We start from the raw sequence: 72,089 nt of genomic DNA, 5'->3' as shown, positions 1-72,089 counted from the left end.
GAAGATGAAGTTCCAGCAATAACATATGAACAAAAGATTGGTACTGAAGACCTGAAGTGCTTGCCTTTTTTTTTTTTCCCCATTGACCAGATAATGCAGATAGTTCTATTTATCTATGAAGCATGGTTTTTTTGTTTTTTTGTTTTTTGTTGTTTTTTTTTTTTAATCTAAAGATGTCTCTTTTTGGTAATGACAAATGTGTTTTTTAAAAAAGCCTGGTTTTTCTCCACACACCTTTAAAAGTTTTAAATTTTATCATATCTGGTCAAGTTGAGATTTTTAAGAACCTGATTTTAAATTCATAATAAAAGTTTACAATTTGATTTTTTTTTTTCAAAAAAGTCAACAAATGACAATCACCTATTAATAAAGGTCTTAAATAATAGTAGAAAAGACTGGGGACTGGGGCACCTGGGTGGCTCAGTCTGTTAAGCATCTGCCTTTGGCTCAGTTCATGATGTCAGGGTCCTGGGATAGAATCCCACATCGGGCTCTCTGCTCAGAGGGGAGTCTGCTTCTCCCTCTTCCTCTTCCTGCTGCTACCCTTGCTTATACTCTCTCTGTGTCAAATAAGGGAATAAAATTCACTTTAGAAAAAAAAAAGACTGGGGATAAAGAGAAATAATGTATACATATTGAAAACATTTTTTCTTTCTTTCTTTCTTTCTTTCTTTCTTTCTTTCTTTCTTTCTTTCTTTCTTTCTTTCTTTCTTTCCTTCCTTCCTTCCTTCCTTCCTTCCTTCCTTTCCTTGCTTGCTTGCTTGAAAACATCACCTGTATTTACTCGTTAATCTTTTGGTGCAAAGCCAAAGCCTTAGAGCATGGACGGTAAATTGGAGTTCTGTTACTTGTGTGACTTAATCACAGCTATTATGTAAGTTCTGTCATTTTAATTGGATTTTTAAAGTGGAGAGTTCAGAGACATTTTTGAAAGTGATCTGAGTATAGAATGTGTCTAGGTTTTTACAATTAGTATTTGATCTCCTTATAATTTACATTTGTGTCCCCACCCCTAATTTGGCCAGAGTGTTTAGAGAGTCACACTGAGGCTTTATAAACTCATTGAGTTTTAATTAAGTATAAACTTTTTACATATTTTTAATATGCAGTATTTAATATACTACAGCAGGTTCAGTATCTGGTACTACAGATGTATGCATGTCTGGGAACAAATATGACTGACCATCGATAAGCATGCAGTTCAGTTTGTGGGACTAGAAGGATAGGAGCATGCAGTGCGAGCAACCCATCAGTGGTTAGTGTTCAGAATGCTGTGGATATGTCAGCATGTTTTATAGAGGAATAGAAATTGTCTGTTAATCTAGAGAGTTAAGAGAGCTCTTACTGCATTACTGTGTTTCTGTTAATGTCAGCTTTTATTTTCAACACATTTTTTTTGCTTTGTTTTATCCTTTATTTGATGCATAAAAGTTGATGACAGTTACAGCCTTTGAGCTTTGCTATTTGATACATAAAAGTAACATTCTTTGTTCCTTTGAAGCTTTCACCTCAAATTTGAATTTGTCTCTTACTGTTACTGTAACCTTTATTTAATGCTTCTTATCTCTTTGTTTTCTGTTAGAGCTAGAGTTTCTTTGATATTTTTCCCTTTTGTAATTTGGAAGGCCTCCAAATTGCTAGAGATCAATTTGAAGAATTTAAAAAATTTTCTGGATTCTGTATTACTCAAAATATAGCTTCAGTAACTGTCAACTTTCCTCATTTAGATGAAGTGTTGGCAAACTTCCAATTTTTTTCACTCTCCTAACTTATATTTTGTAATATATTTTCCATAATCATTCTTCACATTTATATACATATGCACACATACGTGTATATGCACACTTAAACATGTACACACTCAAACATAATGCTCACTAACAAATTCCTCTTTTATTGGCTACTAATTTGGATTAATTTACTTGTGTATTCAAATAGCTTCCTCTCCTTGCAGTGGCATTTAAACAATACTTTTCACACCATGTTTTTATCCGAAAAATTTTCTTATATTGCTTATTTTCCAGAATGGCAGTTTATTAGACTGTAGATTTGACGAATCAGAATTTTCCTGTTAGTATTAACAAATATTAGTAGACATTAAATAGCATTTAATGTAATCAAGGAGAAAAGAAAAAAAAACTGTGATCAAATTGCTTTTCTTTGTAGGTGAATCTTCCCCCTACCCCCCACCCCAAACACTGGAGGCTTTTTTAAATTTGCACTCAACAGTGACTACTTTCATTAGGTGTGGAGTGAATACTTTCTAGCTGTAGATTTGATCATAGTGAATACTTTCTAGCTGTAGATTTGATCATAAATATGTTCTTTTAGTACATTTGTGGTTATTCCATCCCATCTGCTCTGTTTTCTCCTGCAGGAAATCTTATCCCCAAGTGTTGGATTTCTGCTCTGTGTTCTTAATGTCTCTCATTTTTTCCTTAGACTATATTCTGGGTGATTGTTAAAGCCTCTCATCCAAAGCAGTGATTGGACATTTAATATTATTTGATTCTACTTTGCCCTTCCATAGCTTTTAAGCGTATATATCTTCTAGTACCTTTTAAAACTCTTCGGAAATTAAAAAAAAATTTAGTGTGACTCACATTATCATCTTCATCTTGATGTAAGAAATTTGCTTATCATTCATAGTCTGTTTTATTTAATTTTTTTGAGAGGGCAAAGCACTTTTTTAAGTTTTCTTTTGTAGGCTGCTTGGGTGGCTCAGTCGTTTAAGCATCTGCCTTCAACTGCGGTCATGATTCCAGGGTCCTGGGATCCAGCCCCATATGGGGTTCCTTACTCAGTGGGGAGCCTGCTTCTCCTTCTGCCTGCCACTCTTCCAGCTTGTGCTCATTCACATTCTCTCTCTCTCTGACAAATACATAAAATCTTAAAGTTTTTTTTTTGCTATTTTAATACAACTTCAAAAGCATACTTTTGCATCTGTACTTGCATGTTACAGTTTCATTTTTATGTGGCAGATCTTTTTCATGAGTTTTTATAGGACTGAGTGCATTGGGGCAACTCTAAGTAGTTTTGCCATTTGTTCCAAAATAGTAGAGGTGGATTCTCCTTGGTTCTCTTTGTCTACCAAGCTGTCGTAATTATGCCCTTCAGAATTTAACTGAGATGCTGGATTTCATAAGTAAATATTATGAGTTAAGTCATTAATTAGCCTGAGAAAGTATGGGCGTGTTCACCTTTGTGGTGATTTTATTTCTGTAAAGTTTATTCTTAGTACCCGTTAAAACTATGAAACTAAGGGCCCATTTTTTCTATTTAGTTTTCTTTTCAGCCTACCTTGAGATCTAGAAAGTTTGACTGTATATAATCCTTTTAGTTTTCAGCTTGCTCAGTTGAGGGAATGCTGTATCCCTCATTCCGCTGGGGATTTGACTGAAAGTCCTCATTGTAAATCCTCCTTCACAGCCTTAGAGTGGGGGTAGGAAAGAAACAGTGGAGCATTTCTCATCTTTCCTATGGCAGCACAATTTCTTGTTTTACTTCAGGCAGCATTACTCTGATTTCTTGTTGAAGGGAACTGTGTTGCCGCCCATATTGTCTTTTATTCAACCTGTATTAGAACTTTCAGGCATTCCTGTGTTTGGTACCATCCCTTGTTTTCAGTGTTCTAGAATCTCTTTGGTTATCACAGTTGGTTTCAGGCATGGAGTACTGGAATATACCCATTGATTCTGAGTGTTTTATCATCCAGAGAATACACTCAATATGACTGTGGGTGCTTTTCTCTGTAGATCATTTTATCCAGCTCTTCCTCCTTCACCCATTTCATGAAGTAATTTGTCTAAATGTTCTTTTTTCTCTTTAAAACTAAACTTCCCCAGATCTTTTCTAGTCTTGTAGAGAGTCACCCAAGCAGCTGATGACTTTCTTTTTATTACTATTTTTTTAAAAAAAGATTTTATGTATTTATTTGAGAGAGAGACTGAGAAGAGTGAGCCCAAGCGAGGAAAGGAACAGAGGGTGAGGGGGAGTAGGCTCCCCACTGAGCAGGGAGTCCAATGCTGGTCTCAGTCCCAGGACCCTGGGATCATGACCTGAGTTGAAAGCAGATGCTTAACCGACTGAGCCACCCAGGCACCCCAAGCTGATGACTTTCTATCTTTGTTTACTTTTGAACATATCATGACTTCCAATCCGTTGAATTACTACTCTTAAGGGAAATTAAGTCCTATAACTAAAGCATAAAACATAGTGCTTGCCATGTGGGACTTAATAGATGTGAATTCCAGTCCCTTTGCCCTACCAGGTGCTTTGTCTAGTTCCTCTTCTATTCTCTACATCCTGAAAATAATTGCTGAATAATTCTCTTTAAAAGATAGCTCTCTTGGTACTTGAATCTCATACTGGTTACAAAACCACTAACAAACTCTGTAGTCAGCAATTGTTTTATGTTTCATAAGCATTTGCTTGGGTTCTTTGTACATTCCTAGATGATATATATATATAGCTAGACCAGTTGCAAGAACAGAATAGATAATCAGGAATAGAATTCCCTAATAAATTGGGAATATTCTTTTTTTTCCTTTTTCTTTTTTTATTCTTTATCATTACTTTACTTTTGGATTCCTTACACTCATTGGCACTAGCTTTTCTTCCACTTTTCCTCAAGTCTCAGTGGGGGTTGAGTTGTAAGCAATATTGAAACTGTTATTTATTTATTTATTTATTTATTTATTTGTGGAAAGAAAATTGCATGGAAAATACTTGCTTGACATTTTTTGGTTTCAGTGGAGGGTTTTGTTTTTGTTTAAATCTGAATAAAATATTTTTTGCCATTTTTGAGTTACATAGAAGGGAAAATGCATTTATTTTTTCTTTAAAAGGTGTACTAAGTCTTCTAAAAATTCTGTATTTATGCTGAAGGCAATTCTATATTTCAAATTTGTTTCAGGAAAGAATCTAGAGCTAAAGCAAAATGATGCATTATCTTATAAATCATTAAGTAATAATGTCTGTGTTACTAAATACATCTTAGTTTAACGTAACCTCAGTGCCTTAGTTAATGTTGAAAGTGTTGAAAGAACTCTTAGGTTCAAATTAGATTAGAACAAATTACATAATGAGTCAGAAAAGAGATCTTGTTTTTCTGGTGAAAACTGTATGTACACCAAAATGTTCTTCCTTCCAAGGTCTTCCTCTCAAAAGTTTTCAGTGTAGAAGATTATCTTTTTAATGATTTCTTTGCAACCTAAGCTTAACTACTCTTATTGCAATTCAAACTTTTTCCTTCCTCATTATATTTCTGTGGTATTGGAAGTCTTATTTGACTCAAGTAGATGCTGTCTTCCCAATAAATGGGTTCATTTAAAGGAACCTGAGAAGAATACTTCACATAATGCCTTTCTGTAAGACTTTCCTTCTTTTATACTGGTTACAATTGGATATTTTATTTGTTCCTGTACTCCCTCCCTTTTATTTTAAAGTCTTGTTTCTTATGTAGCTAATAGATAGATAAGCATATCTAAGGGAAAAGTTCAAGTTAAAGAATAACTTTTGTTAGGGATATGGACTTTGCAAAATCATTACTGGAAATTGATCATAACATTCATTTTTTTTGAAGTATGCCTTTAGGTTTTTGTTTTTTGTTGCTTTTTTTTTTGTGTGTGTGTATGTGTGTTTTGTTGCCTTCCCCCCCCCCCCCCGCCCCCGAAAAGCATCTGTGTGGACATGCTGGTAAAATTCTACACACTAATCTTCTGTCCCTGCATTATGAAGCATTTTAGAAAAGTATAAGGAAAAGATAAGATCAAAAAATTTAAAATCAAAATCACTTCAGTGTTTTTTAATAAGTATTGCTGTTTCTGATTCTGGAAACTCTAGAGGCTAGATAGTGAACTAACAGGGTCTGGTGATGGCAGTCAGAAGCAAATCTAAATTTCTGTTCGTTGTATTTAATCATAGAAAATATTAAAACATGTCTATGGGTTTTGTGTAAAATACATTTGACAATATTGAAATATGTTCAGAAAATTTATAGTTATCATAGGATACAAAGGAATATATATTTTAAATAATAGAGTAATTTAAAGTAGTTTGTATGGTTGGTAATTTGCTGAAATCTTTCTAATGAAAGAAACCTTCACTCCTATATCCTGCATGAATTCTTCCTGCCTAGCATCCTTTCTCATTCTTGTGGTAAGATAATCTCTTTCCTTGGGAGACATTCCGTATAATTCAGGTGAAGGTCACTGACACAAGCCCCAAGTTGCCAACCAGAGCATGGTATTCTGCCCTCCTTACCAGCTACCGTGTTCATTCAGAGATGGACACATGGCCCAAGCAGAGAAGTCTCCTTAGAACATTTTTTTGAATTTTGGAAGAAGAGGGACACTCCTTGCGTCAGATTTTGGGTATAAAAAAACCTTTTTTAAAATTTTTTAAGTTAGCTCTATCCCCAGCACGGAGCTCGAACAGACAACCCTGAGATCAAGAATCTCATGTTCAATTGACTGAGCCAGCCAGGCACCCCTTAAAAAAAAAAAAAGAAAAGAAAAAGTTTTCATTATGGAATTTTTAGAGCCATCTTTGCTACCCATTGAATGAGGAAAGTAAAGTTGTTGTTCTAGGGGTATTGTTTGAAACCTGGATCAAATCCATCCAATAATCCATGGACTTCTTGTTCCATATACTGGTAAATCTCTTGCTTCTTCTTAAAGTTGTTGCTGTGTTCTGCTTGAATTAGTGAAAATTTGTTTTTTTCACTTGCATTAATAAGGTTGTGAATAGTGCAAAAAATGATCAGTACAGCATTGCAGTTAAGGATTCAGACTGAAACAGCTGGCCTTGGTCTGAATTCTAGCTCTGCACTTGGAGCTGTGTGATCTTGGCCAAATGACTTAACCTCTCTTCCTCTGTTTTCTCGCGTGTAACAGATCACTGTAGTATTCACCTCAGAGGGTTGATTGAGTTATTAATAAAGTGCCTATAAGAACTGTGCATAGTATATACTATACAATGTTAAATGGGAATAACGACTGAATAGAAAGTAGATTTTTTCATATTATGGAGGAAGAGTTGATGTTAAATTATCGTTGATTTTATGATTCATTTAAAAAGTACAGAGAATATGCCCAGAATGCTGCATTTTTTTCCTTTTGGTAGCCAAATTACTCTTCATCATGACAAAGTTTAGGTTCAGCACAATCTTTGATTTTCTGATTCACCAAGTATTCTAATTTAGAAATAACATTCCAGGGGCGCCTGGGTGGCTCAGTGGGTTAAAGCCTCTGCCTTCGGCTCAGGTCATGATCCCAGGGTCCGGAGATTGAGCCCTCTGCTCTGCTCAGCAGGGAGCCTGCTTTCTCCTCTCTTTCTCTCTGCCTGCCTCTCTGCCTCCTTGTGATCTCTGTCTGTCAAATAAATAAATAAAATCTTTAAAAAAAAAAATAACATTCCACGTTACTTTAGTGGACTATTTGGGTGTAAGACTTTGGGTACCAGCTAATATGGGTACTGTTAATTCTCATCAATGGTGGATCTTTTTCAGTCTTCAGAATTATAGCAAATTTCTTACAAATTTAAAATATGGTGTAGATAAGCTTAAAAATTAAATGTCTGGCCCTTGACACATGCCATACACTTACTACAAACAGGCACTACCTCTTTCATTAGTCCATCGTTGTCTATTTTATCCCCTCTGCCACAAAGAATTCTCTAAAGCATTTTATTTTTATTTTTCATTATTTTTTCAAAGATTCTATTTATTTATTTGACAGAGATCACAAGGAGGCAGAGAGGCAGGCAGAGAGAGGAGGGGAAGCAGGCTCCCTGCTGAGCGAAGAGTCCATGCGATCCCGGAGCCCTGGTATCATGACCTTAGCTGAAGGCAGAGGCATTAACCCACTGAGCCACCCAGGCGCCCCTCTCTAAAGCATTTTAAAGAGAAGTATATAGTGACAAGGACTCGAAATGGTAAAATGCCCCTTTTTCAGTGTTTAGTGTACTTTGTGGAGTTACAGCCATAAATTCATAATCTTTTACATAGCCTTTGACTTTATAACATTCATAATAATAAGAAAAATGTATTTTTAAATATGTATTTTTCAGAATTGAGAACTCAGTTTTTTAGCCTGCTGTTTTTCATCAAGGCTCCTGTTGAAGTAGCTGAAATCTAGTTAGTAAAACTTGTGAAATCACACCCCAACATTTAAAAAAAATGAATCATTTTATGTCCACAGGTAGAAGCAGTGTAGCTTTGGAGATATTAATCATTTGCATTTCATGTCATGAATAATACATTTATGTTCTTTGCTGGACTTAAGCTGATAATATACATATGTAGCATGTTTACCCTTGGCAAGCATATTGTAGCTCTTATGATGTATTATGTATATACAGGCAGTTCTGTTTATTAGAGCCAATGTGCAAATCTTGCAGCAGTGAAGTGAGAAAGTTGTAGTCACATTCAAAGATATTGGGGGCCTCACTAAAAGACAAGCCTGGTCCTGGTCCTCACATTTGCTGGGTTGGAGGTACAACTATAAATAGTGATTAATATGCCATATGCATAAGATTTTAAAGGTATAAATCAAACTAACAAAATTAAAATATGTGCTATCCTCTTACCTTGATGAAGGCCTATTCATAATGGATTGCAGGATCAGTTAGAATTTGAAACCTTTGAATAACCGGAGCTTCCCAGAAGGAGCCAGGCATGTGGCCTGTGGTGGCTTACTCAGCCCACCAAGCTCTGTCCCACATCACAGCCACCTGGTGCCTTATGTACACATGTGTGCATCCGCTAGTGACACCCAGGCAAGCTTCATCTATAGCTGCCTCAATGAACAAAAGTCTTTTTTGGCCACTTTTCAGCTTTGCAGTGGTGGTTTAGCTCACCCTTTGGAAGATGTAGCTAGTAAGAGACTTTTATGTAAGCCTCACGAAGGCTATTGAGGTAGCTGATTTCAGGGCCCCAAGTTCCTAGAGCCTTGGTCTTCTGGGCCCTCATCTGTGTAGAGTAACATACCTGCAGGAGGGTGCGAGTAGACTGCTCATACCCTGGCTTGGGACAGGAGGCTTCTTGTCTAGGTGGTACTCCTGAGAGTCCAACCCAGAAAGTTAGTCTTCCTTTACTTCACTTGATGACTGCGTTGTTTTGAGAGTCGAATTTCTGCTGTTTCTGTGATCCAAAGAGAAAGAAGAAGCTCTGTTTATTTACATGCAGGTATTTTATTTATTTATTTTTTTTAAAGATTTTTAAATTTATTTATTTGACAGAGAAATCACAAGCAGGCAGAGAGGCAGGCAGAGAGAGAGGAGGAAGCAGGCTCCCTGCTGAGCAGAAAGCCCGATGCGGGGCCTGAACCCAGGACCTGGGATCATGACCTGAGCCGAAGGCAGCGGCTTAACCCACTGAGCCACCCAGGCGCCCCTACATGCAGGTATTTTAAAAATAAGGGTGGATTACCCAAGAAATTATCAGTGAGGTTAATATATATTACAAATCCTGGCACTTAAAGAAACTTCTAGCATGACAATAAATATACTTCTGTGATTTTGTACAATGTAGGTTTTACTTAAAACTTGAAATAGCAAAATCCAGCAATTTCCTCTTATCTGTAAGTCATCTGACATTTGTAGAAACCAGAAGAATAAGTAACCAGAAGAATCCTATGACTGTACTTTAAATTAGATTTGTGACTCATTTGTCTTCATACCTAAATACACTAAAGTAACTAAAAATGATTTTTCAACTGCCAGTAATTCTGAAATAGAAATAATAGTCCTTGTGGAATTACAGTGTAGGAAGAAGCCACATCATTTTTTTTCCCCTCTCTGCTTTGCTGGAATATACTATCACTGCTGTTATCTAATTAGTCTGAGGGAATATTTACCCAGATCAACTGTAGATTATTATATTCCACATCAAACTGAAAGTTTTATTACAAGTATGCAGTCAAGGATTTAGTTTTCCTTCACTCCTCATGCTTTATCAAACCAGATTTAATACATTCATCTGAAAGACTATCCCTTGTCAAATAACAAGTTGGTTTATGCTTTACAAATGACAAAGACAAAATCAACTTTCTGTCAGGTCAGCCAAAAGCTGCTGTGCTAAGTAAGAAGGCAGAGCAGGTTCCTTAACTAAAAGCAGGTTGTAGTTCCATCTTCACTCATTACGTACTTACTTACATACATACATACATACATACATACGTGTATGATGCAAAACTTGAGATACAAAGGCATAGGACCCTTTGTATAAATTATTTCAGATGAGGTATTATCATTTCTCCTGTTTGGTTTGGCCGTACACTTGTGCTTACTGACTGCTCGCTCTGCCCGTGGCATGCCAAAATCTGTTGCCAAAAGTGCACTGTTTGTTGCTGCTGTCTTGCTTTTAAAGAGCCACTAAGGGACATGTGCACCCCAATGTTTATAGCAGCAATGCCCACAAGAGCCAAAATATGCAAAGAGCTCAGATATTCGTCTACAAATGAATGCATCAAGATATGTGGTGTATATATGTATACACACACGCACACAGGAATATTCCTTAGCCATCAAAAGAATGAAATATGGCCATTAGCTACAATCTGGATGGAACTAGAGGGTATTATGCTAAGCAGATAAGTCAGAGAAAGCTAAATACTATGTGATTTCACTCATGTGGAATTTAATAAATAAAACATGAATATAGGGGAAGGGAAGGAAAAATAAGATAAAAATTAAGAGGGAGGCAAATCATAAGAGATACTAAACTCTAGAAAACAAAACAGGGTTGCTGGAGGGGAAGGGAGTAGGGAGGTGTGGTATCTAGGTGTTGAGCATTAAGGAGGGAAGTTGGTGTAATGAGCGCTGGGTATTATATGCAACTGATGAATCACTAAGTTCTACCTCTGAAACTAATAAAAACAAAGATATATATGATTTGCAAAAAAAATAAAAGCCACTAACATAATTTGTGGAGGTATCACAGAGATCATGTTAGGACAGGAACTTGGTTCGCATAGTCCTGGTCTCCTCTCTCTGATTAGAGGATCTAATGAGGGGAATATCTTACGAACAATATATAACACTCAGTGCCTCAGTCCACACATGTGCTGCAAGAGAAACTTTGACTTGGGAGGAAAATTCCTCCCTTGAAGAGTAAACTCATCTGTCATTAACTTCATTGACAGTGCAGTGACATTTATATGCACACATTTCCATCATTGAAAATAAAATAAATTACATGATGTAACTTCAATTACTTTATCAAACACATTTTCAGGATTTCATGACATTTAAATAATTACACATGGGCAATAGTAAGGAACATGTGTCTGAAATGAGATTCAGTCCTAAGGGAGTAGCACAATGTTTTCTCTGAAGAGTTCTTGTACTGAGAATGAAGATAAGTGTTCAGTCTTTTTGAATCTTAAGTGCCATTACATTTCAGAAATAGGCCAAAAATCATGGATTACAGTTTTTTTGCATAGGGCCTAACCATAATTTGAGTATTAGCAGATCAAGTGACGAGTTCTCTGATTGCAAACTCTTACGTTTCTTTTCCCGTTTAAAAAATTCAAGAAATAACTGGAAATTCTCCATCAGATTTTTGATCTATGAGGCCAGATTTGGTTTAATTTTCTGGGCAATAAAGGTGGTGGGATAAGAGTCCCAGAGTCAGCCATCAGGAGTTTGGGGTCTTCTTCTTTTTTTTTTTTTTTTTTTTTAAAGATTTTATTTATTTATTTGACAGAGATCACAAGCAGGCAGAGAGGCAGGCACAGAGGGAGAGGAGGAAGCAGGCTCCCCGTGGAACAGAGAGCCCGACACGAGGCTCGATCACAAGATCCCGGGACCATGACCTGAGCTGAAGGCGGAGGCTTTAACCCACTGAGCCACCCAGGTGCCCCAGTTTGGGGTCTTCTTAAACTCCTTTCCTTCTATCATACCCAAATTGAAATGGATACAGGAGATGTTTTGAAGTGGATGAAGTCAGAGCAGCTGTTTGGAAGGGTATGGTCATAGTGGTGATGTGAGGTTGTAAGTTGCTTCTGACCTTTTGAGCATTACTAGAAAGATTATATATTATTTCTCCCAACTCCGGGAGCTGAAAATCAAGCCCCGCCCCAAGCCACAATCTCCTGTGCCCATCTGAAAGCCCACTTGTTCCACTACTTATACTCTTTTCCATTAATGACTGTTTCCTTAGAATGTTGTAATGATGTTCTACAGAGAGGTAGTGTTTAACTAAATACCCAGTTAGAGTAAGTAATGGTGAGGAAAGGGGGTTTGTAAAGACAACATGAGAAGACCTGGGTAACCATTCATGAAAAGTTGGACCTTGCAAGGGCTCTGGATTCAAGACAGGTCAGAGTCCAAACTCCTTCATTCACTAGTTTTTATGTCAATTAAGAAAGTCCCTTTGTTTGAACCTTAGTTCCCTTCAAAGTAGAACGAGACTAATGGCATCTATCATAATGTTTGGGAAGTTTGAAAATAACATATACAAAACTACTGTTTTTTCATATAAGTATTTAATAAGTTGGGTCCTCAGATAAAAAAAAATGCAGGTAAGTTACAACTCAGAAAAGAGGTGAGCGTTTACAATGAAAAACCCAGATAGCTATTAAATTTGGGAAGTCAGGGTATACATAGGAGTGTTAAGATTTGGGAGAGGTATTGTGAGGAAGGTAGGTAAGGATGTAATCCATATTCCTTGTTTTCAAATCCTAGTGCTACCATTTAACAGCTGTATTTTTTTGGACAAATGATTTATACACTTTAGATTTCAGTTTACTCATCTGTAAAATGGGAATAATGATAATTCTATGTGCCTGATTGGGTTGTTCTAGGGATTGAATGAGTTCAGTTGATACTTGTAAATCTTAAGTCCTAGCACATAGCAAACATGGAATAAACATTTGTTTTCATTACGGTTGCTTGGACTCTTGGGCACTATTTGATATCTTTTTGTTGTTTCAGAGAGAGTGAAAGGGAAGATTGGTGATACTTTTTTTTAATAGTTGTAAGACCATTGATTTTTATTTTGGATATAAAACAGCACAGGAGACCATCAGTCTTAAATTTGCAATTAAATCAGAAAAACTATAAAAATCATAGTTGATCATAAAGCCAAGCTTATAAAGAAATCGAAACAAACCAAACGTCAGAGTGCTAGAAGATCTTTATTGGATAGAAAACACTTAGCACTGCTTTTATTACTGAAGAAATGCTTACCACAGATAAGAGGGAAAAACCACCTGAACTGCCAACACATGTGTAATAGCTGTGTCTGAGCTCTTGTAATAGATTAGAACTCCAAGGGACCCCAGCCATAGAGCAAGTCTCCACTCACCACCAGTTGGAACATTAAAAAATCAGATAAGAAAACATAAATCTAATGAAAGATGCCGAAGAAAACTATAAAATATTACTGAGAGAAATTAAATAGGACCTAAAACATGGATCTAGCAGGTTTCTTGTTTAAAAAATGAGATGTTGAAATGTCTATACTTCCTAAATTGATATATACATTCGATGTAATCTTTATCAAAATGTCAAAGGCTGTTGTGAAGAAGTAGACAAGATGGTTCTAGGTTATATATAGAAATGCAAAGAAAATAGAATAGCTAAAACTGTTGAAAAGGAGCAAAGTTGGGGGACTCGAATGAGCTGGTTTCAGAATTTACTATAAATGTACAGCAATCACGGCAAGGTGCTATTGGCCTAAGCAGAGACAAATAGAATAATGAAATAAAGTCTAGAAGCAGAACCATACATATTTGGTTAACTGATTTTTAACAAAGAGTGCCAAAGCTATTCTTTGGGGAAAGACCTTTCCACAAATGTTGCTGGAACAAGTAGGTATCTGTATGGAAGAAAGTACATTTGACTCTGATCTCATGCCGTAAACAAAAAGTAACTCCAGATGGATCATAGATACAAATGTAAAACCAGACTCCAAGTTCTACAAGAAAACAGAAAAAGATTGTCATTTCCTCGGGTTAGGCAGGATGTCCTGTACAGGACAGAAAAACACAAACTGAGCACTTTTAATGTGTACTTTTTTTTTTTTTTTTTTTTTTTTTTTTTTTGGTGAAGTGTCTGCTCTACGGCACATCATAAGGAGTTACTTGTGTTGATTGATAGGAATTCTTTATATAGTTCTAAATATCTTCTGTCAAATACTCTGTAAATTTTATTTTACAGTTTGTGGTTTATTTATTCATTTTTAATGAATTCTTTTAATGAGCAGAATTATAAAGAACACAAAATATTTTTGTAGAGAACATAAATACTCATTTGTTCTCTTTGTTTGTTGGCAGAATAGAATCCTCCCTCAGTGCCAAATCCTTTTGTCCTGAAACATGTCACAGTGCCTAAGTGCAGCCATTCTGAACCGTGTCTCTAATCCCTGGTGTATTCTAATCTCTAGTGCACCTGATTTCCTATATCTATATTGACCAACATTCCTGTTCTCTTTGTGGTAAATAAAACAACAATGCAACTTTGTTGTGCTGCAACAAAGCAAGATTTTATGCGTTTTAGATTTTCACCAGAAAGCAATTCCTTGCAGTGCAACCCATCATGTTTTCATTATTTGGCACTCTATTTTGCCAAATATGTGATAGGAGGATCTATGTGGAGGTGTTCGGGGGTAGAAATTTAGGGTATACTGAGCTTCCTGCAATGGGTTTGGGTGAAGGATATTTTAGTCTGCGAATAAGGAAAAGCTCAATAGAATTAAATTCTTTATCTAGTGGAACGTGATAAATTCTGAGTCTGTAAATGTCCTATCGTGGGTTGACAAATTTATGTACGCCTCTAACTTAGAAACACAGTTACCGGCTGTATTTTAAAGAGCTGTAAGTCCTACTTGCAGAATATGTGCATCCTTAGTAGTCAGCTTGTTTTAAGAGCATGTAATTGCTCAAATGCTTTGGAAACATTGTATTACCATCCTTTTTTTTTTTTTTAAAGATTTTATTTATTTATTTGAGAGAGAGAGTATGAGAAGGGGGAGGGTCAGAGGGAGAAGCAGACTCCCTGCCAAGCAGGGAGCCCGATGCGGGACTCGATCCCAGGACTCCAGGATCATGACCTGAGCTGAAGGCAGTTGCTTAACCAACTGAGCCACCCAGGCGCCCTGTATTACCATCTTGTTATAATTACGCCAGAGCTGATGAGGAGTGACCACTTTTGAGGTGCCTCAATGAATTTATTATTCCACTGTCAATCCAGTTGAACTTTGAGCCCGATGGAAAGATAAGCTCCCTCTCTTGGCAGAGCTGAAAAGTGTCTAAATACATAATTTGTGGTGGTGGCTCATTTTAATCAGATCACCGTGGAATTCAGGTTACATGTAACTCTTAGCAAGTTTTTCCTTGCTACAACTTTTGAGGAAAAAAAGCATAATGAGGTCTGAAGCTGTGGTTGAGCTCCTACATTGACTTAGGATGCATCCAGTAGATATTAGTCGCTACAACTGTTCTGAGGGAGAATTCTTGATCTGGGAGAGTATTCTGTCTTGGAATGATCATAGAATTGGGTCAGAAGGCATGAGAGATACCACCTTTTTTTTTTTTTTTTTTTTTTTTTTTAAACTTTTTTCTTCACTACACCCCCGAAGGGGATCTCTTTTCCCTTCTTGAGAGCCCAATGATCCTAACCCTGGGTGGGTTAAGACAAGGGCATCAGTGGCATTTTTCCTAATTCGTATAACTGATTTTGAGTGGCCTTCCATACACCAGGAATAATATAAAAAGTGTGTGCTGTATGTTTCTTATGCATTTTAAAATGTGTATATACACATGCACATTTAATGTGCATGCATACACACACACATACACACATAGCTGTTTGATCAGGTAAAAATTATTCTGCAGCATTAATTGGCCAGTTCATAAAGCACTTTTTGGAGAACAAATTAGCAGGCTCAGTTGACCAAATTGTAAACGTGTAAAACCTTCGACCAAATTCACTTCTAAAAATCTAACCTACAGAAATCTTTGCCCATTCTTAAAGGCATGTATCCATTGCAACCTTTTTATAGTACTAAAAATTTGAACACAACCTACATGTTCATCAGTTCATGTGTGTACAAAGTACTCCAAAAGGAATTTTAAACTGCTAGTTGAGAAGAAAGGAACTATGCAAACAGTACTGAAGAGGGATTTTTCTCTGTACTTGTGAATTTTAAGATGGAATACAGGTATTACTTGTTAAGCTAAATAGTAAGAAAAAGGTCATATGTAAGTTTTTTTCAATAGTGATCTATTAATGAAATAGTACATGCTCACATTAGAATACCATTAACAGTAGTGTGAAAATTGCATGATATAGAACATATTGGTTGAAAATATTGCTATTTAAATTGGTAGCTTCACAAGATATATTGAAACATGAACGAAAGTGCTACCTTTTGTCAGTAGTTGAAAAATTTGTTGTTTGACTCTTTCCTTTTCAGTGTGTGAGATGTCTGGCCTGCATGCATTCTATAAGGAAGTGATTGTTTATGTAGCTGTCTATAGTGTGTTCAAGAGTGTCTTTCCGAAAGATAGATCTAAGTCCTCATCCCTGGAACCTGTGAAAGTGATCTTATTTGGAAATCGTCTTTGCAGATGTAACTTAGTTAAGGATCTTGAGATGAGATCATTGTGGATTATCTAATGTGGTGACAAGTATCGTAAACAGATACGGTGACAAGTATCCTAAACAGAGTTGGACAGAGGCAGATTTTAGACAAAAGAAGAAAAGACAGAGGCAGAGATTGCCATGATGTGGCCACAAGTCAAGTTAGACCTGAAGCCACCAGACCTGGCAAAGGCAAGGAATGCTTCTGCCCTGGAGCCTTCAGAGGGAATAGAATCCCACAGATGACTTGATTTTAGACTTTTGGAGTCCAGAGATGTGAAAGAATACATTTGTTGTTTGAGCTACCAGGTTTGTGGTATTTTGTTATAGAAGCACAGGAAACTAATATACCATACATCTAAGTAAAAAAATATGATAGGTTTAATATGCAGAAGAGATCGGAGATTTTAAAGCTTAGATTATTTCATATTTTCTTAGTGTGTTGTTTTTTCTTTTGTTCCAAAATTTAAGTCCTTAGAATATTGACTATTGGAAGAATGAACGTTATCCCATGTGTTACCCCAGAACCACTGAATGTAGGGCTCAGTCAAGGTAGGGATCATCTGGTCCAGTGGACAGACGCAGAAGAGCCCATAGATGTCAGGAATGAGTCATAGATGTTGGAGTTGGGCTAGGTTAAGACAGAAGTGCATGGTGAAGGTAGAAAAGTAAAATGTCTAATCTACCCAAAGGAACTGCAAATCAAATGGTTAAAAGCCCTGTGAAGGCATAAGACCTATAGCTCTCTCTGGCTTCCTATGTGCCCAGGGGGATCCACTACCAAAATGGAGAGGTAAATGGAATCGGGAAGATGTTGTCTTTCCTGCCACAATATCTAACTGGCTACAGAGCTAGGATCATAATCCCTGTTTCCTCCCTCCTAATCGAGTGTTGTTTTGTCTCTGATTTGCTCTTCATTGCTGCTAAACAGAATGGAAAGAAACTAAAATGTCTTGACCAGCATGTGTTTGCACCATGCCAGGTTTTTTCAGATATGTACTCTCATTTAATTTGCACAACACCCTGGTGAGATTGGTAGGTTTCCTTAATGATTGGTAGATTTCCTTGCGGTTGGGTAAGTTGCCTAAGGTCACTCAACCAGTAATGCAGGTTTCTCTGACTGTGAAAACCCATGCTGTTTCCAAGATATAATACTGCTTCCAAAGAGGGTGCTCAACAAGCCATGAGACTTGGGGGAAATACAAATATGTTCTCCTTCCAAAGACAGGTTATGGGTATTTTTAATAGTCCTAGTAATTTTTAATATGCTTGAATTGGAAAAAAATAGTGTTTCTGCAGTGATGCAATCACTTTCACTATTTTTTTTTTCTGTTACATATCCTGTAGTTTTCCCATTATCTTTTTGGTTTTATAAGAATTTTTTTCCCCTTAATAAATCCAAGGCAACAGCCTTACTGCCTTTTTTCCCCCTAACTATTCTATAACTGCCAAAATTATCAAATTACTTTTGAAATGTGATCTGATTTCCTCTGTACTTGGTAAGTGAGGCAATAATTCTATATATCTGGCTTTATTTAAATAGTTGTACCTTTAACAATTCTGTCTTTTGGATTTTACTCATGCTTTAAGAACTAAGTTGGGCTATGCTAGAAGACAGTCATTTTTTTCATTGACACATGGGGAAAATGCATTTTTAGAAAATAAATTTTGGGAAGGAGTCTTTGCCTGTAGTCATTCTACCAAATGATATGGGAGTTTTCTAGTTATTTTCCTTATTTAGTTAACCAATATTTATTCATGGCCTATTATGTGCTAAGCATGTTGCATGTTAACTTATGGACTATGTTAGGTTTTTTAAAGGAAATAAGAAATGTAAGATATGACTCCAATCTTCAGAAGCTTGCAACTTAGCTGTAGAACACAAGGAAAAAAGGTGTGGATGCCTACTCAAGCATTGGGAACTCAAAAATCAAATAGCGCTGTATGAACCAAAGTAGTTAGAAAAGAAGCTTGCAACTTAGCTCTAGAACAAATGAGGAAAAAAAGGTATGGATGCCTAATCAAGCAATAGGAGCTCAAAAATCAAATAGCCCAGTATGAACTAAAGTAGTTAGAAAATATTTCATTGAGACTGTAGAATATGAGGTAGACCTACAAAAATTAGGAGGATGGAAGCAATGAATAAGAACATTGTGTGTGTGTTTTGGGGGGAGAATAGAATTAAAAAGGCAGATATGGAATTTGCATATTTGAGGGACAGTGAATGAATCAACCTTACTGAAGAGAAATAAGGGGAATGAGAAATGAGGTATGGTAGCCAAATGGGAAAATAATAAATGCTTTAAAAGTCAGTCTAAGGAGTTTAGATTTAAAAGCAGTTGATGATAATGAATTCTCTTGTGCTGGAAAATGAAGAGCTAAAAGGAATTTCTCAGAGATTTAGAATCAAAACATAATGATGGTTGGACTAGAGGAGAAGCGGGGTCAATGTTAGAGTCAAGTAAGCATAGCAGCTAAAATATTGCTGTTTTAATCGGGTTGTGTTATAGGGAAGACCTAGATGAGGGTAATGGTAGTTGGAATGGATAGAATAAGGCAACTTCTTCCAAGAGGCATTAAAGGGAGGAACAATGATGTTTAGAGATTAGAGAACGGATGTCTGTAGGCAGCTAGAAAGGACATAGTATGACTAAGTAGGGAAGGAAATGCAGATTCACTAGTGGCCAGATAATACATGACGTAGCTGAAGTAATGAATGAGTATCAGCCCACTTATACTTAGACAGAAAACCAGAAGGGTGAGCTTAAAGAACATTCCACATTTAAGAACCTAGTAAGGAACAGGAGAGGAGAAACTATATTAGAAAGATGGGAAAAGTTCTTAAATATGCCACATAATGAGAGAATTTCATGATGGGTAGTTTGTAACACCAAACATTATAAGATACTGAAGGAAACGTCTGAGGAAAGGTCAGGGTCATTAATTTAGCAGGACATCACTGGTAATCTTCAAGGAAATAGCTTCTATGGAGTGGTATGCAGTGAAATAAGTGGTAAAGGGAATAACAAAGAATAGTGAAAAAGAAGAAGGAAAGATGTAGATCAAATGTTGGAGTAGTCTGGGAGGAAAACCAGAGAGGGATATTGATTTGTAAGTAGAAGAGATGAGAGTTAAAAGAAGGCTCTTAGGATGGCTGGCATCCAAAATGGCCCCCAGTGATCTTCACTTCCTGCTCTTTATACCTGTGTGTAGTTATCTCTTATATGGCATAGTGCTGACCTGTGTAACCAATAGTGTATTGCAAAAATAGTGGTGTGTGAATTCTGAGTATAGGTCATAAAAGATACTGTGCCTCTGTCATGCTTTCTCATAGATTGCTCATGCTTGAAGAAGCCAGCCCTCATGTCATGGTGACACTCAAGGCAACTTGGGAAGAGGAACTGAGGCTTCCTTCCAGCACCTGGCACCAGTTAGTTAGTGTCTTGGAAACCAATCCTCCAGGTTCAGGTAAGCTTCCACATACCTGCTGATATCCTGACTACAGCCTCATTAGAGATCCTCAGTCAAAACCGCCCAGGTAAGCCACATCTAAATTTGTGACCACAGAAATGGTGAGATGATAAATGTTTGTTTTAAGCGACTAAGTTTTAGAGTATAGTTGACTCTTGAACAACATGAGAGTTAGGGATGACAACTCCTGAGGAAGTAAAAAGTCAAATAGCTTTTGACTCCTCCAAAATTTAAATACTAATAATCTGCTGTTGACCAGAAGCCTACTGATGAAATAAAACGTGGAGTAACATATTTTGTATGTGACATAAAGTATATATGTATTCTTACAATACAGTGAACTTCAGAAAAGAAAATCATGAGAATACGTTTTTAGTGTCCTCCTGTATTTACATTAAAAAAAAAAAGTGTTTAATTGGACCTATGCAGTTCAAACCCATGTTTAAGGGTCAGCTATAATTTCTCATATGTATTTGATAGCTAATACATATTTCTTTAGATATTCTCTTCCATATGTGTTTATCTCTTTTTGACTAGTAGAACTGTGAATTTTTTTTGGGGGGGGGGTGCTGGCTACTCTGAATATGTTTAAGGTGCTTGTAAATATCCGAATGATTCAAGATGGTAATATGGGTAGGAGTGTTATAGAACTAAGCTCTGAGTGTTTGGAAAATTCAGGGATCTGAAATTAATCTGGGGAGTTGGTTTTCAAAAAGAAGTCACCTATGCTATGAAAGTAATGTGAAGTTCAACATAGATGTAGTCTCTATTCTGTCTTGAGATGGGAGACAGGAGTGCCAGGAATAATTTACTTCAGATCAGTTCAATTTATGAAATCCTCTATGTGTGCATAACTCTGTATGCTTATATTTTTACCTAGCTAGACTAGTCAATACAATCCTTATCCATAAGAAGACATATTCCACAACAGTATACTTGGTAAGATAAATAGTGAACATGTTAACTTCATTCCTCACAAAGGTCAGGAATCTGCTAAGTGATTCATTAAATGCACATGTAATACTTCATAATGAAACAAGGAGTTTTACTTTTTGGTTATCTCCATATTTTTCCTGAAGAGATTGCTTGTTGTTGTTGTTGTTGTTTTTTTTTTAAAGATTTTATTTATTCATTTGACAGAGAGAGATCACAAGTAGACAGAGAGGCAGGCAGAGAGAGGAGGAAGCAGGCTCACTGCTGAGCAGAGAGCCCGATGTGGGGCTCGATCCCAGGACCTTGAGATCATGACCTGAGCCGAAGGCAGAGGCTTAACCCACTGAGCCACCCAGGCGCCCTGTTTTGTTTTTTTGTTTTTTTTAAACCTACCTACATTTACCATGGCATCAGGGAGTCATGGGCATGAACTCTGTAGGTTCTCTTTGCTGTCCAAAGGTCAGATGGACTTGTGGCAGTGTTCTGAAAGCTGTACTTAACTTGGCTGTTAGTCTAACAAAAGGGGTAGAAATGGAGTAGAGCTGAGATTACGTAGATGGGGTTTGTGACCCTGAATAGATTCTCAGGTTCTGTTGTAGGCTTTTTGATATGTATCTTCAGGGAGGCTATGTTCACTTTTTCATTGCATTCATCATTGTTTGAACATAATCCATTTGTAGGGTACTGTGCAAAGACTTCTGAAGGCTGAAAAGATAATGGAAAAAGAGTCTTTCCTAAGTAGCTTATAGTCAAATACCATTTTTATAGGCAGTGGTGGTCTGCATATCACAAGAAAGGTAGAGGAACAGGAGTGCTTATTCATCCTGAATGTCTCACAGGATTATGGACTATCCAGGGCCAGTTAACAGTTCTTTGCAGAGTGCTCTCTGGGAGGTTCTGGGGAAGTGAGAGTGGGTATCAGCATGGGAATGTTCATTCACAAGCAGCACCTGAGCATATGGAATATTGTGACTGGTGACCAAGATGGCCTTAACATTTCCCTCTACTGGACTAGACTTCAAGAGTTTTCTTCCTTAATATAGGCCTCTGATCTCCCTTTCCTTAGAGCATTTACTTTAGAAAACTTGAAATTGTACACACTTTCTCTGCCTCCTTGAAATGTATGTAAATCTTCTCCCAGACTCTTGCCAATTTTACAACCCAGGAGAAGCCTTTCTTAAGGATTTGGGAACCATCTCTTTGAAATAAAAACAACAAAAACATCCATTATCTCCTAGTCTCTGCAGGAGAGTAAGAGCCTAACTTTGATGGGCACCAACTAGCAAACTTAGATGGCATAAACACCATCAGAGAGAAACATCTGGAAACTCAGAAATAACCCCGTGTCCTCCATGCATTCCATTAATGAACCTCCTCTCTAATGTCCCCCAGTACTTTTCTCTAGCTCACCCCATCACTTAAAAATCCTCTTGCTTTTTTCCAGCAGAGCTGAGTTCAGGCTTTGTCTCCTACTGTAATAGTCTGAGTAATGTTGTCTTTACCTGCTTAGCTTTGGCGTGGATTTTGCTTTGGTGCTGGAAATCCCTGTTGTCATCTGGCCTAGCACACCAGTGTCCGTGAAGGCAGAATTGAGATTGAATCGTTTAAGTCTACATCTTTGGTGTTAAGGGAAACCCAAATAAAATGCTCAGATAAATATTTAGGTGTAAATTGGGGTAAAAATTTACAGGGATCTGGAAATTGAACGCTAGACATAATTTCAAATGATAGAGTGATAATTTGGTCAAAAAAAGAAAACACAGGTATACAGTGAAGAATGAATGTGTCCCTTATTTGTCCTCTCTAGTTTCACTTCTCAGATACAGCCACTTATAACTGTTTGTTTTTAACTCTTGGTATTATAATGCTAATAATACATTTCCATCAGTGTTGTTAATTTATCAACTCCTGGTATCCTTTGTTAACTATCTCCTGAAAACCAGGGCAATTAATGCTTATGAATCCGAGCCTTCTTTCTCCCCAACAAACTCTACTTTTGTTTTTTTTTTTAACATATATTATCATATAAAGAAGCTCTTCTTACAGTTATTCTTTTAAAAATACACAGACCTTTGTTTCTTGATCTGATAAGACTAATGCTTGTCCAACTTAAGCAAGCATCAAAATCACTTGAAGGGCTTGTTAAAACACAGATTCCTGTGCACTATCGCTAGAATATGATTCAGCAGGTGTTGTGACTTTGTTAAACCAACTTTGCTGCTTACAGCCCTGGACTGGGCTGTCAGGCTGTCATATGGTGAGTCAGCGGTCAACAGAAAACTACAACTGAATTGACTTACTACTCATAAGTCCTGGAGGAAACACATAGTATATGAGAAGGGACCATGAAAGGGGTCAAGGCAGGATGCAGGCAGAGAGAGAGGCAGAACAGGACATGGGCCACAGGACTTTATTAGGATCTGAGGGTGGAGTGCTTTGAAATGTCTGGGCTAAAGCAAGATTGGTCAGTTGAAACCAAAAAAAGCAGTGTTTTGCTAAGCTTCATAGGTGGGCGGGGGGTTAGGGGTGTCCAAAGGGAAGGCCCTGGAATGAAGGGGAGAAAGCATATGGTAGCTAGAGGAGTCCTATCAGGAATGTATTTATTCATAACTCCGTGGACTGTTACCTAGAGCACGCACTCAGGGAGCCCTAGTGCAAGTTCAAGGCCCCTGTAGGCCACAGAAGTTGAATGCCAAAGCAGCACTATCATGGAGCAGCTTAGCTAAACTCTTAACAGGAGGTCTATGGTGAGACCTGAGAATTTGCTTTTCTAGTAAGTTCCCAGGTGCTTGTCCCAGGGTGCACACTTAGAGAACTACCCCTTCAGATAGTATTTATTAGATGAAATTTGTGAATCTTCCCTTCTCTTTATTCTTCATGCTTTCACCTCAACTTCTGTCAACTGTACCATTACTTTTATGTTAATATTTTAAAAATCTTGTTATTTCTGGTTATTATGATTATGCTTTCTGTCCTTTGCCTGCAGTTAAATTTGGAAAACTGATGAAGTTATGTGGTTGATCCATGATCTGTGGAGAAGAAAACGTATGCCTATGTAACGGGACCAAAATCATTAACATTGTGAGAATCTTTCTCCTATCTTCGCCTTCAAATGCTGGTTCCAGCTTTGCCCACTGAGCATCCTTTCTTCCTCTACTCTCTAAGGATATTCCAGGGTTGCTCTACCAAGTTTGAGGGCTTTGTGATGCAGAAACTAGAGGAGAGAAGATCAAAGGATGTGTGAAGGCTGGGGAGGAGTTTTGGAGGGAGTTTAGAGAGAAGGAATAGAAAGAATGTCATGTGTAAGGGAATTGGATGGGAAAGTTCATAGAAATTGGAAGTATTCTTGTCTGTGTAAGCCTTTAATGGTGTAAGAAATGCAAAGACAGGTTCTGACCATGGCTTTTTTCTTTTCTTTTTAAGGTCTGTATTTCTTTCTTTATCTTTTGTTCATTGAAAAGTCAAATGATTTTATTCTCTTATTATTAAGTTCTGGACCTTTAATAAACACAATTTATATACTGAAATTTAGCTTCTTTGTAAAAACACTCCTCACAGAGAATTCTGAATTCCTTTTCTTCTTTATCGTAAGAAACTTTTTTAAATTCATAGAAATAAAGATTATTTTTCTCAGATATCACGGTTATGAAAACATAAAACAGGAAAATTTAACCATAATATATTGGTGACTGTGAAATTATCTTTGTAGTCTCAGGACTCTTGTGTACTCCTTAAAATTATTAAGGATCCTGAAGAATTTTTTTTTTTTTTTTAAGATTTTATTTATTTGACAGACAAAAATCACAAGTAGGCAAAGAGGCAGGTGGGGGTGGGGGGGGGGGGGGTGGGGAAGCAGGCTCCCTGCTGAGCAGGGATCATGGGATCATGACCTGAGCTGAAGGCAGAGGCCGTAACCTGCTAACCTGCTGAGCCTCCCTGGCACCCCAGAACTTCTAGTTTATATGAGTTTCATCTATCAGTATTTACCATATTAAAAATTACAAGTGAGAAAATTTAAAAATATTTATATATTAATTTAAAAATAGCTACACTGAAACTATTATTAATATAAATGCACTTTTAAAAGTTAACTATTTTTTCCAGAATAAAAAATAGCTATTAGAGTAGCATTGTTCTACAATTGTATAGATTGCTTTAGTGTCCAGCTTAATAGAAGACAGCTGTTATTCTCATATCTGCTTTTGCATCAGTCTGCTGCCCTATATGGTGTTGGTGGAAATATATGAAGAAAATCTGTTTTCACACATGTAACTGGAAAAGAGCGGGATATTTTAATAGCTTTTTAGATAATTGTGAATATTCCTTTTTTAATGCTACACCAAAACTTACTAAATGGCAGTTTCTTAAAGGTTAGTTGCAATGTAGAATGTGAAACTATATCATATTAGTTTCCTAACTGCTGCAGCAAATTACTGTAAATGGAGTGATCGATAACAGAAATTTATTACTTGGAGACCAGAAGTCTGAATTTGGGGTGCCAGCTGGGTTGTACTTCTCTAGAGGCTCAAGGAGAGATTCTCTTTTGTGCCTTTTGGATATTCTGTTGGCTATTGGCATTCCTTGATTAGTGACCTCATCACTCTAGTCTCTGCCTCTGGGTCACATTTGCCTTTGCCCAATTCTTTTTTTTTTTTTTTTAAGATTTTATTTATTATTTATTTGACAGATAGAAATCACATGTAGGCAGAGAGGCAGGCAGAGAAACAGAGAGGAGGAAGCAGGCTCTCCGCTGAGCAGAGAGCCCAGTGCGGGGCTCAATCCCAGACCCTGAGACCACGACCTGAGCTGAAGGCAGAGGCCTCAACCCACTGAGCCACCCAGGGCCCCGCCTTTGCCTAATTCTTAAGACTGTCGTCATTGGATTTAGGGCCCACCCACATAATGCAGGATAAGCTTCCCTCAAAATCCTTATTATAATTATATCTTTGAGGGGTGCATGGGTGGCTCAGTCATTAGATGTCTGCCTTCGGCTCAGGTCACGATCCGAGGACCTGGGATAGAGCCCTGCATCCGGCTCCCTGCTTCGCAGGAAGTCTGCTTCTCCTCTCCCACTCCCCCTGCTTGTGTTCCCTCTCTTACTGTGTCTCTCTCTGTCAAATAAATAAAATCTTTAAAGTAAAAATAATAATAATAATTATGTCTTTGACATGTAATTCACTCTTTTATCACATAAGGCCCAGGTTCTGGAGATAAAGACAAGGAAGGACCTTTTGGGGGGCCACCATTCAGCCAATGAGACATGTCAATAACCTTGTCCTACTGTATTTCATTAAGATTTATTGTTTTATCTTACTATCTGAATGGTCTTTTATTACACATGATACTATTACATCATACATTAGTCATTTGGCATATACTCATTTACCAAATTACGAGGATTTGCCAAACATTGGTAAATTTTATTATATAGTATAAAAAAATCCACTTACTAATATCACCATAAAACTTATCAGTAAATTCTTTGAAGATTGAGAACATGCATGGTGGCAGATAGTTTTCGTAAAATTATCATTTTCACTTGAAAGTTCCAGTTTTATCATTGGCAGCAACTAGTCAGTTTTCTTTCTTTTCTTTTCTTTTTTTTTTTTTTTTTTGAGTTGACAGCCTCACTTTGTTCATTGTTAAGAAATGTTCTACCAAATATCCCCAATCTGAATAACTATCATTTGTTTGTCTGTCATTCTTACAAGTAAGAATAGGGTTCTGTAAAAAAGAAGCTGGTTCAGCTCACAAGTCAAACAGTCGCATGGGTGCTTTTCCCAAAGGCAACCATCCTACTTCAGTATGCAGAAAAGTACTTTCTGTAGAATTCTCCCTTGTCAAACAGAGTATTTAAAAGATGCGTACCAAAGAATTGAGACTTAATAATATTAATGATTTCTACTGCTTCAAGGATATTTTTAAGTGAAATTGGATTTTTCCCCTTATTTTCTTCCCCTTATTTTTTTTTTTTCTTTTTTTTTTGAACTTTGAGTGTGTGGGAGTGGGAAATATGAATACGAGTACAGCTTGGTACCACTTGATTCATGTGGAAGAGTCAGCAATTTTGTCCATGATTGCTCTTGAACCACCAGTGCAAATGTCAACGTAGTGAAGGAAGACAAATAACATACTAAAAATGATTAAAATAGTTTTGACCTTGCATTCCCCTTAAAGGTCTTGGGAACCCTTGAGGACTTCTGTGTTGAGGTATTCGAAAATAGCCTTGCATCTAGAGTCCAGCTCTTTCAGATTTAAGGTTTGTGATGCCCGTCTTTTTCGTACAGAATTATACTCTGTATCACCAGCAGCATCAATGATGGAGCATTTCTTTAAAGGATGCTCCGCTGTATTCTCTGCAGTTTCCTTCCAAGTTTGATAGCCATCCAGTATGTTTTGATGTTGAACTTTTCATGCTATTTCCAGAAAGTGTCAACAGAAGGATTTCAGACAAAAAAGCAGGATGCACATTACTTAAATATTTCCAAAGTTGTTCATGACTGAATAGTAAGGGGTTGCATTTGTCTAGTCATGCCACTAGGACTGAAAACTGAGGTCACGTTTTGCAAGCAATGATTAAGATCCTTGTGATAGTGAATTGTGTATACATGTATATGGTATAGCTCCCCTTTTGTTCTAGCTGCTTTTGTGTCTTTCAGGAGTGTGTTATGGCTTTCCTCATATAACTTCTGAACATCTGAAGCTTGGAAACAAATACTATTATAATGGTTTTGTATTGTGTGTTTACATACTACGTTTCTTCAGAGAAAAACTTAACATCATATAGATACTAATATTTTCTAAATTAATAAACTTAATGCAGTCTCAGTGGAATTACCAGAATTATCATATAGTTTTCTCTCTCTGGGTGTAAACATGTTGACTATTACTTTCATTTGAAAAAGCAAATAAGCAAGTACAGCCATGAATGTCCTGATAAGAAGAATAATGGTATGTGGGGTGAACTAGCTCTATCAGATAGTAAAACATATAAAGATTAAAGTAGTGTATTACTGAAAGCTAAAGAGATATTCAGACCAAGCAAAGAGAATAAGAAAATCTATGTATACATCCTAATCCTTGTGAAAAGTTTTTGTAAGTTTCAGTGTATCAAGTCAGTGGGGAGGGAAAAGATGTTTTTAAATAAGGGATGTTGGGATAACTGACTAGACATAAAGGAAAAGATAAAATTCAATTCATTCTCACACTGTATGTCAAAAGATAAATTTCAAATGGACCAGAAATGCAAATTTAAAGAACAAAATGTACAAATGTACTGGAAGGAAATCTGAATATATTACTCTGTAAACGGGGAGTAGAGAACTTTATTGCTTCTGCATTTAATTATAGTTCTAGGAAAAACTGGTATAGTTGATCACTTTTAAAAATGGAATGGCAAAAGAATTATAAACAAAATCAAAGATAAATGATTAACTAGAAACAATTTCAGAAATAAAGTTACGATGAGTTTTTTTTGTAAAAATAGAAAAGGAAAAACATTATAACTTTAGAGAAAAATAAGCAGTTCATTGAAAGAAAGAGGGAGGACCACAGGGGAAGGGAGGAAAACTGAATGGGAAGAAATAAGAGAGGGACACAAACCATGGGAGATGCTGGACTCCGGGAAACAAACCGAGTGTTATAGAAGGGAGGGTGGTGAGAGCATGGGGTAACGAGGTAATGGGTATTAAAGAGGGCATGTGTTGTGAGGAGCAATTGGTGTTATATGCAAATAATGAATCATTGAACACTATATCAAAAAGTAATGATGTACTATATGTTGGTTAACTGAACATAATAATAATAGTAATAATAATAAAAGAGATAGGCAAATGACTCAAACATGAAAGAGTCTCAACTTTGTACCCAATAAGTAAAAGGCAAATTGAAACTACAATGAAATTCCACTTCTATTAGATTGGCAAAAATTCCAGTTTGGCAGTCTACTCTTGGATCAAGCCTGTAGGGAAACAGGTGCTCTCATATGTTGCTAGTGGGACTACGAAATGACACAATTATTACGAAGAGAAAGTTTGCGATATGTAGTAAGATTATGGATGACGTTAATTTTTGACTTGGCAAGTCCTCTGAAATCTGTTTCTCAGTTACTCAGGCAAAAATGCAAAAAGGGTATTTGCATAGGACTGTCTATTTTTCCAGTCCCCTTTGATGGGATATTTGAGTTTGAGACTATACAAAACTATTACATCCACAAAATGAAGTTTTATTTTTTTTTTTTCACAGAATGAAGTTTTAAATAAAATTTTTATAAAATGAGGAATGTCTCTAAATACTACTATGGAGTAAAATAATATGTTAGAAAAAACTGTATAGTGTATTAGCACTTATAGCTAAGTAAATATATTTAGATTCATAAATATACATACACATACAAGCCTATATATGATACACACATCTATGCACATACATATGCATAATATGAATATATAATGTGTGAACATGTATGTACATTATAGAAAATGTATAAATATATGCATAGATATATATTTATATATTTTTCCTTATATTAGAAGGATGGATGAATAAATCAGAACATTTGTCAAAGATGAACAATATGTGGAGGCAAATAAATAGAAGATGAATTGCTTGAACCACATTTTATGGGTTTGACTTTGAATCTATTTAAATGTGTTTACTTTTACATAAGCTTAGAAAATTAATACAGATAAGCACAAAAGCAGTACATAAACTGAAAACAGAATAAACTAATAAACCTAACTTTGACTCACTGTAATAGTATAAATCACATGGAGAAGAATTAGAAGTGATTTAAAATTCTGGTAAATTTACTACAGACACAGGATTATATTCTAAGGAACAAATTATATAAGAATTATTATTTTTAATCAATTGTGCTATTTATTATAATATTGGAATTGTTATTCTCATATTAGCAGAATAAAAGAACTAAGGGGTATATTAATATAAGGAAGTCAAAATTTTCAGATTGAGGGAAAAGTAGAATAATTTAAATTTGACTAGGAATTACTGGTATGAGTTCACACTTTTTGCTGTATTTTATCTTTTAAGAAATGCATATTTCAAAAAATAAAAAAAGAATTGTATATTTCCTTGCTTCATCTACTGAAAGACCTAGAAATTTTAACTAACTCTCTAGCAATAAGCACCCATATTACTTAGATTACCATGTCTAAATACCATTCTCTGTCCTTTTAGGAACCAAAATATCTTGGAGAAATGAGAAACTTGAGTTTAAAGAAAGAAAGCTAGCAAAGACTGGTGTTCCTGTTTTATTCTCCATAGGATGCACTGTTTTTTGATTGTGTTGATTTATATTTTTCTTCCATTTCAGAAAATCCTCTGGATTTAGCTCTTTGAATAGTGCCCCTTCACCATTCTTAGCTTTTGTAATTCCGGCAGATAAACATTTGATTTCCTCATTCTGTCCTCCATGTTTCCTAAATTTGTTTTATAGGTCTTATCTCTTGATCTCTCTGTGGTTTCATTCTAGATAAATTATTCGTATGTGTCTTCTAGCACACTAATTGTCTTTTCTACTCTATCTTTCCTGCTATTTTAAACATGCTTTGAATTATTTATTTTAAATTGACTTTCTGTAATTTCAATTTTTTTAAATTTTGTTGTATTCATTTCTGTTAGTTTCTTGATTTTATGCTGATCTTTGCCATTGCCCAGTTAGTTCATGTAAACATTTCATTCATGGTTCTTCTAAATGTTGGGACTGACATTTTCAAAATCTGTAAGGCTTGCAGGTATTACTTTTTTACTTGATCTGTTATTTTTTTGTTTTTGCTAGATTTAATTAAATGTGGTTTACTTCCTTAACGTGTGTGTGACAGTCTTTGTAAAGTTATGCACATTTTTTATTTCTGGAAATTTTGCAAGATGACTATATGCAGTCTTGTGCTTCTTAAGGGTTTGTATTCAGAGCAAATGGTTAAAACTCTGCTTCTTTCCCAAGAGTCAGTATTCCTAAAACTATATTGCTGGAAGACTTGGCCTCTGAGTTTCTGAGCTGCTTCCTGCTGCTGTACATCTAGGCCAACTGCCTCTTCTTTACTTCCTGCCTTTCTGACTCTAAAGTACTGACCCCACTTTTCTCTCATTGCCCTCTGGGGTGTAGCTGCTCCAGTTCCCACCTACCAAAGCCTTGGCTTTAGAATTTTAAGGCAATAGAACGCTTGAGTTTTGATCTCTTCTTCATCCCTTACATACTATTGTTAGTATTCACTATTTTCTTCAGCTCCACAAATGTAACACTCTAATTATAATTATTAATTTATCTAGACATTTTAACTTTTTTTTTCCTCTTTTTTTTCTTGTGTCTGTTCTGACTGGAAGAATGACTAACTTGGGGTCTGCAAAACACTTAAAATTCTTTTTGAAATATCTTGGGGTTCTCATGGTGGTTATTGTCACTTAAAAGATTAGTGGAAATTTCTCGAGTCTATTTTAGTATGTAAACACAGTAAAATATTGTAGTGGGTGTGCAAGGGACAGAAAAATTGTGTGCTCAGTAGAGCATTTTGCTTTGTGCCAGGGGTCTCTCCCATAGACTTAATTGCAATGAGGAAATCCTGGCCAGTAGCTTGAGCCAGCAATTTACAGATTATTAGACAAGAAGATTTATTGAACTAAACAATAAAAAGGAAAAGCCATTTTATAATGTGTGATAGAATAGTCTAACCAAAAATTGTTGTTTCCTCTGGTCTACACATAAATCAGTGCCTATCATTGCTGTGCAGTCATGCCTAACATTTTTTTACCCTGGAATTATAAGTAAAATCTTTGTAATACAGGCCTCAGAATATGTTTTTTATGTCACATCTAATAAGCATTTTTAAAATGCCATTTCCCCTCTTCACTTTCTGACTTTCTCCATTAGAAACTCCCAGTCCAGTAACTCATTCTTTCCATGGATCCTAAGCAGCCCTGTGCAGGTGGCTGACACTCCAATGAGATGCATTACTTTGTATGGAGAAAATAGGAAATTTAAAATAAATACTTCAGCCTTAATGTTACCAGAGTTTGTTTCCTGTTACAGGAAATGGTTATTGTAGTGGTTAGTATTATTAAGGACAGATATGAGCTATTTGAAGCTGGTTTGGTTTTGCTATTCTCAATTTGACCCTTAAGGGGTAAATGTTTTTCTCTTGCTCATAGTTCCATTCTTCATTTTCTTCTCAGTCCTTCCTTTATTTCTACTGCTCCCCCAGCCTCATTTCAGAAATTGTTGTTGACAAGAAGAGATGTGTGCAACAGGAATTACCTGTTGGGGTCAGATTGCATCAGCATTGTTTTGGATGTTGTTTCGTATCCGCTTTAAACATTGCTTTGTAATTGCAAAAAGAGTGGAAATGGGAGAAAGCTAATATCCAGGACTCTCATATCTTGTTTTTTTTTAGGCATGGAAGAAAAATCCTGTGTTTGGGAGATTTCAAAAGGATGTGGTTTTTGAGAAAGAAAATCATTTTGTTTATAAGGAAATTATAAGTAAAGTAATTAATTTAAAAGTGAAAGCAAATAAGTCATATTTATGCCCCAAGTTTGTGGAGTATTTCATACAAAAAAAGCTTTAGTAAAGTAGAGAAGATAAAGTGTTAAGAGGTATGTTCATTTTGGAGGCACAGTAAATCCCCATTTCCCCATCACTGACTGAGGCTAAAAGACTACCCACCCTGCCTCATGATTCTCCTAGTTTCCATGCCCCTTCTAGGTTCCAAGAAGGCACCGCTATTCTGAATTATGATTTCTCTGTTTCTAAAATTGTAAATTCTCACTTTTCTAATTTTATAAAATTTTTTTGTCTCTGATCAATATATCATTTTGCCTTTTAAAAAAGTCACAAAAATAAAAATAAAAAATCACATAAATGGAATCATATTGTATGTGTCTTATTTTTTTTGTTAATGTGGTAATCTACTTTTACCATGCTAAAATATTCCATTGTGTTGATCTGTATATACATGTGAGTATACATAAGTATATTTTCATGTATGTATTCATGATGAATGGGTTATTTATCCACTCTGCTAGTAATAAATTTCTGCAGCATTTTTGTTGTTGTTGTTGTTATTGATGCTGCTGGGGATAATAATAACAACAGCTTAAGCTATAATTCTATAGCCGGGCATTGTTGCAAGAACTTTATTTATTTATTTGTTATTATTATTATTTTTTAAAGATTTTATTTATTTATTTGACAGAGATCATAAGTAGGCAGAGAGGCAGGCAGAGAGAGAGGGGGAAGCAGGTTCCCTGCTTAGCAGAGAGCCCGATGCGGGGCTCGATCCCAGGACCCTGGGATCATGACCTGAGCCGAAGGCAGAGGCTTTAACCCACTGAGCCACCCAGGTGCCCCAAGAACTTTATATATCAATTCCTTTAAATACTAGCAGAAGCCTATGAGCTAGGCACTATTATTATCAACTTACAGATGAGACTGGAGCATCAAAGTGCTGATAATTAACTAGGTTACAACGAAGATGAAATTTCAGTGTTAAGAGCCTAGCTGCATAGTCCATGCTCAGAAACACTGCGCTTTGTTGCTTCATTTTTGCCATGCTTTTGAAACATATCGGCAAGGATGTTTCTCTGCTTGACACACAGACATGGAACTGATGGATCAGTAGGGTTTGCACATGATCTGCTTTATTTGGTAATGCCGAACTTTCCCCTAGGGCAGTTCTAATTTCCCTCCTCCTAGCACTGGATGAGAATTTTCGTGAATGTACAACCTTGCCAATACTTGGTATCATCTGACTTCTTAAGTTTTACAAATCTTGAGGGTATGAATGAGTATTTGAAAGTGATTTTCATTTTCATTTCTTGATTATTAGTGAAGTCGAATATTTTTTATACATTTATATAGGGATTTTGTGTTCCCTGTGAAAAGTCCTTTATTTTTTGTCAACTTTCTCCTATTTGAATTTTTGTCTTTCCCTTAATGATTGATAGGGTATTTATAGTTTTTGTGGTTTAGGTATGTTGATAATATCTTCACCTAGTTTGTGACTTGTTCAACTTTGATGAACAAGAATTCTTAATTTTACTATAGTCAAATTTATAATTGCCTTTAGGATAAATACTTTTTTTTTTTTAAAGATTTTATTTATTTGACACAGAGAGAGAGATCACAAGTAAGCAGAGAGGCAGGCAGAGAGAGAGGGGGAAGCAGGCTCCCCGCCAAGCAGGGAGCTGATGTGGGGCTCAATCCCAAGACCCTGAGATCATGACCTGAGCTGAAGGCAGAGGCTTAACCCACTGAGCCACCCAGGCACCCCAGGATATATACTTTTTGTATCTCAGACTAATAAATGTTTTTCTTCATATTCTAATTTTTAAAATTTCCTCTCAGTTATGTTTTTAAACTGTATTTTTTCTTTGTGATGATCCGCCTTTTTTTTTTTTTTTTTTCTGTATGAAAACTAGTTGCCCTTGTACCATGTTTGAAGAATCCATCTTTTTTTGTGGATGAGTAATATTCCATTACACACACACAGTCCATTCATTAGTCAGTGGACATTTGGGCTCTTTCCATAATTTGACTATTGTTGATAATGCTGCTATGAATTAGTATTTTTGTATCCTTTTTTTTTTTTTTTTAAAGATTTTATTTGTTTGTCAGAGAGAGAGAGAGCAAGAGTGAGCACAGGCAGATAGAGTGGCAGGCAGAGGCAGAGGGAGAAGCAGGCTCCCTGCTGAGCAAGGAGCCTGATGTGGGACTTGATCCCAGGACTCTGAGATCATGACCTGAGCCGAAGGCAGCCGCTTAACCAACTGAGCCACCCAGGCGTCCCCAGTATTTTTGTATCCTTTGGGTAAATACCTAGTACTGCGGTTGTTGGATATTGTAGTAGTTCTGTATTTATCTTTTGGAGGAATCTCCATACTGTTTTCCAGAGTGGCTGCACCAGTTTGCACTCTTACCAATAGCACTGTAAGAGGGTTCCTCTTTCTCCACATCCTTGCCAACACCTGTTGTTTCCTGTGTTGTTAATTTCAGCCTTTCTGATTGGTTTGAGGGCATATCCCACTGTAGTTTTTGTTTGTATTTCCCTGATGAAGAGTGATGTTGAATATCTTTTCATATATCTGTTGGCAATCTGAATGTCTTTTTTTTTTTTTTTAAGATTTTATTTACTTATTTTACATAAAGAGAGAGATCACAAGTAGAGCAGCAGGCAGAGAGAGGGGGAAGCAGGCTCCCCGCTAAGCAGAGAGCCTGCCGTAGGACTCTATCCCAGGACCCTGAGACCATGATCTGAGCCAAAGGCAGAGGCTTAAGCCACTGAGCCCCAGGCTCCCCTGGATGCCTTCTTGAAAGAATTATCTATTCATGTCTTCTGCCCATTTTTAAACTAGATATTTGTTTTTTGGGTGTTGAGTTTGATAAGTTCTTTATAGATTTTGGATACTAACCCTTTATCAGATACGCCATTTGCAAATACCTTCTCCCATTTAGTAGTTTGCCTTTTAGTCTTGTGGATTGTTTCCTTTGCTGTGCTGAAGATTTTTATCTTTTTTTTTTTGTTAAAGATTTTATTGATTTGACAGAGAGAGATCGCAAGTAGGCAGAGAGGCAAGCAGAGAGAGAGAGAGAGAGAGAGAGAGAGAGGGGAGGAAGCAGGCTCCCCACCTAGCAGAGAGTCCGACGCGGGACCCGATCCCAGGACCCTGAGATCATGACCTGAGCTGAAGGCAGAGGCCTAACCCACTGAGCCACCCAGGCGCCCCTTTATCTTGATGAAGTTCCAGTGGTTCATTTTTGCTTTTGTTTCCCGTCTCAGGAGACATATCTAGTAAGAAGTTGGTATTACCAATGTCAAAGAGGTTACTATCTATTCTCTAGGATTTTGATGGTTTCTTGTTTCACATTTAGGCCTTTCATCCATTTTGAATTTATTTTCGTGTATGGTGTAAGAAAGTGGTCCATTTTGATTCTTCTGCATGCTACTGTCCAGTTTTCCCAGTACCGTTTGTTGAAGAGATTCTTTTTCCCATTGGATATTCTTCCCTATTTTGTTAAAGATTAATTAACCATATAGTTGTCAGTTTATTTGTTTCTGGGTTTTCTCTTCTGTTCCATTAATCTATGTGTCTGTTTCTGTGCCAGTACCATACTGTTTTGATGAGTACAGTTTTGTAATAGAGCTTGAAGTCCAGAATTGTGATGTTTCTAGCTGACCCTCTTCCTCAAGACTGCTTTGGCTATTCAGGGTCTTTTGTGGTTCCATGCAGATTTTAGGATTGTTTGTTCTAGCTCTGTGAAAAACTGGTGGTATCTGGATAGAGACAGCGTTAAATGTGTAGATTGCTTTGGGTAATATAGACATTTTAACAATATTTGTTCTTCTGATCCATGAGAGTGGAATGTTTTTTCATTTCTTTGTGTCATCTTTAATTTTTTCCATCAGTGTTTTATAGTTGTCAGAGTATAGATTTTTACTTCTGGTTAGGTTTATTCTTAGGTATCTTACAGTATTTGGTGCACTTGTAAATGGGATTGGTTCCTTGATTTCTCTTTCCTTTGTTTCATTATTGGTATATAGAAATGCAACAGATTTCTGTACATTGATTTGTATCCTGCAACTTAATTCATGTGTTACTTCTAGCAATTTTTTGGTGAAATCTTTCAGGTTTTCTGTATAGAATATCATGTCATCTGCAAATAGTGAAAATTTGACTTCTTCCTTGCCAGTTTTACTTGTTTTGTTGTCTGATTGCTGTGGGTAGGCCTTCCAGTACTATGTTAAATAACAGTGGTGGGAGTGGACATCCTGTTTGGTTCCTGACTACAGAGGAAAATCTCTTCAGTTTTTCCCCATTGAGGATGATTTGAGCTGTGGATTTTTTGTATATGGCCTTTATTATGTTGAGGTATGTTCCCTCTAAACCTACTTTGTTGAAGGTTTTTTTTTATCATGAATGGATGTTGTACTCTGTCAAATGCTTTTTCTGCATCTGTGGGAAGGATCCTACGGTTCTTATCTTTTCTTTTAATAATGTGGTTTATCTCATCGATTGATGTATGAATGTTGAACCACTCTTGTAACCTGGAAATAAATCCTACTTGATTGTGGTGAATGATTCTTTAATGTACAGTTGAATTTAATTTGCTAGCATTTTAGTGAGGATTTTTGTATCCATGTTCAGGGATATTGGCCTGATGTTCCCTTTTTTAGTGGAATCTTTTTTTTTTTTTTTTTTAAAGATTTTATTTATTTATCTGACAGAGATCACAAGTAAGCAGAGAGGCAGGCAGAGAGAGAGGAGGAAGCGGGCTCCCTGCTGAGCAGAGAGCCCGATGCGGGGCTCGATCCCAGGACCCTGGGATCATGACCTGAGCCGAAGGCAGAGGCTTAACCTACTGAGCCACCCAGGCGCCCCTTTTAGTGGAATCTTTACCTGGATTCAGTATCAGGGTAATACTGGCCTCATATGATGAATTTGGGAATTTTCCTTCCATTTGTATTTTTTGGAAAAGTTTGAGAAGAACAGGTATTAACTTTTCTTTAAATGTTTGGTAGAATTTACCTGTGGAGCCATCTGGACCTGGACTTCTGTGTGTGTGTTGGGAGATTTTGATTGCTGATTGAATTTCTTTGATGGTTACCAGTCTGTTCGAGTTTTCTATTTCTTCTGGCTTCCATAAAAAAAGAAACAAACAAAAAACAAAAAAAAACCCTCTTGCTTGAAATACTGATGTGAGTGGAGCTAGAGAGTATTAATGCTAAGCAAAATAAGTCAGAGAAAGAAAAATACCATATGATTTCAGTCATATGGGTAATTTAAGGAACAAAACAAACTAACAAAGGGGATAAAGAGAGGAAAACGGAGTAATAGACTTAATTATAGAGAACAAACTTACTGTTACCAAAGGGGAGGTAGGAGGGTGGAAAGAATGGGTTAAATAGGTGATGGGGATTAAGGAGAGCACTTGTGATGAAGACAGGGTGGTGTTGTATATAAGTGATGAATAACTAAATTCAGCACCTCAAACTAATGTTATATGAGAACTAATTGGAGTTTAAATAACAACTTGAAAAAAAGAAGAATCCCTTTCTCACTAAACAGAAGCTTTTGTTCTATTACTAAGAATCACATGTGTTTATGTGATTGTGTGTGCATACATAGGATGTATGTTCCTGGATTCAGGGCCTATCTTTCCCTTCAATATTTTCTTTATTTTCATTATGAAATTAATAATTTTCCTTTTCTGTTTTTGTTTTATTTCTAGGTATTTGTATATTTTTGTGCTATATAGAAAAATGGTATTAAAAACTATTTTCCATTGAGACAGAAATAAAACCATTTATAATTGTATTTAAAAATATTTGTTTTTATTTCCAGCAACATTGTTACACTCTTACTAACAATTGCCTATAGATTGTTGTTTTTTAAGTAGCAATTATATTTTCTGAGAATAATGACTTGTTTTCTAATTGTGATCACTTTTAATTTTCTTTTTTACTCTTATTCTAATGGTCAGAATTTCCAATACAATATTGAATAGTAGTAGTGTAGCAACCATTCTTATGTCATTTCTGAATATAAAGAAAATGATTTCATATTATCAGTAAATATGACATTTACTAAGGATTTCCCTAATCCTTTAGTCAGATTAAAAACAGTGTCCATTTTGTTTTTATTTTGGAATTTATCATTAGTGACTATTGAATTTTATGGACTGATTTTTCTGTATTTACTGAAATTGTCATATCATTTTTCTTTTCAGTCTGTAAATGTAAGTTTCATTGATTTGATTTTATAATAGTATACTTACTGGTCATTCTTAATATTTATATATTCTTCCCTCCAGAATAGTTCATATAGGGTTACCATATAAAATGTAAGGCACTCAGTTAAATTTGAGTTTTACATAAGTAATGTATAAAAATGATTTTTAAAGTTCTTTTTTTTTTTAAGATTTTATTTATTTATTTGACAGAGAGAGATCACAAGCAGACAGGCAGGCAGAGAGAGAGAGAGAGGGAAGCAGGCTCCCCGCTGAGCAGAGAGCCCGATGTGGGACTCGATCCCAGGACCCTGAGATCATGACCTGAGCCAAAGGCAGCGGCTTAACCCACTGAGCCACCCAGGCGCCCCAAAAATGATTTTTATTTGCTAAGTTTGGCAAGTCTAAATTCATGAACATAAGACGACATTAACTCATAATTCTCTTAACCATATAAAGCTTATTTTATTTTGAGCCTATTCCCACTCACCTGCACATGGAACATTCTTATTTTATATTCAGTGTTTAGATTTACTCACATATTTACCAGGATTGTTTTCCTTCATTCTTTATTTTATCTTTTTTCTCTATCTAGGATCATTGTCTTTCTGAAGTATAGCTTAAAAAAATTGAGTTATTTGTGGCAGCTCTCTTGGTCTGAAAATATCCTTTTATCTATTCTCATTTTTTGGATGATGTTTTTGCTAAGTATAAAATTTTAGGTTGCTAGTTATTTTATCTCAGTACACAGGGATAACTGTCATGACAGCTGGGTTTTGTTTTTTTTTTTTTTCCTTTTTCCTGTTGAGAGGTCAGCTACTGATATGATTGCTTTCCCTCTGTGAGTGATTTTTTTTCTCCTTAACCTTTTTTTCCTCTTTTGACTGCTTAATTATTATTTTTTTTTTAAGAGTTTTTATTTATTTGTCAGAGAGAGAGAGGGAGAGAGAGCAAGCACAGGCAGACAGAATGGCAGGCAGAGGCAGAGGGAGAAGCAGGCTCCCCGCCAAGCAAGGAGCCCGACGCGGGACTCGATCCCAGGACACTGGGACCATGACCTGAGCCAAAGGCAGCTGCCCAACCAACTGAGCCACCCAGGCGTCCCTGACTGCTTAATTATTTTTCTATTACGTGCTTTTTGCTATAAGGTCTATTCCAGTTCACAGTTTATATCTGCAGCTAAATTTATATATTGACTTCTTCGTTTTAATTAGTATAGCATTTATTTATTGGAGCTTTATTTGGTTCCTTTTCAAATCTGCATGTCCTTGCTTACAGTTTCTTGACACCGGTCAAATTATCAAATTTTTATTTCTTTAAACATGTAAAATACAGTTATTTTTTAGTTTGTTTCTTTTTTAAAACCATTTTATTGAGGTATAGTTGACCTACAAAAAGCATACATATTTAATATACACAACTTTAGAGATAACGTATACATCTGTGAAATCTTTGGAATAATCTATGCCATAAACATATGCATCACCTTCAAAGTTTCCTCCTGCCCTATTTGTTGATTCGTTATTATTTAGTGAGAGAAGGTAGGAGAGGGGGCAGAGAGAATCTCAAGCAGGCTCTATGCCTGCTGCAGAGCCCAAGATGGATCTCTGTCCCACAACCCTAAGATCACTATCTGAACTGAAATCTAGAGTCAGACAATTAGGACCACTTGGGTGGCTCAGTCAGTTGAATGTCTGACTCTTGGTTTTGGCTTGGGTCATGATAATACAGGTGTGGAATCAAGCCCCAAGTCAAGCTCCATGCTCAGTGTGAGAAGTCGGCTTTAGATTCTTTCTCTTTGCCCCTCCACCTGCTTGCTTCCATGTTCTCTTTCTCAAATAAATAAAATCTTAAAAAAAAAAAAAAGTCAGAAACTTAACTAACTGAACTACCCAGGTGCCCTGATTTATTATTTTTTGATAACACTTAACATGATACCTATTTTGAGCAAATTTTTAAAGTATACAACCTGATATTATGAACTATAGGCACTATAGTTATCTTTCTTGCATAACTGAAACTTTTTTAACATTTGACTAATACTTCCCTGTTTTCCTTTTCCCCAAGCCCATGAACACTGCCGTTTTAATCTTTACTTCCATACATTTGACTATGTTAGATTCATTATATAAGTAGTGTTTATATTTGACCTGCATAGTATTTGACTTGTATCTGATTTATTTCACTTACCATAATGTCCTACGGGTTTATCTATGTTGTCACAAATAGTAGGATTTCCTTCTTACAACTGAAAAATATCCTATTGTAGGTACATATCACATTAAAAATTCCTCTTCATCTCTTGATATTTAGGTTGCTTCCATGTCTTGGCTATTATGAATAATGCTACAGTCAACTTGGGAGTGCAAATAGCTCTTTGAGATCCTGATTCTTTCCTTTGGATATATACCCAGAAATGGGTTGCTGGATCATATGGTAGTTCTAATTTTTTGAGGAACTTCTATATTGTTTTCCATAGTGACTGCCTCAGTTTATATTCCCATCTTCAGTGTAAAAGTGTTTTCTCTGTATCCATACTGATACTAGTTATCTTTTGCTACTTGATAATAGCCATCTTAATTGCTATGAGATAATAGCTCATTATGGTTTTGATTTGCATTTCTTTGATGATTAGTGATATTCAGAACCTTTCATATACCAGTTGGCAATTTATATGTTATCCTTGGAGACATATCTATTCAGTTCCTATGCCAATCTTCAAAAAAGATTTTTTTGATATGAGTTGTTGAAGGTCTCTGTATAGTTTGGAAATTAACCCCTTATAAGATGAATGGTTTGTCAATATTTTCTCCCACTCTGTAGTTTGCTTTTTGGTTGGGTTGATTGTTTGCTTTGCAGAAGTTTTTTAGTTTGATGTAGTCCCATATGTCTATTTTTCTTTTGTTGCATTTACTTTTGATATCATATCGAAGAAACCATTGCCACCATCAATGTTCAGAAAATTTTCCTTATATTTTCTTCTAGGATTTTATGCTTTCTGGTCTTATATTTATTTACTTTTTATTTTTTATAAAATATTTCCTTATTTGAGAGAGTGAGTGAGTGCAAGGCGGGGAGGGGCAGAGGGATAGAGCCTGACACAGGGCTTCATCTTAGGATCCATGAGATCATGACCTGAGTCAAAATCATGAGTCAGGTGATTAACCTACTGAGCCACACAGGCACCCCCCCTAGTCTTACATTTAAATCTTTAATTCATTTTGTGTAAATTTTGTATAATGTGAGATCAGGGTCAAATTTTACTCTTTTGCATGTAGGTACATGGGGTTTTCTCAGCACTGTTATTAAAGTTGTTATCTTTTTCCCATTGTGTATACTCAGGATCTTTGTGGAAGACCAGTTGACTATATGTGTGTATGTTGGTTTCTGGGTGTTTTGTTCTCTTGATTTGTATGTCCGTTTTAATGCTGGCACCATACTGTTGTGAATACTATAGTTTTGTAACTTATTTTGAAATCAGGAAATAGACATCTAGTTTTGTTCTTTTTGTTCAAAATTCTTTGGCTCTTTTAGGGTTTTTTGTGGTTCCCTATGAATTTTTCTTCAGTTTTATTAAAGTATGTATAATTAACAAAATTATGTATATTTAGTGTCTGTAACTTGACATTTTGATATTGCATAGATATAATGATTTATCTTTTTTCTTGATAAGCTCCTTCGATAGAGAATCAACCAACAGATTATTCAAAGGTTGAATTAGAGCTTTTTCTCTTGCTGAAAAAAATCCTTATATACCGAGAATTTGTATTATGTAAATAGGTTTTTAATTCTTTTCTACTTTAGACGTCAACTTTTTGTTTCAAATTAAAAAAAAAAAAAAGATTGTATTTTGGTTTGTTTTCTAACCATCAGTGATAAGGTACTTGGTGTGACAAGAAGCTGTGATGGTCCTGGCAGTTCTGGGTTAACCAATTAGCATGTGATGCTTGGGATAAAAACAGTAGTTAACAAGTCCAGGCCACACATACTTTCCTCACATCTGTAACCAGACACAGTTAAAGAATCAGCCATCCAGTGATAATGATTTTCTATCACTGTTGGCCTAGCTTGAGTCCAAATTGCTGTCCTGGAATGGACACTGCTGTGCATTACATCCTGCCTTTCCATTGCTCCATTTCCCCTCAGTCCTGTGGTTTCTGTGCCATTGGCTGCCGTGTCTATCTCTAGGAATCTCCTAAATAAATAATTATGCTCACTCTTAGATAGTCCTTTATTGATGCTTCTACAATGTTTTGCTTCCTATCCCTTTAAGCTTTAGCTTTTAATAATTACAAAGAAATCTCTTTACTGGTGAAGCTTCCATTGAAAGGTGTATTATTATGTTGCTTTTTTCTTGTAGGGCCACTTATCATTTAGTCAAATCATTAGTAAACTCTGCAATTGAATGTGGAATGAGCATTTTAAAGGTCCTCAGCAGTCTTTTAAATATTTATTTATGAAGAAATTTTCCCACCCAATTTTATTAAACATATGACCTCTGGCTTTGAAGTAAATAATCATTCGTACTGTCGTGCTGTTCTGAGGAGAAACAAGTGGGTACTCCTACATACTTTTCTGAAAAGTACACATTGGTATAGTTATTTATAGAAAACGATTGGAAAAAAATAGACTGTTAAAACAAAAATGTTTTAGACTTTTTAAACCTTGAGTCCTAAGTTTTAGCATATATTTTATGTGTTGTACCTGTGGTGTGGGATCTGTTTTACAGAATAATTATGAAGGAAATGGGATTCTGGAAAGAACTATTCACCACTGTAGAATTTCTGTGGGGTCAGCCTTAATTGGGTGGCTTAAAACTAACTGTCATGGATTTTCTCTGAGTGTAGCCAAGAAAGGGAAAATAAATCAACATTTTAGATTTTGTACTAGCTTTTTAAATTTATTTTTATTTGACTGTTGTTGACATACAATATTATGTTAGTTTTAGGTGTACAACTTACTAATTTGACAAGTTCATACCTTATGCTTTGTTCACCACAAGTATAGCTAGCATCTGTCCTATTCAGTCGCTTTTAAAATATCATTGACTATATTCCTTATGCTTTGCTTTTTTCTTGTGACTTATCCATTTCATAACTGGAGGCCTATATCTCCCTTCCCCCGTGTCCCATTTTGCCCAATCTCCCACCTCCCTTCCCTCTGACAACCATAAGATTGTTCTTAGTGTTTATAGTTCTGATTCTGCTTTTTGTTCGCTTATACTTTTTTTAGATTCCATTTATGAGTGGGATCCTACAGTATTTGTCTTTCTCAGTCTGACTTGTTTCACCTAGTGTAATACCCTCTAGGTCCATTCATGTTGTATCAAATGGCATTATCTCATCTCCTTTTATGGCTGTGTAATAGTCATTATATAGGAATACCACATTTTCCTTATCCATTAATTTATTGTTGGACACTGAGGTAGCTTCCTTGTCTTGGCTATTGTAAATAATGCCACAGTAAACATAGTGGTGCATAAATCTTTTTGAGTTACTGTTTTCCCTGAGTAAATACCCAATAGTGGGATTATTGGGCTATATGGTATTTCTATTTTTACTTTTTTTTTTTTTTTAAAGATTTTATTTATTTATTTGTCAGAGAGAGAGAGAGCAAGAGTGAGCACAAGCAGATAGAGTGGCAGGCAGAGGCAGAGGGAGAAGCAGGCTCCCTGCCGAGCAAGGAGCCCGTATGTGGGACTCGATCCCAGGACTCTGGGATCATGACCCGAGCTGAAGGCAGCCGCTCAACCAACTGAGCCACCCAGGTGTCCCTCTATTTTTACTTTTTTGAGGAACCTCCATACTGTTTTCCACAGTGGCTGTACCAATTTACATTCCCACCTGGAATGCATGAGGATTCCTTTTCCTCCACATCCTCACCAACACTTGTTTCTTATCCTTTTGATTTTAGTCATTCTAACAGGTGTGAGGTGATTTCATTGTGGTTTTGATTTGTATTTCCCTAATGATTAGTGATTTTGAGCATCTTTTCATGTGTCTGTTAGCCATCTGTATGTCTTCTTTGGGGAATTGTCTGTTCATGTCTTCTGTCCATTTTTAAATTGTATTATTTGTTTTTTGAGTGTTGAATTGTATAAGTTCTTATATATTTTGGATATTAACTTCTTATCAGGTAAATCATTTGAAAACATCTTTTCCCATTCATTGGATTATCTTTTGGTTTGTTGATGGCTTCCTTCATTGTGCAAAAGTTTTTTATTTTGGCTTAGTCCCAATAATTTAATTTAGCTTATCTTTCTCCTGCCACAGGAGATACAGAGAAATGTATCTGATGTATGGCTGATGTCAGAGAAATTACTGCCTGTGTTCTCTTCTAGGATATTTAGGGTTTCAGGTCTCCTGGTTAGGTCTTGAATCCATTTTATTTTTTGTGTATTGTGTTAGAAAGTAGTCCAGTTTCATTCTTTACATGTAGCTGTCCACTTTTCCCAGCACCGTTTATTGAAAAAACTGTCTTGTTGTATGTTCTTGCCTCCTTTGTCATAGAGAACTGAAAATACAAATGTGTGTTTATTTCTAGGCTCTCTCTTCCGTTCCATTGGTCTGTATGTCAATTTTTGTGCTACTACCATGCTGTTTTGATTACTATGGCTTTAAAATCTGGCATTGTGATACCTCCACCTTGTTCTTTTTCTCTCACGATTACTTTGACTTATTCAGGGTCTTCTGTCTTTCCATACAAATTCTAGTATTGTTCTTCTGGTTTTATGAAAAAATCCTGTTGGTACTTTGATAAAGATTGCCTTGAATCTGTAGATTGCTCTGGGCAATAGGGATATTTTGACAATATTAATTGTTTTAGTCCATGAGCATGGAATATCTTTCCATTGTTTTGTGTCCTCTTGAATTTATTTCATCAGTGCTTTATGGTTTTTAGAGTATGGGTCTTTTACATCTTTGGTTAAATTTATTCCCAGGTGTATTTTATTCTTTTTCGTGCAATTGTAAATCTTGTGGCTTTTTGTTCTGGTGGTTTTTTTTTTTGTTTTTGTTTTTTTTTTGTTTTGTTTTTTTGCTGTTTTTTTTGTTTGTTTTTTGTTTTTTAAATTTCTCTGACTTTACTGTTAGTGTATAGAAATACTACCAATTTCTGGGTATTAATTTGTATCCTGCCACTTTACTGAACTCATTTATTCTAGTAGATTTTGGTGAAATCTTTAGGATATCCCCCCAAAATAGTATCATGCCATGTGCTCATATTGACAGTTTAACTTCTACTTTACCAATATGGTTGCCTCTTCTTTCTTGTGTGATTGCTGTTGCTAGGGCTTCTAGTGTTACTTTGTTTTATTTTTTTTTATTTTTATTTTTATTTATTTTTTTTTAAGATTTTATTTATTTATCAGAGAGAGAGAGAGACAGAGAGGGCATATATGCAGAGGGAGAGGGAGAAGCAGACTCCCCGCCAAGCAGGGAGCCTGATATGGGGCTCGATCCCAGGACACTGGGATCATGACCTGGGCCGAAGGCAGATGCTCAACAACTGAGCCACCCAGGTGCCCCACTAGTGTTACTTTGAATGAAAGTGGTGAAAATGAACATCCTTGTCATGTTCCTGACCTTACAAGGAAAGCACTCATTTTTTCACCATTGAGTATGGTGTTAGCTGTGGGTTTTTCATAAATGGCCTTTTATGTTGAGGTATATTCCCTCTAATTCCATTTTGTTGAGGATTTTTTTTTTTAAGATTTTATTTATTTATTGACAGACAGAGATCACAAGTAGGCAGAGAGGCAGGCAGAGAGAGAGGAAGGGAAGCAGGCTCCCTGCTGAGCAGAGAGCCAGACACAGGGCTTCATCCCAGGACCCTGGGATCATGACCTGAGCTGAAGGCAGAGGCTTTAACCCCCTGAGCCACCCAGGTGCCCCTTGTTGAGGATTTTTATCATGAACAGATGTTATACTTTATCAAATGATCATTTGATCATATGATATTTATCCTTTGTTTTGTTGATGTCGTGTATGATGTGGATTGATTTGCAAATATTGAACAATCCTTGCATCCCAGGAATAAATCCCACCTGATCCTGATGAACGATCTTTTTAATGTTGCTAATCCTGTGTTGAGGATTTTTGCATCTATGCTCATCAAGGTTATTGGTTTATACTTTTGTTTTTTTGTGTTGTCTTTGGTTTTGGTATCAGGGTAATGCTGTTCTTATAGAGTGTATCTGGAAGCTTTGCTTCATCTTCTATTTTTTTTTTGGAATAGTTTAGATATTAACTCTTTAAATGTCTGGTAGAATTCACTTGTGAATCCTTCTGGTCCTGAACTTTTATTTTTTGGTAGTTTTTTGATTGCTGATTCAATTTCGTTACTTATAATTGGTCTGTTCAGATTTTCTGTTTCTTCCTGATTGAGTGTAGAAGACTGTATAGTTCTAAGAATTTATCCATTTCTTCTAGGTTGTCCAGTTTGTTGGCATATACTTTTTCATAGTATTATAACCCATTGTATTTCTCTATTGTCAGTTATCTCTTCTTTTGTTATTTCTGATTTTATTTATTTGTTTTTTTTCTCTTGAAGTCTAGCTAAGGCTTTATCAGTATTGTTTATCTTTTCAAAGAATTAGCTCTTGGTTTCATTAGTTTTTTTTTTTTTTTTATTTTTTTTTTTTTTTTTTCCGAGAATTTTTTTTCTTTTGTTTTTTTTTTTTTTTTTTTCTTTGTTTTTTTTTTTTTTTTTTCAATTCACTTCATTTAATGAAGTAATGACTACTTCATTGAACCATTGATTGCTTGGTATCATGTTACTTAGTGTCCATGTGTTTGTGTTTTTTTCCTGTTGTTTCTTGTGATTTATTTCTAGTTTCACCTTGTGTGCTATTACCCTGTCTTCCAGATCATTGACATATTCACCTGCATCCCCTAATCTCCTGTTGATTCCTTCTACTGTGTTTTTTAATTTCAGTTATTGTATTATTCAACTCTGATTTATTCTTTTTAATATTTTATATCTCTTTTTTGAAGGTCTCACTGAATTCCTCCATTCTTTTTTCAGCCCACTAAGTATGTTTACAATCATTACCTTAAGTTCTTTATCAGGCATATTGCTTATCTCTGTTTCATGTAGTCCTTTTTCTTAGGTTTTCTTTATATTCTTTTCTTTGGAGGTTTTCTTCCTCTGTCTCCCCATTTTGCTTGACTTGCTGTGCTTATTCTATGCATTATGCAAATGGATTCTTCTCCTAAAGTTTAAGGAGTAGTCTTGTGTATGGTGTTCACTATGAAGATTGTGTGTGTTTGGTGACCTTTACTGGTTGGCTGGACTTGTGGCTGTATATGCTAGTTAATCTTTAACAATTGCTTTTTACAGAAAGAATAATTTTTTAGAATAATAATTTTAATCTAATAACTAATAAAAAGAAAGAAAATGATGAAAAAAGAAAAAAAAGGAGAAAGGAAAAAGAATAAGAGAACGAAACCAAAAAGAGAAACCAATAAAAACAAGACAAGACAAATTTTAAACAGTAAAAAAATAAATAGTAAAAATTGAAAGAAAACAAAAGCACAAAACCAGAGTTTTTTTTCCCTGAGCACAAAAGGACGCTGAGGCATTTCTGAGTTTGCTGAGTTTCTGTGCTCACCATGAGCCTGGACCCTGCTGCACTCTGGCCTTTTAATGTGATGGAGGAGAAGGTGCCTGGGTGGCTCAGTTGGTTGTGACTGCCTTCAGCTCAGGTCATGTTGTTGGGGTCCTAGAATTGAGTCCCACACTGGGCTCCCTGCTCAGTGGAGAGTCTGCTTCTCCCTCTGACCCTTCCCTCTCTCATGTTCTCTCTCTCTCATTCTCAAATAAATAAAAAATCTTAAAAAAAAAAATGTGGAGGAGGAGAGAACGTATGTTCCTACAGTACCTTGGCCCTTTTAAACCATGACTTTTTTTCTGTCCCAGCACAACTGGGGCTGGTATGGAGTTGAGGACCCTGGATTTGCTGAGGTCACAAGCTCCCTATGATGACCAGACCCACTGGTTATGGCATCTGAAACTGCGTGCTGTGGTTTAGGGACTCTACAGTTAGTGTGTCTGAACCTGTCCCTTAACAATATCCATGTCAGCTTTTAAGGTTGAGGGGAAGCCTGTGCTTCTGTAGTTCCTCAGCCCTTTTAATCCTTGGCTTTTTTTCTGTGCCCCCTGGTGTGGGTGTGTAAACCCTGGGCTTTCAAATTTGCAAGCTCACTAAGTGGACTAGATCCACCCATTATGGTGTAGGGACTCTGCTCTGATCCAGGCTTGTTAAGGTGAGCCGGGAGCATAAGCCATGTAGTTTTCCAGTCCCTCTGACCTAGTGAGCTTTCCCACAGTTCCTCCACCACTTGGCAGAGTTCTGGTGTTATTATGCTAATTGTTTTTTTTAAGCTGTGGGTTTTTCTCTGTGCCTAGTAACCGAGGAATCTGTTCTTAGTCTCTGAGTATTCTCTCTCCCTGCTGCCATTTGCAGCGTTGGGAATGGGAATTCCCTTTATTACCATGTCTCTCTTGATGTTCTTTTGCTATTTTATCTTTGGTTGTTCAGTAGCTCTTCAATCAGCCCTCAGTTCTTTTTCGGGAGGACTTGTCCTATTAATAAGTATAATTTGATGTGTTCCATGGAGGAGGTGAGTTCACAGTCTTCCTACATAGCCATCCTGAACCAGAACCCCATAATATTGTTTTTAGTGAAAGAGAAATACTTCCCTTGACAGATTGCTCCTTTATCCTTAACTCAAAATGAGAATAGTGTTTTATTAATTTAGAACAATGGGGCACAAAGTGCAGTGTTGATCTTTGACAGTAAGAATGTGACTTGCAACTAGTAAACTATATAACTTGACTTTTCTTTTTGAGTTGCACAGTCATTTTTTCCATGAGCATAATTACATAGGAAGAGTATTAATTCATCTCTGCTGCCAAGGGGACTCCCTTCTGTTGTGGAGTGGAGAGGCTCCTTAAGTGTGGTGGAAATGGAGGTGTATACCATTTGTTTCATTTTTGGCATTTTATTTCCTTGAGTCAATGAGAAGTGGTTAAGCTAGTGATTGAATCTAGAAGAACAGATTCTTAATACACATATTGAAAGAAACATCTTAACAGTTAGAATGAAGAGGAAATAGAGTCTGTAAGAAATTCCAACATTGTTGAACTTCTTTATGCCCCTTCTACAGCTGGCAGGAAAAAACAAACAGAAACTATCACTGATATTTTTTTCCTTTGGGAAGAATTAGGAAGCAGAATGCTTTTGAAATATAACATGACAAAAATATGTTCTACTCCTCTTATCATTTTTCTAGGCAAACATTTTACCACATCACAGGAATTGTCAACAGGGCCTGTAAAGATTAGACTGACACCAGGATTATTGGCTAAGAAGCAGAAATAGAAATGATAAGAATCCTACAAAGTGGATGTATTAGAGTTGTTATTTTTTTCTGTAAGGACTTCGGAAGGTGAATGGATTTTGTTAGTGGTAGTTAAGGTTTAAAAGAAAACCAAAGACCAGAATTAGACACACAAGTCAAAAGAAGTTAGGAGGGAGCCAGTGTTCCGGAAAGAAATAGCAAAATGTAAATTAACAAAAGAGAGAGACCTAAAAATGACGGTAGGTGACTTTGGCTTGTGTTTTCTGGGTCTCCAATTTCTTCATTTGTATAAAGAACTCTGGTGATCAATGGGGGAAGGGAGAGTGATTGGAAGGTCTCACTGGACACAGATTATAGGGGGCATGTCTTCTTTTTAGGAGACTTAAACTAAATTCAGTTTTTTTTTCTTCTTTTCCTTCATTTTTTAAAAGTACCATGCACAGGTGATTCTAGGTAATGTTAATGATAAAATAACCCTTAACACAGGGGAAGGTTACTTCCACTGACTCCCATCTTGGTATGCCATTCCTTTCTCAATATCTACTTACATTGGTCTTAACAGTGGAAGTAGTGCTGAATAATCATAATTTCACTGCTACATTCGAAGACATGGGAGCTAATGCCTTTCTATATTAATGAAGAAAACTACAACATGACAGGGAGTGTTTATTGAACAATTTTGACATCCCGGGCACTATACCTAAATAATTGCAGTTTTCTTCACCACAATCGTGAAACTATTGTTACTACATTTTTCAGTTTTGAAGTTTTAGAACTTAAGAAAATTTGCCTACGACATACTGATGTAGGAGCTAAAATTCGTGTCCAGCTTTGTCTGACTTTAAATTCTGCATTGTTCTCCATTATAAATACATTGCTTCCTACTAACTCACTTGGTTGTCTTTGGAGAGTTATTCTTAAAGAGACTTTGGAAAAAAAAACAAAAAACAAAAAAAGAGACTTTGGTAATGATGATATTCTTTGTCTTCTAGCTCCTTATTCCCCTTTCATTTTTCCATTCTCTTAACAGGGCTTTCATACTATTTTTACCTTTCCTTGATTGCCTTGGCAAGTCTTTACGACTTGTGCTAAGTCAGCTGTGGCTTTCTTGACAGATCCTTTGAGACATTTGTGTAAGTTTAGGGGAATACACATGCAGTGTATCATTTTCTAGCTTGTTGGTTGTAGAAGCTAATGATGAAAATGGTTCTACGGGTAACTTCTAAACTAATTTCCTTTGTTAATTGTGACAGGACTGGTGTTACTTCAGCCACCAAAAGTGCCTTAATGCTGAATTCCATTGTCACTTGTTATGGACTACATATTTATTCCTCTCAAAATTAATATGTTGAAAATCTAATCCCGCATGTTACAGTATTTGGAGTGGGGCCTTAGGGAGGGAATTGGGTCATGAGGGTGGGGACCTCATGGGATTAGTGCCCTCATAAGAAAAGAGATGAGAGCTCTGCTCTCCCCCATGTGAGGACATAGGAAGAAGATGACCATCTGTAAATCAGGAACAGGGCTCTAATCTGAAATCTTCCATGCTGGCTCCCTGACAGCAGACGTTCCAGCCTATGACATTCTATTATGGCAGCCCATACTATCTAAGACACAGCCTGTTAAGATTCTACTTGATGGAGAACCAGGATCACAGAGGATGGAGAAAGATAGTCATCACCGTTTATTTAAGGCTTTTTATTTATTTATTTATTTTTTAGAAGAGTTTTAGGTTTACAAGGAAATTGAGAGGTGGTTTATGGATTTTCCGATATACCTCCTGCCCCTGTACATTTGTAGCCTCCTCATTATTAACATTCCCCATAAGAGTCATACGTTTGTTATAATAATATATAACATATATAAATACGTAAATAATATAAACTTAAGCTATATATATATGTATTTATATATGTTATATATAGCTTGTCTAAACCCATAGAATGCATAGTACCAAAGGCAAACCCTAAGATAAGCTATATATATATAGTGTATAATGCCATGTATCTATCATTACAGTATCATACCCTGTATTTTCACTGCCCTAAAAATCCTCTGTGCTCCACTTACTCATCTCTTTCCTGAATCTAACCCTTGATGACCCTGATCTTTTACTATATCCAGAGTTTCATCTTTTCCACAATGTCATATGGCTACATTACAGTTTGTAGCCTTTTCAGACTGGCTTATTTCCCTTGGTAATATGCGTTTAAACTTCCTCCATGGCTTTTCACAGCTTGATAGCTCATTCCTTTTAAGTGCTGAAAAATAATTCATTGTCTGGATGAAAGTTTATTTGCTCACCTACTGTAGGACATCCTGGTGGTCCCACGATTTGGCAATCAGGAATAAAGCTGCTGCAAACATCCATGTGCAGGTTTTTGTGTAGACATAACTTTTTAGCTCCTTTGGGTAAGTACCAAAGAGCATAGATGGCTAGATCTTATGTTAAGAGTATGTTTATTTTTGTTTTTTTTTTTTAATTTTTTTTTTTTAAAGATTTTATTTATTTATTTGTCAGAGAGAGAGAGAGGGAGAGAGAGCAAGCACAGGCAGACGAATGGTAGGCAGAGGCAGAGGGAGAAGCAGGCTCCCCGATGAGCAAGGAGCCCGATGCGGGACTCGATCCCAGGACGCCGGGATCATGACCCGAGCTGAAGGCAGCTGCTTAACCAACTGAGCCACCCAGGCGTCCCAAGAGTATGTTTATTTTTGTAACAAAGTGACAAACTATCTTCCCACGTAGTTGCACTATTTTGCATTACCATGAGCAAAGAATATGAGTTCCTGTTGTTCTCATTCCTTGTCAACATTTAGTATTGTAAGTGTTGAAGATTTTAACCATTCTCATAGGTGTGTATTAATAACCCATTGCTGTTGCAATTTGTATTTCCCTGATGACATATGACAGGAAGCATCTTTTTTTATGCTTATTTTCCATCTGTGTATCTTCTTGGGTGATGTGTTTTTAAGATCTTTGACCCATCTTTAATCAGGTTATTTCTCATTAATGAGTTTTAAGCCGCCTTAGCATATTTTGGATAACAGTTCTTCATGTCATTACTTTTTTAGGAATATTAAGAGAAGCAGACAGCAAAATCCTAATACCGATTTTATTTTTTCTGATTATTTTTTGGACCATAATATCAGAAGAATGTAAAAGGCTAACCCGCAAATCTAGCATATTCTTTTAACTTCAACTTAAATTATAATGGATTAGCAACTATGAACAGTAATTACATAGTGATTAATGAATATTTGATATCATTGAATAATCATTTAAAATTTAATTTTGAATATTTAAAAATATTCTACATAATTAAGGAGATTAGATAATTTATTTTGCATTTCCCATAACTGGTAGGATAGAGCCCCTCCTCTTATTGAAATAATGGTTACTTCAGACTAGTTTTAGTCCCTCCCAAATACGTAATCATGACTATTTTAGATTTTGACAAATGCAAAATTCAACTCCGTATGCTGTCAGTTTCATGTGATCCTACTTACTCCCAGTGATGTAATGATCAAAATGCCTGAGCAGATAAAATAGGGAGGAAACATTTCCTAGAAATGGAATACAAATTATTTGTATGTACTATATGCAGGAAAAGACACACGTACATTTAATAAGTGGAGAATGAAGACAAACTATTAATCCATAAGCCACGTGTCCTTATTGATTCCTTATTCCATTGTAACTTTGGAGGCAGAGCGCGTTACTTTACCATGCAGAGGCTCTATGCTAGCATAGTGCTACTGACTCTTTTGCTGACACATCAGTCACCCTTCCTCACTGATGAAAGGTTGCGGAGAAAGAATGGGACAAGCTCACTCAGCCCTTGGCTTTCTGTTTTTAGGAGTAGCTTCATATACTTTTGTTCTTTCTCCTGTACTCAGGTGAACTCCCAGGGATGGCCTAAGCCTGCATCGCTGCCTGTCACTGGGCTGTGTGACCCTTTCTACATAAGGGATGGAATTTTGGGAAGTCTTTTAGGTTCAGGTTCAAAGCGACATTCTCTAATCTGCTTTATCAGCAATAAATCTGTTTTAAATCTCCATCTGTCTGTCTTCTGTGCTTTATTTTTAATTGTTTCTGAACCTAAGATGGGAAGAAAGGGGTATTATCTATTGACCCCATAAGATCCCAAAGGTGATACTGAAATCCTTGGAGTATATGTTTCTGTGTAATGTGGAAAACAAGCCCATCCTGTCCTAAATTCAAATGAAAATATAGCTGAATTACATCCACGTGAAAACAAAAATCCTTTTAGAATTTCTAAAATATGAACTAATTGAACATAAAACCAAAACCTAAAAAAAGTTCATTTTGGTTTTCTTTATCCAGATCAGATAGATAAAAATCATTGAATTTTAATGTATAAACACCATGACTTATTACTTCAATGATAGTGATACAGACTTTTGCTGTGTTGTGGTTCATTATACACTTCGATCATTCAAAAAAATGCATCCTATGAGAGGTCTTTCCCATTGGTTCAGCCTTGTTGGCTTTCTGTAATACCCAGTTAATCTAAGAATTAGTGCCTGATATTTACATAAGAAAAATTCCAAATAGAGAAATATTTGTGCTAGTGATTTCATGAGTTTTTACATTGACTTAATTTTAAGTCACAAAGGACTGAAACTCTTCAGAGGACATTTTACAATACAGGTTTCAATACTTAGGGAGCTTAAAACAACTTTACTAGTGTTCTTCCTCTCATTAAATCTCTTCTTGAATTTTGAGTTACCTATTCTTTACAATCTGGTAACAAATGGAAACTTTCACTTTTGTTGTCAAAGAACTGAGGAAGGTGAGGAATAATATAGGCTTGCCTTACTTTTCAGTTTGTTGTGTATTCAATATTGCTCTTAGTGAAGGAGTGTCCTTAAATGCCAGATTTTTCAGTTCTGTTTACCAGATTACATATGCATTATTGCAAATGAGTTCTGCCACAAAGAAAACTATAATGAAAATATCAGAGGGAATTAAAGTGCTCTTTATACGCATGAGCTTGCTTCATTAATCTGAGGGCAAAAAAGATTGAGCTGTTACGTTCCCAGATGGCATCGGGCAGTGAATGGACAGTCTTTGCTGAAGTATTTTTAAGGTGTTTTTTTTTTTTTTGGTCCCCCACACCCCCTGAAGGTTGGGTTTCAGTAGCAACAAATTGATGCTGGTTAAAGTCCCTGAGAAGCATCTTAACTAAAGTTTCAATCTTCACTCCCCCCAAGTCAGCAGGTGCCTGTTAACTAGTGAGAGAGCTTAAAGTTTTAAAGAGATACATCCTAAATGGTCTCTGGGGGTATAAATAAGAGTTGAACTATTAAAAAAAAAAAAAAAAAAGAGTTAAACTGCAGTTACTCTGCAGATTTTGCGGGAAGAATTTATTTTTCCTGAGTTTTAAGGCTCTCAGATGTGTATTTTGTGAGATAAATATATGATTGTGATTATTACAAATGCCAGATTTTCATAGAATAATAATATGGCTACTGGCCGAATGAAATTGGTGTGATTATGCAATAGGAACTTCCTTTTGTTAATCCCTCTGAGTGCTTTTAGCATCTGTTTTCTTACAGTGATTAATTTATCCTCAGAATATACTACCTTACCACCCCCCTTGTGTAGCAGAAAGAGTGAAAGCATCAGAACCAGATACACCCAGGTCATATCTAGCTTTAGCCAGCTATCGGACTTGAACTATTTCCTCTTACCTGCTCTGAATCTCAATTGTGTTAGCTGTAAAATATCATCACAGGCAAATTGCAAGGATTTAATAAATTTTCTGAGGTCTTAAGCAAAGTCCCTGATATGATATGTGCTCAATACACTTTAAAAATAATAAGTCTTATATTTCTAATGAAGGCATCATGTGCTTAAAGGAAGGGATTGTGCTGGGGTGTGTGTGTGTGTGTGTGTGTGTAGGAATAAATGTGCTCTTAGGTTCTCTTCATGAAGATCTCTTTCCTGGCAAAGGCACAGCTCTTACAAGGGTTGTGGGTGTCTGAAGACGTTGCACATGAGACTTTACACGAGATGAAACTGCTCTGTGTTGTTGGATTTGGCTCAAGATCGAGAAGAGAGAATAAGATGAAGTGTGAGTGATGTTTCCTGATTTATGGGTACCCTGGGCAGCCTGGAGACCACACTTTCAGGACTCCACTGCCTGCAGGATTCTGGTTATGTTCTGCGAATTAGAGGCTTTCATGAAGATTCAAAATGGTGCAGAGGAGAAACTTAATCTGCAGATGGACCAGGTCAGGCACATGGGTATCAGCAGCTGTCTGAGGCACGTTTTGCCTGCAATTTGGGGTGTCTTCCTCAAAATCCCTCCTTTTGATGAGGCAGGCAGATGAGAACACTGGTGGTAGCTTCCTTTTAACCCTGAGACTCTGAATTTCCTGGAGAGTTCAAAATGTCTAGAGTGGCTTCCATTTTTTAGATCAAACTTTAATGGAAGACTAGTATAACAGTCTTTCAGTTTAACCGCTGCCTCAAATGGATGAAATGGAAACTTTCATCCATTTTTATGAGCCAAAAGACTAAAGCTTAGCCTGATGTCTACGTCTAAATTCATTTGAAAGAAAAAAGCTAACAACTCATTACCTTCATTTTGAATAGATTATTTTGATAACAGAACTAAGTGAAATTTTGAATAAATTATTGAAAATAATCAGTTTCAGTTTAATAAGGCATTTGACTTCAATATCCTCCGCATTCCCACAAACTAATTTTTAGTGAAAAGGAGAAAGAGGAAAAAAAACCACTAATAATTAATTAGAAAAACTTCTTTTGGTAAGCAGAAAGAGAAAATATTCAGGCTTCTCTCTTTTTTGTTTTCATTTTTTAAATTTAAGTTTTTTAAAATTTTAATTTTAGGTAGTTAACATACAATGCAATATTTGGTTTCTGGAGTAGAATTGAATGAGTCATCACTTAAATACAATACCCAGTGCTCATCATAACAAATGCCCTCCTTAATACCCCCCCCACCTTTCTCCAGAAGAGTCTCTTATGGGTTCTTATCCTCTCTTTTTTTCTTTCCCCCCTTTTTCCCCTTCCCATATGTTCATCTCTTTTCTCTCTTAAATTCCGCATATGAGTGAGATCATAGGTTATTTGTCTTTCTCTGACTATTTCATTTAGCATAATATATTCTCTCTCCATCCGTGTTACTGCAGATGGCAAGGTTTCATTATTTTTGATGGCTGAGTAATATTTTTTTTTTCATTAGGAGATATTCCAGTGTATTTTTGGATGTTGTAGCTTGCAAATGCATACATAAAATATTCTAGGATGTTTTCTGGGAAATACAGACACACAGGATTTAAAAAGAATAGACAAGGTGATTTCAACATTTGTCTTTCTCAGAGTCAGATACAATTAGAATTGGTTCAGGTAAGGAAATCTATGAGGATTGTACTTCGAATTGGGTATCCATGTTAAATAGCTGGGCCATTTCAGACTGACTTTCAGAGTTGAGGATATAGAAATGGTAAAAAATCTCTGATTCTGGAAACTACAATTTGCTTGGGGGGAAAAAAGCCTAATTCAGATTCTAGTATCATATTTATGAGACTGTGTTTAGGATCTTTATTTTTTGAGATGATAATGATTGGTTTGATGGTACCACAAACTAAAAAATGTTTTATTTTTTGAAAATAATACCATCTAATTTCCTAAAATTATTTACATTATGCAAGAATTTTTAGATCAGTCCAAGATTTGAGCAGATTTTAAAGGATTGCGGAATTAATATGGTTCTAAGGTTTGCTTCTGAGTTCTTAAGTGCAAGATGGTGGGAGCCCCTTGTTCCATGATGCCTGCTGTCCTTCAGTCCTGCCCCAAATCTCACAGTAGCCATCCAGAGGGGTGAGAATAGGTACCTGTATAAACCTGTGCTCATTTAAGAGTTCATACCTGCTTATGGTAGGTCCTTATGGTGGGTCCTTACAGTATTCTTAACATTAAAACTTTATAACATTTTATAATACTTTATATAACCACTATACATTTATTCTTCCATATGTTTCTCAAAATCACTGTTTGAAATCAAGAAAGATATTTTCATCTCTATTTTGAAAGGTGAAAAATCTGATGGTCAAAGTACATCGATGTCTTGTCTCAGATTACCCAGCAAATTTAAAGGGGGGAATGAGGGTAGGATCTGGATGCAGTGATGGTCAGCCCAGTGTTTTTTCCACTGTCATCTAAGTGGTATTACTGAGTTTAACTCCAGGCAATGGGGATCTGAAGTGAGAGAATGACATGGCTCTAACACAATGTTAATAAAAAAGATATTCCTAATAGAAAATAATTGCAGGCCCCATAAAAGATAGAGAAGCCCATATTCCAAATTTGCTCTCAAACTTCAGTTTATATCTTTTTGTTTGGCCAAGGCTATGCTATTAGCCATCCATTGTTGCCAGAATGAACAACTTCAAAGAACCCATCAGCCGTCTGGCAAGGTTTTTCTCCTAACACTGATCCAGTGAAACTGTGCCAGGCTATTTGCACCATCTGTTGGGCATGAGTTAGTGGAGGGAGGAACTGTGGACAGCTGGAGCTGTCAGCTTTGAAATGCCACTTACTGGGGAAATAGGAGAATTCACATCAAAAGGCATCAATACAAAGTACCCTGCCAGTCCAAAAAGAAGACTGGTTAAATATGGTGGTATTTCCGATGAAAGTCTTTTATTTCCAGAAACTCAGGCCCCTATTTCATCTTTCCCAGCCTTTTTCTGAGGGAGGGTTTTGCTGTGCCATGCAAAAGAGACATGAGCAGAGATGCTTCAGGTGAGAGTAAAGTAAGGAATTTGGAGGAAATAATAATATATTACACCATGTCTTCCTGGTCTAAGGGCCTGAAAGCAGAGCATCTGGAAGCTTTTGCCAGATTTTACATTAGAGGTAGAGTTATGCATCCATAACTGTGTTCATCTACTCATTCCCTCCCTCATTCATGGAATGCTTACTCTATCCCAAGTGCTGGGGGATGAAAGAGAATAGTAATAACTACCATTTATCGAGTGCTTACCATCTGCAATATACTTTAAATAGGATGTTTTACTTAGTATTGGCAAGAATCCAAAGGTACAAGAATTACTCATTTTTCCACGAGGAAACTGAAGAACGAACAGCAAGAAGTAATTTGCCCCAGATCATCAGATAGTCAGTGGAAGAGACTTGACTGGGATCTGAATCCTGGGATATTCTTAAAATTGGTTAAGAACACATGATCTATGAATGTCTTCTTTTCTCTTCCTCCCTCCATGAAATTCATAGAAAAGGTTCTTTATTATCGTATGAATCTCCAGGGAGAGGAATGAAGTAAGTGTTAATCAGAATATAGAGTGATCCTGTCAGTGCCGAAAGTTGGATGAGAGAAAAGTTCCAGAAAAAACTACTAGGGGATGGTTCCACTCCTTCGAATTTCAGAAGTTTCCCTGATTGACCATTTCCAGGCATCAGCTTTACTTTAAAATGTAGAGAACTGTAGGGAGAGAATAAAGTCTAAAAAATGCCAAAAAGATTTGTTTTTAGTTATTGAATGTATTTTGTTAGTTGGTTTCCTTTTGATGTACATTCCAACATGTGAAGATGAATTTTACCCTCTGTGATAGTGGCCTGAAAGGACTTCTAATAGATTTAATCTGGGATACAATTAGTACTGACATTGTGTTATAGATTGGACAAGTATTATAAAAATTATTTATAAATTAACATTTCTCCCTTTGATCTCTCTTGTAAAGTTAAACAAGATCAATTTGGAGGAAAAACTTTAGCCAAAACCTTGAATTTACTAGGGCAGGTATGGGGTAGTAGATGGTCTCATAGATTGCTGTTACAGATTGGTACAAACTAGGAAATAGATCCTAGTTTGGAAATAGATCATAATACCCTAAATTCTTCATGATCTAGGATACAGTATTTTGCTTCTACAAAATTTCCCAGAGGAAATAGGGATTTTGGATATGAGAAGATTATTTCAGGATTATTTGTGGTAATAAAAATAGATAAAATACACATGTTCACATAAAAATGATAAGTTGTGGTTTCTTTATATGAAATGACTAAGTAATGCAAATATTTTCAAGAAATTTTAATGTCATAGGGGATATTTATAATGTGATGTTAATAGAATAACTCAAAATATATGATTTCAAATAGCTAATAGCTAAAATATCAAATAATAGCTATCAAAGTGTAGTGTTCAGGCCGGCAACAATTAGCATTACCTAGGATCTTGTGAGAAACACGAAATCTGGGGGCATAACTCCAACCTAATGTATCAGAAACTCTGGGGATGCAGGCGAGCTGTGTTACCAAGCCTTCCAATTAGTTCTGATGCTTGTGGAAGTTTGAGACCACAGATAAAAATTATGAAAAAATTATCAAAAAGTACTAGAAGATAAAGTACCCAATTATTCACTTTGATGATTTCTTGGTTATATAATTAAAAGTAATTTCAGAATATTTTGTGTTTGTCAAGGTTTTCTCTAATACACATTTCATTATTAGAAAACTGTAATCTTAGGAAATTAAGGCAAAAAAAAGTAGACATTGCCTATAATTCTATTACGTTGAGAATTCTAAAAACTAAGAATTGAACATTTCTTTACATCTCAAACTTCACTCTTCAGAAGTATAACCACCATTAATGACCTATCCTACAATACATTTTAAAAATTAAAATGGTATCTTGCCAAACATAATGAACTAGATAGAGGTTACATTTATTAAAAATAATATTATCATGGACATTTTTCTCAGTAGATTATATTTACTCATTCTTTTTTACTACACACTTAATATTCTATAGTAAGGCTCTGCCATAATTAAAATTACCATTTCATTTTGACCATTTAAACTATTTACAGCTTAATGCTTTCACAAAATAATGCTACGATGAAAATCCTATTTTATGACATTAATAGTAATAGATTGAAATATAATTGATTAGAAATACCAAGTATTTGGGGCACTTGGCTCACTCAGTTGGTAGAGCATGTGATTCTTAATCTAAGGGATATTAAGTTTGAGCCCCATGTTGGGTGTAGAGATTACTTAAAAAATTAAAAAATACCAAATATTCTATTGTAGGAAATTAATTACTCATTTAAATTTTTATTCATTACTGTGACAGGTTTGTTCCTTCCTTTTGCTTTTGTAGAATTTGGCTAATGTCTCATGGAGGAAAAACTGGATTGATTTGCATTTACAAGGGGTTCTGTACAATGATGGTGCCTCTTATATGAAAGAGGCTCATATTTCATATTAAGCGAATCACTTAATTTTGTTAATTATATTTACCATACCTGTATTAAAATGGAAGCTAGTTATGAGGGAAGAGTAAACAGAAAGACTGTACAATCCTGTTAGCATTCCTATATCTGTTAATATCACTGAGATAGAAATTGTTGAGTTTGATCACACAGGAAAGTCAAATTCCAGACAAAAGCCTCTTACTGTACTCATTTAAACAATTGCTTTTAAAAGGAGAATTTCAGTGGAAAGATTCATATCCTAGGAAATAGAGTAATTTTTAATGGAAAGTATTATTTTAGAAAATGAAAGTATATGATGTTTAGATGGAAATATTTTTGTTAACTTAGTATATAAATATCTAGTCAGATAGATCTAAACTACATCCTTTAAAATCTCATCCAAATCAACTGCTTTTTCCCCCCATGACACTCAGTAATTTTGTCTGTTAAGTATTTAAAGTAGACTCAATATATATGGTAGTTTATAACATAGCTCATAATTTGTAGCTTATTATATTCTATATGACCTCACATAATCTAACACCATTGTAAAATCAGTGCACAAAGGTACACTTGTCGTTCAGAAATCTTTTAAGCCAAAGTCTCTTATATTTCATTTAATGTAATAAAAATCTCTACTGAAGTATTTAAGACATCTTAATTCAATCATCTCAAGGGGTATTTATGTAAGCTCCTAGGTGAAACAAAATGCTTTTATCTTTGGGTTATACTGAAATAATTTCTTTTTTTATTTTGGCTCTAAAAGCTAAGCAAATTTTAAGGGTTCCTCAGTGACGAAATTGGTTAAGCATCAGACTCTTGGTTTCAGCTCAGGTCATGATCCTAGGGTCATGAGATCAAGTCCCGCAGATTCCAGTGCTCAATAGGGAGTCTTCTTCCCCTCTCCCTCTCCCTCTGCCCCCACCAACCCCCTGCTCATACACTCTCTTTCTGAAATAAATAAATAAAATCTTAAAAAAAAAAAAGAAAGCTAAGCAAAGTTTTGAAGTTCAAAAAAGTTATTTTACAATTATTAATCTTGTATTTATCTCTTTCACACACACCGTTTTTGTTTTTCAGTATCACTGTTTGAACAGTTTGGGATCCCAGTTTTTTTCCTTTATCTGGATTGTGTAAATTGCCTTTCATGTTGGTTCATGGTATTCATAAGCATAATTCCTAATTATTTCAAATATTCTAAATTTTTATCCATTACTAAGTAATTTCTTGTTTGACATTCATTTTGTATTAATTTTTCACTCACAAATAATGTTGAAGGGGAAATACTCATATGTGTATTGTTTAACCCATTCCAGGTTATTAGGACAGGTTCCTTTAAGCTAAATGTGTGGATTTAATAGAGTGAACTAGCACATTTTACTTATCTATTTTAATAGTATAATAATATCAGCAAAATTTGAAATTCCAAAAACTCCACTGTTAAGAAACTACTCTTGGGACACCTGGTGACTCAGTCAATTAAGCATCTGCCTTTGGCTCAGGTCATGATCCTAGGGTCCTGGGATCAAGCCCTGTGTTGGGCTCTCAGCTCCACAGGGAGCCTGCCTCTCCCTCTGTTGTTCCCCCTGCTTGTGCTTGCTTTCTCTGTCTCACTCTCTGTCAAATAAATAAATAAAATCTTTAAAAAAATAAAATCTTAACAAAGGAATCAAACTACCCTAAAAATATATGCGTATATATGTATATGTGTATATATAAATATGTATATGTACAAATATCCAGTATTGACTTTAAGTTTAATACTGCATCCTGAATAAATGAAATTAGGCCTAAGTAGAAGATTCAAGACACAGATTGTGGATATCATAAAATCAGTCAGTCTTTCAAATATTTCACTGTAAATAAGCATTCCAGAGAACAGAAGATTCCCATATAGTAGTGTGTGGCCCAAACCAACAGGGTCTTGTTTCTGTTACAAATACTTCTTGACAACAAGTGATCCTATCTGATAGTTTTATATGTGCCAGTTATGTCCAGGTATTATTTGCATTGGAAGAAGGCAAAACAAAAGAGTTAGAAAGTTTCTAATTCTTTTATGTTGATAAAATAAACAATAAATAACATTTCTTCCTCTCCGCACTGTAGGTCTCCTCCTTACTCAAAAATAAAAAATAAAAGAAACACAACCACATCTATACAACCATCCCCAGAAGAAGTAAAATGACATGTAAGGCCAAACCAAAGATTTGAGCAGTAATAGGAGAAGAAAGAGTACAGGGTGGTGAGCTCATTATACTTTTTTCTTTCCTACAGAACTTCTTTTCGCTTGGGTAATTCATGCCAGAATGACTACCCATCAGCAGGGTTTCAGTTCTAGCTCCTCTGACTAGGGATAGGATGTCAAGCAATGTATTCACAATAACAAAATTTAATTAAAGCAAAATCAAGTTATAGGTCCAGTGGAGTTCATTATAATGGGATCTTACCCATATTTGTATTTTATAGAGACTATAAATCAACCCGGTAGAGGTTTCCTTCACCCCTTCTCTTTGGGATTTACCTTCCAATTTAATTTATATATTCTGCCAGTCCTATCTGTGCATAACAGCATTTCATGACAGATACAGAGTGTTTTTAACTCACTTGCTAAGAAGGATACAAATAAAAGGAAATACATTGGTGTAATTCTTCCATTATACTGCCATACCACACTTCAGACTAGGAAGGTACTTTCAAAGAGGCTAAACCTTGTCAACCATCATGGAAACTAGAACTTAGCTTGCATGAGACATTCAGCATGGTTTTATTTTCCAGAGGAAAAATGACAAGCAAAATAATCAAATTCTCTAGATAGTAAAAGAAGACTGAGTTCAGTCAGCTTTCAGTGCTAATAAACACAGCCCTTATGATAGGCCACATATTTTTCTAAGCTCTTGAATATATATATCAACTCAGTCCTTTCCACAATGGCAAGAGAAGGATACTATTATTGTGAGTGAATCAATGCAAGTTTGTACCTTGGTGAGTCACAGATACACCAGGTGAAATAGTTGTATAAAGTAAACTTCATTTGCAGCAAATAACAAGATCATGGGGAATAACTTACACAGCCATGACTCTCCAAACAAGGGTGGTTGGGTTCCTTTTATTTAGGTTTAGGATGAATATTTAGATAGGGAAGTCTTTTCGTTCTCTGTAGAGGCGGGCATAAGGTTGCACATGCACCTTAAGGGAACAGGCCTTTGCATACATTGTATGTCATGATGGTAGGATTGTGTTCCTTCTTAGGTGGAGATTTTAGTCTTACAAGGAAGTAACCGTAATTGTTGGTCATTCTGGAGGTTACTGCATGGGCCATCTGTGCAGGTATGTGTCAAGGTTTAAGCTCAAACTAGTTTTGGTGGCCTGGGCCTGCTGAAGTTCCTGGCAGGGTAGTCTGTATTGTTTGGGAGGTGGTTTTTGTTCACGTTTGACTGAGTTAAGAGAGAAGCTGAAAAGAAGAGCTTAAGGAAAAATGCGGGACAGATTTCATGAGAAAAAGCAGAGAAAAGCTTATGCCTTGGGGTCTAGCTGGTGACATGACATTTTTACTCTTTATGGATGAGCAAACTGAGTTACGGAGAGGTGAAATAGTTCCTGAGATCACACGGCTACCAAATGGTGGAGCTGGGAATCAAATACTGGCAATTCAAGTCCAGAAGCATTCTCTTAGTTCTCCCGCTGGGAAGCTGGTGAGCGTGGGGACAAGGAGAGAGGGTCCTGGAATGTCTAGGCTAGCTGCTGCATATTTTCCAGCAACAAATTGTACCTAAGTATATGGGATGAATGTCTATGCTGTTAGTAAAACATGGCGTTACAGGGCATGCTTCTTAAAGTTTAGTACATACAAACATATGAAGAGCCTGCTAAAATGGTCTTCTTTTGAGATCTCCCACTTCAAGACATTGGGCACAAAGAATTTTATTTCTAAGTTTGAGGTGCTACTGATTCTGGCTTGGGGATCACATTTTTGAGAAGCCCTGGTATAAGGCACACCTCGGCCCTGAAAAGTCCATGGGGTGTGATGCAACTCTGGGAAAGAGATTTAGTTATCCAGTGAAAAAAGAGCTAGAATGGCGACTGCTGACAAGATGGCTTTTGTTTTTGCCATGGAAGTTACTTTCTGTGGTCCATCATTTTAATTTAGCAAGTGCTTCTCAGAAAGTGGGGAGTGAGGAGGTCACAGCCCAGTAACCAGGGAGAAGAGTCACACCAGCGAAGGGATGAAGATTTGACATGATAGAATGGAAGAGGAATTTCTGGGCCCTGTGAAGATTTAAGTGCAGGCTGAGGACTCCTAAGTCTTAAGTACTTTCTCAGTAAATGTAAAGATGTCAGTGGTTATGGTTTGAAGTGAATAAGTTTGCCAGCTGTGGGTCTCAAAGTGCTTATCTATTAGTCTAGCTATTCAGCATTTGCTAAATGTGTTAAGAAGTCTCATGTTTAGTTATACTTAACGTTTTATGGTCAGAGTTCTTTTTTCTTTCAACCCTCCCTCACTTCTTTGTTTTCAGAAACATTAAAAGAACAACTACCATGTGCTAGTCTTTGCAAGTAGGTAGTTGGGTTCAAAGAGTATGTAGGGGAAACGGACATTAAACATGGAAGAAAGCAAGTACTCCATGATTTCATTGCAATAGTGATCAGTTCCTTGAATGACATGCTGGGGTTGGGTGGTAGAAGTTTGTGGTGGTAAATCTGTGAAAGATTGGACATCGTTACCTCTGATGGTACATATTTTACAAGGAAATCTCCATACTAGACAAGGCCAGGTTGCCTTTCTCTGTGGTATCTATCACATGATTATGCTGAAAGAGAAATTTCTTGTGAATTGGGTGTGAGTTGTTCCATTCTTGAACAAGAAAACAAGGTAGTATCTCATTGGGGATGCTTACCCTAAATTTTTCCCCCCTAAAATCACCAGATGTGCATCTAAACTCATTGGAGGATATGGTTACTTTTCTGTTGACCATATGACCTACATAGACATGACTCTATTTCATTGTCTGTTTAAGGTTGTAAAACTGCTATAGGTCTGGGGCCCAGAGCTATGTAATTAATTTTTTTCAGCACTGAGAGCTTCATGCATGATTAGGTGCTTAAATGCTTTTTCATTTTAGGGATGATGCTTGTTGGAGTTTTCCTATAGATTTGATTGATGGCCTAAGTGATGCTTGGTTTTACAAAGATAATATTAATGACTGTGTTTAATACAGTGTTAAGAAGATTGTGCATTTGTAAGCCAAAGCTTCAAAAATTAGCAAGAAAGCCATAGATGACATACATTGCCCTTTTGTTAAGTCATAGGGCCATATGCTTATATAGAATTAGTTATTGTTGGCTGAATGTCTGGATTATGGTGGGAGGCAAGGGATAAATGTGGACTATAGCAAGATGTTACAATAGATTTGTTAAATAGACATGAACATTCAACTGTATTAAATGTCACAAAGAAAAGTAAAATGTTCTAAAATGGAATGATTATATAGACAAAGAATCTTTTTATATAGCTATTAAGGAAATTGCAATAATTTTTAGTCCTCTGATAAATATATTAGTATGTATTTATATAGAAATACTATATATTTATTAAAATCAGTATGAAAGTACATACTTCTCTAGGAAAATATGCACAAGTCCTCCTTTGAGCAAAAATTAGAAAAACATTTTGAACAAACTGGAGATACTCTATAACTTTTAATCTTACTTATATTTTTTGTTTCATATTATTTAAAGTTCCAGTGAAATTTTTCTGGTACTTTTTAAACAAAGTTGAGTTTTGGCATTTCCTTAACTGTAATCTGCTAGCAGCTTGGCATAGAGGCCATCACACTGCTTAAGCCTATAGAGGCTTGGAAGGGTCTACATTTCTAGGCTTGGTGTTTTTGCAACAACAACAAAAAACCATCTTGTCTGGCCATCCAGAAGGTGTGAAAGCTGATCTATTCAGTGTTTCTCTTTTTCCCTTCCAGCACTAAATCTTTCCTTATTTACTTATTCTATTTCTTAACTAACGCCCTTATCTGGGACTATTTGCTGTCAAACTTGGAAAGCTCTATAGATACTTTATTTAGAATGGTTCTGAAAATACACATTTTTCAGCTTTTTCTTAAGGGTGAATCCAGCTCGACTGAACATAGGCATTGTGGATAAACATTTTACTCTTTGGATAATTCTCTCCTCAAACTATCAAAATCCAAAATGAGTCTGTCCCCTGTTGGTCACTCATTTAGTTAATTTTCTTTCGCCTACCCAGAACGTACTAGCTTGGATTAGAGCTTGATTTTTTTTTTCAACTTTTGTTACTTCTACATTGTCTCAATCCAGGTCTTTTTGCTGACAACATTTGTTTTGTGCAGTGAACCTCTGATTGTTAGCTCTTTTACTTGTAAAAGTAATATTTCCTTAAAAGTTCCTGTAAGGATTAAAATTAACATGTAAAAAAGTATTCATCACAATGGTTGGCACACAGCATGAATATCCAGGAATTGTTATAATTAAATAAAATAAAGATTTTGTATTTGAAATCATAGAGGATATCCAGATAAACAGTCCCTGTCTGATGGAGTAATTAAGAATGATATTTGTAAATATATCAAATTTTGAGGAGCAGTGAGATTTGGGATGTCAGGTAGAATGGAAAAGCATATAACACCTTGAAAAGTAGTCTTCTAAAGATTTCATAGCTAACACCATGCTCAGTGGTAAAAAGCTGTAATCTTTCCTCTAAGATTAGAAACAAGACAAAGATGCCCACTCTAACCACTTTTATTCTCACTTTTTTAGAAGTCTTAGCCAGAGCAGTTAGGCAAGAAAATGAAATAAAAGGCATCCAAATTGGAAAGGAAGAAGTGAACTGCTAATATTTACAGATGACATGATTTTATACATAGAAAACCCTAAAGCCTCCACCAAAAAACTGCTAGAACTAATAAATTCAGTAAGGTTGCAGGATGCAAACTCAATATATTTACAGAACTGTGTTGTATTTCTTTATACTAACAAGGAACTATCAGAGAAATGAAGAAAACAATCCCATTTGCAACTATAACAAAAAGAACAAAATAGCTAGAAATGAATTTAATCAAGGGGGTGAAAAACTTGTACACTGAAAATTATTAGGCATTTATGAAAGGGATCAAAAAAGACACAAATGAATGGAAAGATACTTGATGCTAATGGTTCAGAAAAATTAATGTTGTTAAAATGTCTCTGCTACCAAAAGCAGTTCACGAAGTCAGTGCAATCCCTATCAAAATTCTAGTAGCATTTTTCACAGAAATAGCATAAATAGTCCTAAATCTTGCATGGAACCACAAAAGACTCTCAATAGCTAAAGTAATCTTGAGAAAGAAGAGGAAGCTGGAGGCATCTTGCTTCCTGATTTCAAACTACATTGGGAAGCTGTGGTAATTCAAACAGTATGTATTGGCATAAAAACAGACACATAGATCAATGGAATGGAAAAGAAAGCCCAGAAATAAACCGAGGCATATATGTCAATTATTTTGTAACAAAGGAGGTGAGAGTATAGAATGGATAAAGGATAGTCTTTCAATAAATGATTCTGGAAAAACTGGAGAACTACTTGCAAAAGAATGAAGCTAGAGCACTATGTTACACCATAAACAAAAAATTAATTCGAATGGATTGAAGCCAAATGGATTGAAGATGAACGTAACTATAAAGCTAAGAGAAGAAAACTAAGGTGATAAACTTCTCGACCTCGTCAAGCTTGGCGGTAGTACTTAAGTTTGACTCCAAAAGCAAAGGCAACAAAATAAAAAAAAAACAAGGACTACATTAAACTGAAAGGCTTCTTCACTGCAAGGGAAATCATATACAAAATAAAAAGGCAACCTACTAAATGGGAGACAGTATTTGCAAATCACATATCTGATAAGGGTTTAATATCCAAAGTATATAAGTAAGTTATACAACTCAATAGCCCCCCCCCCCCAAAAAAAAAACCAATTGGACAAAAATTCTGAATAGATGAATAGAGATTTTTCCAAAGAAGACATACAGCTGGCCAATAGGAACATGAAAAGATGCTCAGTGTCACTAATTACCAGGGAAATATGAATGAAAATCACAATGAGATATCATTTCACAGGTATTAAAATGGCTATTATCAAAAAGATAAGAAGTAAGTCTTGGCCAGGATGCGGAGAAAAGGGAGCTCTGTGTGCTATTGGTGGGAATGTAAATTGGTGCAGCCGCTATGGCAAAAAGTATGGAGATTCCCCCCCCAAATTAGTAATAGATCTGCTGTAGGATCCAGCAGTTTCACTTCTGCGTGTTTATCTGAAGAAAACAAAAACACTAATTTGAAAAGCAAAGAACACCTCCATGTTTATTGCAGCATTACTAACAATAGCTAAGACATGGAACATTCTAAGACTCCACTGATAGATGAATGGATAAAGGAGTTATAGTGTATGCATGTGTGTATTTATAGGTATGTGCCCATGTATATGTATATATGTAAATACACACACACACATATATATTGTTATGACTGAATAGTATTCTATATATATAAAATACTGTTCGGTCAAAAAAAATAAGGGAATCCTGCCATTTTTAACAACATGGATGGATCTTGAGGGCATCGTGCTAAGTGAAATAAATCTGAGAAAGACATCCCACATGATCTCACTTATAGAAAGGATTTAAAACAACACAACAACAACAAAAAACAAGCTCATAGACATGGAGAACAGATTGGTGATTAATGGGGGGAGGGGTGGTAGAGGGTAGAGAATGGGTGAAAGCCATCAAAAGGTATGAATATCCTATAATAAGTCATGGGGATATATAGCATGGTGACTATAGTTAATAATACTATATGGCATATTTGAAAGTTGCTAAAAGAATAAATTGTAAAATCTGTATCACAAGAAAAGAAGAAGAAAAAACGAGTTTTTAACTATGTATGGTGATCAATGGTAGTTATACTTGCTATTGTTACCATTTTGCAAGGCATACAAATACTGAATCATATTGTACACCTGAAACTAATGTTATGTCAATTATACCTTCATTAAAAGAAAGATTTAAATCCTATGTATGCATGATTTAACATTCATATCATCAAATTTACTAATCAAAAGTTTTTACAGCATTTCATTTTGAAGGGAAATTTTCAAATTTTAATTATTTCAGTAAATAATGCATTCTCATTATGAAAACTTACGTATTGTAGATAGGGATAAGATGCTCTGTTTCTAGCTGTACATAGTTCCAACATGTATATACTAGTACAATACATAGAAACATGTTTTAATTTAAAATATGTACACATGGTATTGTACATTGATTTTGGAACTTAAATTTTTTCATACAACAAAATTTCTTTTTATGTCAGTATATATAGATACAGCTTTTGAACTGTTCAAAATGGTTATATTATGGAATCATATTTTCTTTAATAACCCAGGGAAAAAAGAGGAATCCTGCTCTTGGCCTCATATGTAACAATCTCAAATAATACATTCACACATTTATTAGGAACTAAAGGGCACTTGTCATTCTGGGTCTTGTACTGAGGGATAGAAATAACAACTGTAACTCTAAACACTCATTTTTATGACTAACCCAATTCAGGCCCTGGGGAAGTGCCTTTCTGTAGCTCTTTACCTGTGCCTACAAACAAAAGGTGATTATTGCTGAAAGACACAGTGGGTGGACTCTACCAATGCCAGCTATGGACACTGCTGGAGAGTAGGGGAGACTAACATCCATAGAATCCCCTAGGTAAGAGGAAAAGACTGAGTAATGTGTCTAATTATTCTCAGAAAACATATGAAGTAGATTTTTGCAGCATAAAGTGTTTCCACTTTATGTGTGTAAATGTATTGGAAGTTTGATTACGAATTAGGAATTAGAAACTATTTTCATAGTTTTACAGTAATGACCTTCTCTTCACAAATATTTAACTATAAAGAAAAAGAAGAGTAACTTTTTAGTAGAAAAGCCTGGTAGACATCATCTAATACAATAATCAAAGTTACCAATACCACAAATAAGATGAATCAAAATGTGGGGGCACCTGGGTGGCTCACAGGGTTAAGGCCTCTGCCTTCGGCTCAGGTCATGATTCCAGGGTCCTGGGATTGAGCCCCACATCGGGCTCTCTGCTCGGTGGGGAGCCTGCTTCCCTTCCTCTCTCTGCCTGCCTCTCTGCCTACTTGTGATCTCTCTCTGTCAAATAAATAAATAAAATCTTAAAAAAAAAAAAAGATGAATCAAAATGTGTACACACCTAGAGAATGCAGTCAGGCAAAGATGAAGGATTCTTTCCAGGTCAAAAGAAAACAGGGATACCTGGGTGACTCAGTTGGTCAAGCATCTGCCTTCAGCTCATATCATGGTCCAGGGGTCCTGGGACTGAGCCCAGAGCAGGGCTCCTCACTCAGTGGGGGGTCTGCTTCTCCCTCTGCCCCTTCCCCCACTGATGCTTTCTCTCTCTACCAAGTAAATAAATAGTCTTTACAAAAAAAAAAAAAGAATAAAAATTTTCTTTCCTTGTAACTCTTCTATAATTTTTTGTCATTGTTTTTAGATTATACAATTTTATTTACTTTTATTTTTTTATGTTAGTCACTATATAGTACATCATTAGTTTTTGATATACTGTTTCATGATTCCTTGTTTGTGTATAACACCCAGTGCTCCATGCAATCTGCCCTCCTTAATACCAATATAAAATATATATATATATA

Source organism: Enhydra lutris, unplaced genomic scaffold, assembly GCF_002288905.1.
Source record: "Enhydra lutris kenyoni isolate GAN:26980312 unplaced genomic scaffold, ASM228890v2 scaffoldscaffold16, whole genome shotgun sequence".
In the NCBI taxonomy this organism is placed as follows: domain Eukaryota; kingdom Metazoa; phylum Chordata; class Mammalia; order Carnivora; family Mustelidae; genus Enhydra; species Enhydra lutris.
The sequence above is the reverse complement of the archived record's forward strand: the minus strand, read 5'-3'. Positions refer to the sequence as shown.